Source organism: Panthera uncia, chromosome E1, assembly GCF_023721935.1.
Source record: "Panthera uncia isolate 11264 chromosome E1, Puncia_PCG_1.0, whole genome shotgun sequence".
Lineage (NCBI taxonomy): Eukaryota > Metazoa > Chordata > Mammalia > Carnivora > Felidae > Panthera > Panthera uncia.
Window position 1 is genome coordinate 42,894,376 of NC_064814.1, and position 72,089 is coordinate 42,966,464.

Sequence of the window (72,089 nt, forward strand, 5' to 3'; positions counted from 1 at the left end):
AGACACAGAATCCGAAGCAGGCTCCAGGTTCCGAGCCGTCAGCACAGAGCCAGATGCGGGGCTCGAACTCACAAACTGCGAGATCATGACCTGAGCCGAAGTCAGACGCTCAACTGACTGAGCCACCCAGGCACCCCTGTGGTTTTTTTTTAAATGTTTGTTTTTGAGAGAGAGAGAGACTGAGCACAAGTGGGGGAGGGACACAGAGAGAGAGAGAGAGAGAGAGAGAGAGAGAGAGAGAGGGAGACACAGAATCTGAAGCAGGCTCCAGGTTTTGAGCTGTCAACGCAGAGATGGATGCGGGGGCTCAAACTCACCAACTGTGAGATCATGACCTGAGGCCGAAGTCGGTCGCTGAACCGACTGAGCCACCCAGGCGCCCCCTGGTTTATGTTAAGGATACACTGAAGATATTTGTAACATATTTTATTAGGAAAAATAGTATTAAAAATATACACAGGGGCGCCTGGATGGCTAAGTTGGTTAAGCATCCAACTCTTGATTTCAGCTCAGGTCATGATTTCACGGTTCATGGGATTGAGCCCCACATCCCCTGCTGATGCTCTCTCTCTCTCTCTCTCTCTCTCTCAAAATAAATAAACAAAACAAACAAAACAAAAAATATATGTGTATATACAAAGAAGGGCACATGGTTGGCTCAGTCAGTGGGTCATGTGCCTCTTGATCTCAAGGTTGTAAGCCCCAAGTTGAGCATACAGATTACTTAAAAAAAATCTTTAAAAAATAAAAAATAATAAAATTAAATATATACAAAGAATTCCTAAACATAAATAGTAAAAAGACAGACAACTCAGTAGAACAATGGACAAAACAGGCTTTTTACAAAGGATAGTGGCATTTCACCAGGCACTTCACAAAAAAAGAAGCATGACTAGCAAACAGTCATGATGGAAATGCAAAAGAAAATTGGGATAAGATGCCATTTAATATCTACACAGGTAAAAATTTTACTTAAAATTTTTTTTTAATATTTACTTATTTTTGAGAGACAGAACATGAGTGAGAGGGGCAGAGAGAGGGAGACACAGAATCCGAAGCAGGCTCCAGGCTCTGAGCTGTCAGCACAGAGCCTGACACAGGGCTCAAAGCCAAGAACGGGAGGGAGATCATGACCTGAGCTGGAGTCGGACGCTCAACCGACTAAGCCACCCATGCGCCACAGACAGGTAAAAATTTTAAAGGCAGACATTAAAAAGTACTGTTGATAATTCTTTAAATACTGCTTGTAGAAGTATAAATTAATATTGCCACTTTGGAAAACATTTGTTAATATTTGTAAAATTGAAGTCCCACATACCCTGTAACCCAGCGACTGTTTTTTAATGGTTATTATTATTATTATTTTTTTTTTTTTTGAGAGGGAGAGAGAGCGCAAGTTGGGGGTGGGTCAGAGAAAAAGGGTGAGAGAAAATCCCAAGCAGGGTCTGAGCTGTCAGTCCAGAATCCAGCATGGGGCAAGATCATGACCTGAGTGTACATTAAGAATAGGACATTCAACCAACCGAGCCATCCAGGTGCCCCTATAATTCAGCAACTTTATTCTTGGGTGTATATTCCAATTTTTAAAAATTTTTATTTATTTTTTGAGAGAGAGAGAGAGAAACAGAGTGTGAGCGGGGGAGGAGCAGAGAGAGAGAGGGAGACACAGAATCCGAAGCAGGCTCCAGGCTCCGAGCTGTCAGCACAGAGCCTGATGCGGGGCTCAAACTCACAAGCTGTGATTATGACCTGAGCCGAAGTTAGACACTTAACTGACTGAACCACCCAGGCGTGCCTTTGGGTATATATTCTAAAGCTACTCTGTTCAGTATGGTAGCCACCAGCCATTTGTGGCTATTTAATTTTAAATTAATTAAAAAAAATTAAAAATCCACTTTCTCAATTGTAGTAGTTACATTCCAAGTGCTCAGTAGCTACACATGCAACCAGATTGGGTGGCATAGATATAGAACATTTTCATCATCATGGTAAGTAGTATTGGACAGCCAGCCCTGCCCTGGAGAAATTCTTGCATACGTGCACTGGAAGTCATAGTCAAAACTGTTTATCCGAACATTTTTTGTGATTGCATAGCACCTGGAAGAATTCCAATAGTGAATCAACAAGAACTTAAATGAATTGTGACATAGTCATACAATGGAATATTACACAGAAGTGAAAATCAACATGGATGAATTTCAGAAACAGATTGTTGAATGCAAAAAGCAAGTTGCAAAGCAAATGGCATTCAACTATTTTCTAAAATTTCAAAAACAAGAAAATTTGAATAATGTATTGTTTAGAGATGCCTACATGGTAAAATAAAATTTTTTTTTCAACGTTTTTTATTTATTTTTGGGACAGAGAGAGACAGAGCATGAACGGGGGAGGGGCAGAGAGAGGGAGACACAGAATCGGAAACAGGCTCCAGGCTCCGAGCCGTCAGCCCAGAGCCTGACGCGGGGCTCGAACTCACGGACCGCGAGATCGTGACCTGGCTGAAGTCGGACGCTTAACCGACTGCGCCACGCAGGCGCCCCTAAAATAAATTTTTTTTTAATTTTATTTATTTATGTAATCTCTAGAGCCAACATGAGGCTTGAACTCTCAAGATCCCAAGACTAAGAGTGACATGCTCTTCTGACTAAGCCACCAGGTGCCCCCCCCACCCTTTTTTAAGGGAGGCTCCATGCCCAATGTGGGGCTTGCACTCACTACCCTGAGATCAAAAGTTATAAGCTTTGCTGACTGAGCCAGCCAGATGCTCCAAGAATTAAAAAACAAAAACAAAAACAAAAAAACAAGGGAATGGGTGCCTGGCCAGCTCAGTCAATAGAGCATGTGACTCTTGATCTCACGGTTGTGAGTTGAAGCCCCACATTGGATGCAGAGATTACTTAAAATAAAATCTTAAAAAAAAAAAAAAGGAAAATTAAACACATTCAGGATGGTGTTTACCTTTGGGAAAGAGACACAATCAACTTCAAAGGTATGGGCAGTGTTTTATTTTTTAAACTGGTGGTTGTTCACTTTATGGTTATACCTAATTTTGTGTATTTTTGTATATATGAAATATTTCTTCTTAAAAAGATTATTCTGGCTGTAGTGTAAATTATGGACTGAAGAGAGACATGAACATAAGCAGGAGACCTGTTAGGAGACAAGAATTTGCTCAGGCAAAAGGTGAATGGTGACCTGGATCCAGAAAGCAGCACTGATAAGAAAAGAAATGGATACGTATGGGAAATATTTTAGAGGCAAATCACCCTAACCCTAATCCTGATCATCTACCATTATGCTCTGGTAGAGGTTTGTGCCATGTAATGTAGAGCATGGAAGAGGAATATCTAAGTCAGACTGGGAGCTTTAGGGAAAACTTCTTGGAAGAGATGACAGATCATCTGAGTTTGGGGCAATTAGGGGTTCCTTAAATGATGACTAAGGAAAGGCATTCCAGTTGCAAGTAATGGCCTATACAAAGATCTTAAGGCAACAAGTTGCTCTTTGGGAACTGAAGACACTGAGCATAGCTAGAACTGAGAAGGCAGGAGTCAAGCATGGAAGGCCAACTGTGTGCACTAAGGAGTTGAGGCCTTATTCTGGAAATGCAGGAAAACTGCCTCCATTTTCCTTTCCCTTTGCCAGGGAGAAACGAAGATCCCTATGAACAACAAAATAAGGCACTGAGATAATGCGAGAGAATCTAGCCCCAGGGAGGCCCTAATAGGGCTACTCTGAAAATGCTTCTCTTTACATTGATCAGTTTCATAAACGGATCACTTAAGATCACCAAAACCTAAATTTTGTGGAATTACATAAAGGTTGAGATGAGGACAAAAGAAAAAAATAAGCAAACCAAAGAGAAAATAATAGAGATGAGAAAGAAGAAATTGGACCTGGGAGAACATAATAACTAGATACCACTGGAGACCATAGATCCTGGTTTCCTTTTAGGAATGCTGTTAGACCAGTTTTCCTTAACCTGCAATGAACAAAACCAGAGCTTTCTGTAATTCTTTTGTTCGTGAATTGCATTCATCACTATCTAAAGCAAATATTGAAGTATATTAATTATGACATTTTTGGCCTTTTTTAAAAAAGAGGTTTCTTGAGATGCATAAAAGGCATCAAATGAAAAGCATAAACATGTCACAAATAAAGTTTAATACATAGGAGTTGGTGACTCGAAAGCACCTTCTCCAATTTGTATCCTTTCTACTATTTTCTCATTAGACTTTCATTTTACATCTCATCTTATTTTTCTTTCATTTAATTTTCTTTCTTGCTTATTCCAAGAAAAATAATTTGTCAGATAAAAGTAAAACTGAACACATTCACAGGACAAATGGAAAACTAAAAAAAAGACAACATACATCGTACCCTGAAAGTAGATGAAGTGTATATATATATATATATATATATATATATATATATATATATGAATGTATTTTCTTAAAAGCCGTCAAATAGAAATCCCAATTTTTTATGTTAAATAAGAAAGGCAGCATGGAGTTAAGAGGGCAAGGTTTGAAGTCCATTAAATCTGGTCCCAACTACTACTATTTATAGGCATAAACAATCTTTTCATTTTTTTTTAACGTTTATTCATTTTTGTTTCGAGAGACAGAGAGAGACAGAGTGGGGGAGGGACAGAGAGAGAGAGGGAGACACAGAATCTGAAGCAGGCTCCAGGCGCTGAGCTGTCAGTGCAGGGCTTGAACTCAAGAACTGTGAGATCCTGACCGGAGCCGAAGTCAGATTCTCAACCGACTCAGCCACCCACGGACCTCTGCAATCATTTAAACTAAGTGTCAGCCTCCTCTTCCAAAAAGTAGGGTACCAGCTGTAATAACTAAAATTTAGTGAGTGCTTGCTGTACTACAGGTCTTATCATGTACAAGTCTTTATTTTTTTAGTGTTTATTTCTTTCAGAGAGCATGAGTCAGGGAGGGGCAGAGAGAGATGGGGGACAGATCTCAAGTAGGCTCTGCTCTGACAGCAGGGAGTCTGATACAGGACTCAATTCATGAACCGAAATCAAGAGTCAGATGCTCAACCCACAGAGCCACCCAGACCCCCCCTGCCCCCCGCCAAGCCATGTTCAAGTCTTTGTTCCTGCATCCCCTCATTTATAAAATGGGGATAGTAATAGAAGCTACTTCCTAACACAGGGTCATGATAAGGATTAAATGAGCTGAGAGGTTAGGTCACATGCATATCCTCACTCAGCTAGTGAAAGAGTAGAGTTAGGATATACACCCAGGTAGTTTGATTCCAGGGACTAAGAGTATAAGCACAAAAGACAGAATGTAAGTGAAAGCATTTTGAAACTCAAGTACTTTAGACATGTCAGCCTAAACAATAAGCCTACAGATTTATAAATTGCTGTTACATACGTTATATGTCATTTTTCAATTTGCAACATGGCAACCATTGTGGATATTCCATTTGTGGGTGGTTTAGGTTTATGGGTTCCTTTATTCTAGGCTTTGACAAATGGGATAAAATCAGGAAGTTTGTCTTGGGTGCTTACATATGCAGCTGTTATGTTTTCACGCTGGCCCATTTTAATTTGTCTGATACAGGTAGAAAATCACGAAGACCAGGGCACCTGGGTGGCTCTGTAGGTTGAGCGTCCTATTTCGGCTCAAGTCATGATCTCACAGGGTCGTGGGTTCAGGCCCTGCATAGAGCTCTGCACTTATAACTCAGAGCCTAGAGCCTGCTTTGGATTCTGTGTGTGTGTGTGTGTGTGTGTGTGTGTGTGTGTGTGTGTCTGCCCCTCCCATGCTTGTGCGCTCTCTCTCTCTGTCTCTCAAAAATAAGCAAATAAACACTAAAAAAAAAATCATGAAGACCAAACAAGACAAAAAAGGATCAATGACAGAAGCCTTAGTTAGATGACTAATAGTGTTATGGAATCATAAAGCGCATTATGCCTGCATTTAGAGTGATCAAAAGAGAGTGTACAGAAATCTTTAGCAGAAATATGAACTTGTTAATAAATCATTAAATATTTTCTTAAAAACAAATATGATCCACATCTCAAATTGGGGCAAAGTCCTTTACACTGGTGATTTCCAAGTGAGCCAAGTTTGTTATTAAACACTTTTATGAGTACCATAACTATAAAATACAGGAATTCAAGGCTATGATTCTTTAGCAGCAGCAAAGTTTATATCCTCTTTGGTGGAATGTTTTAAATTATGTCCTTGAACTGCCTATAAAGCCTACAAATGACATGACAGCAGGAGTGAAAAATGACCTGTTTTGGGCTAAGAATCTGTTGCAAAAGAAGCATACAATTTGCAAAATGCCATACAAAGAAGTAGTGAGGGCTTCTAAGAGGTACTTCATTATCATCGATATTTTTTTAAATGTCAATCATTTAATATGAGGACTCACAGGATCTTAGAGATTATCTTTTGTCTAGAACCTCAATTTGGAATCTCTGGAAGATTATGGGACATCCTTGAGCTGAGCAGCTCATTAGTGGCCGAGCCAAGAAGGGAGGCCTGTTTTTCGAAGCAACTGTTCATACATCTGGTAGCTTCATGTACATCTGGTAACTAAAACTTTTCTGTGAGCAATGTTGAATATACACAGCAAAGTTGCATTACACACTACAGGAATGCAATCACTCCCTTTGGCACCAATCAGGTTCACTGATACCAAGTGGGTTGTGGCTTACTCAAGGATTAAGTTCCAAAGTCGGGCAAAAATTGGTTATAATCAATATCCTTGGAAATCCTTTGAGAAAGTGTCACTTCAGAGACCCAAACAGCCCCTCTTCTTGTGCACAGCAGAACAGGTTTTCATTCCAGTATGGGAAGAGATTGCTGTTTCTTAGGTGGAGAATCAAATTGAGTAGTTGGCCTGCATTTAGGGGCCATGTTATAAGAAAAATGCACATCATCACTAGACTCGTCCTCAGCACATGAGATGCTCACACTTTCAGAACTATGAGGGAACTAGAACTGGCCAGGAGAGCTGATTCTCCTCCTCATCTGATGCTCACATCAGGGCACGTGTTCTCTGAGTTGAAAGGCAGGCTTCTCAGAAGCTACCTGTCTCTCCTTCCTCACCCCAGCCCTTTTTTACCCATTCTCCCCTCCCTCCCTGTCTCTCTGTATCCACTTTCTGCTTGAATTCACATGTTAAATGTGTCACTCACAGGGATTAAATCAGTCTATATGTGTTTGTTCCTGCCATATAGAGAGTACTGTATAAGTCAGTTCTTAATGTAAAGGTAATTTTTCCTAGTGGTTAAAAACTCAGCAACCATACTGCCTGGGTCTAACTCTGGTCCAGCCACTAATAAAAGCTGCATGACCAAGGACACACATGACTTAACGTCTCTGTGCCTCAGTTTCCTCTCCTATAAAATGGGTATGATAAAAACAGGACCCTTGTTGTGTGAATGTTAGGAGGATTAAGGGAGTTATAATATATTTAAAGTGATTAGGGCGGAGCACAGTAAGTGTAGGAGTGTAACTGTTGTTATGTGATGTCACTTTAGGTTACTCAGAGAACTCGGTTTTGACAGTGTCTATTAATTGCGTGTGTTAGTGTAATTTCTCATCTTCTGTCTCCCTTCTTGGCATACAGTGGTCACGTATAAGGCAAAAGCGTCTTATGTAAAACTGAAAGCAATTGTAGCACTTACGTAGAGCCCATAGGCAGGGTCATGGGACGGATGACTCCTCTTACTAGCTATGTGACCTTGGACAGATCACTTAAACCCCCTGAACTTTAGTCTCTCCAGTTGCAAATCATAAAGAGAGACAGCGCTACCTATGTCAAAGAGTGGCTGTGTCTGTGAGGATCAAAATAAGATACACGTAAAAATGTTTCGTAAACTACAAGGTAGCTTGAAAGTGTAAGAGAATGTTGTTAACACCCATAATCTAAAAGAAGGCCAAAGCTATTATTATTGCTGTCAAGAGTGTCTGAAGAAATAAAGACATATTTCATGTGCTGCCACAGCAAAGCTTTACTGTAGGAATCTGTTGGCAGGGATTCCAGATCTCCAATTTTCCCTTACCATGTACACAATTCTCTGAGAATTCATGTTTTTGGGAATGCACAGTGATGTCTTCCACGTTTTCCAGTATTCTGTAAGTGAAAACTACCCATGTTCGAAGTTGTTTGGTAAATGATAACCTTGGTGTTGCAGAAATAGACTCTTGAGAAAAGTCCTGCATGTTAAACAATTTGTTATTCATGTAAAAGTTTTGTTTTCTATAGTTGCTGGCATGAGATTAAATGTTATTTGGATTTTGAATTTTTTTCATTTTAATGTTCTTGAAAGAGAGTGTGTGTGCGAGCAGGGGAGGGACAGAGGAAGAGGGAGAGAAAGAATCTTAAGTGGGCTCTATGCCCAGCACAGCGCCCCATCTCACAAACCATGAAATCACAACCTGAGCCAAAATCAAGAGTTGGAAGTTTAACCAACTGAGCCACCCAGGTGTCCCTGGGTTTTTTAATGAGACAGGTTAATTTTTTTCTGGCTTGCTCTACTGCTGCCCTATTTCCTTAAAGATGTGTTCTCAATAGATGAGAATTAATTCACTGGGGAAAATGGGATTTTATTGCAGGTTTTTCAGCATTTTAAATGACTCAGGGTCCCTGGTGGGAGGGGTTGGGGATTATTATGAACTTATGCCTGAAATTAAGCATCATTTCATTAAAGTAGATTAAATGTCCTCCTGATTTCTTACTGTAATGAAATACAATTAGGATAAGCTAAGTTATGCCGCAGTAGCAAATTCATCCTAAAATCTAGTGGTTTGACACAAGGGTCTATTTCTCGCTTATATGTGAGTAGGTAGCTCTGGTCCACATAGTGACTCAGAATCCCAGGCTGACAGATGCTCTACTGTGTCTCCACAGTTGCCATGTCAGGGGAACCAAGAACCTAAAGAACATGTGCCCATTCTGTTTTGCTTTGCCCAGAAGTGACACGGTTAATTCTATCCACAGTGCTTTGACTACGACTAGTCTCATGGACTAGCTAATGGCAAAGGGGGCAGGGAAGTGTGACGTGCATGAGGATATTCAGTTAATGACAGATCTCTGCCACAACTCCCAAGCTCCCAGTCAGTAAGATGCTCTCAATCATATTCCAGTACCTTTATCCCTGGTCCCTCACCCCAGGACGGTGCAGTGTAGAGAAGGAGCATGAACTGTGAGGCCCTTGTGCCCTGGGTTTGAATCCCAGCTCCACCCCATGCTAATTGTGCAAGTCTGAGCAAGTTATTTTGTTTCTCTGATCCTCAATTTCCTCATCTGTAAAATGAGGATTCCAACACCTACCTTAGGCAAACCCTTTGGCAAAGAGTAATACTTGGTGATTATTATCATCAGAAGGACAAGCAAATATTTAGGGCAGCAGTTCTCAGCTCCAACACTACAACACTGTAGGACATCTCAAATTATCTCAAGGAGTGTTGTAACATCTGCAAAATACTCGCCAACCAAGATAGTTTTAAATTCCCTTCACTTACTAAAATACGTGATCTGTATATAGGTCACTAGGAGTAGGATTGGACATGAACTTTGTCTTTATTATTCAACCTTTGCTCCTTCTGTGATATCCTCTCCCCCATTCCAGGCCCCAGGCTTTGGATCAGTCCAATATGAATTGTAGCTTAGTCACTCTCTATAAGTCAGTTAAGCATTCTGAGCCCAGGTGTCCTCATCATCGAAGTTGAAACAGCCATGAGTACTTCCTAAAGGTTTTTTTTTACAGAATCGAATAATGTAGGTAAAGTCCTCAGTATGGTATCAGTAACTGTCCTCTGACTTAGTTCTTAATGATCGTGCCTGAGCTTTGGAGGAGAAAAGGATAGCTGTGAAAATTATAAGAGCTGTTTCACAAAAATCTCCACAGGACAATGAAAGCCCAAAGCAACACTGGTTTGTAACTTAACTAACAGAGATTAGCATATATTGGGGTGAGAGGATTCTTCTACTCCTAGACATCCAGGATTAAAAAAAAAACAACAACCTTTTTTTTTTTAATTAGAAGAATTATACATACAAATTCAGAATTCTGACTTCTCTCAAAGAATCAGAAGATCTATGCCGAATGGTAGCTATTAGCCCTTGTTCAGACAAAGATGTGCTCTCCGTTTGCCACAGTTTCCACCACTCCCTATTGTTTTACACATCTGTCCTGTAAAACAGATCTGCTTGACCCGGTCAGAATTTATGACTCCTGGCCAGTAGGTTCAAGAAGGTGGTGATCGTAGCGATAACAGGGGTAAGGTTGGTGAGCAAAGGAGTTTGTAAACTATTTTCAATGACTCAAAAACCTAATGGCAGTGATTATATTGTTAACCCATGAAAGATTGCCCAGGTTAAATAAAGTACCAGATTTCTTTGCTTTGAAATGAAATTACATCAACTGGGTAATTGTGTTGTCATAAAAGATGTTCAGACGGTGAGTAGATACCACTGATGTTTTAAAAATTGGGCAAGCAGATTGCTATTATTTAATAAATACAAGCTGCTTGGTAGACCAGTTTTTTTCAAAAAATGGGGCCCAAGAAGGAGAGAAATGATAATCATGAAAGGTGTCCCTATTGCTAGCTTTGTCTGTCACTTCTCCACTGGTATTTGTAGTCCAAAGTATCAAAAACAGACTAATAATGAATGTTGGCATTTCAAGTATTTCATAGTAGATATAGAACACATTTAGGGAAAGGCTTTGGAGGCTTCTTTTAAGTTCTGGAATTTCATGTCCTTCTAAGTCAGGTTCTAGGCTGAACTTATTTAAAAAAATTTTTTTTAATGTTTATTCATTTTTTGAGACAGAGAGCATGAGCAGGGGAGGGGGGAGGGGGCGCGGAGAGGGGGTGGGCAGACAGAGGGAGACACAGAATCCAAAGCAGGCTCCAGGCTCTGAGCTATCAGCACAGAGCCCAATGTGGAGCTTGAACTCATGAACCACAAGATCATGACCTAAACCAAAGTGGGACTCTTCACTGACTGAGCCGTCTAGGTGCCCTAGGCTGAACTTCTAATTTTAAATAATAGACACAGTTTTGGGGGGCACCCTCAGTGTCTCAGTTGGTGAAGCATCCGACTCTGGATTTCAGCTCAGGTCATGATCTCTCGGTCTGTGAGACTAAGCCCCCGCATTGGGCTCTGTGCTGTTAGCACAGAGCCTGCTTGGGATTCTTTCTCTCTGCCCTTACTCTGCTCGCACTCTGTCTCTCTCTCAAAATAAATAAATAAATAATAGACACAGTTTTTAATAAAGACTCTGTTTTTTTTTCAAAACTGCAAGGCAAAATGAAATGCAGTGACCATTTATAATATTGCTACGCTCTGTTAAAACTAGTTAATGTTCCTCACCTATGCTAATGTACAAGGTCACTGTAGTTTATAAGGGTGACGAAATTCTCTACTGATGACTTGTAATACTCAAGAATTGCTATATGTCCTACAACAAAGCTGATTCATACTTCTACCAGGTAGGGCAAAGGTATTACATTTTCAGCTTTTCTTGCCAACTTCTTCCAGCATTTAACTAAACTATTTGGGAATCTTTCTAGAATCACATGAATTAACATGAAATTTAACATGAAAATAAATCCCAATCCTTCTTCTAATTTTCCAAAAGCCCAAGAGAGAGAAAAGGACTATGCCCAAAGTAAAACAGTCAAGACGGCAATTCAGGTCTCTTGTATCCGAAGTCCAGTTAGATAGAGTCCAGTAAGTTTTTCCTGTTTCCTCTTCCACTTTAAACTATCCCAACCCACCATTGCCTGAGATCTGTTTTTTCCATTTGGTCTCCAGGCTTCTCCTTAATTGTCTAAACTTTTGGATTTTCACACTCCTCCTACTTTGTTCTTATGCCATTTTTAGCAGGGCTTCCAAATTCTACTTTGAGAAATCCTGAATGAGGAACATAATTTGAAATCCCACAAAAGCCTGCTGGGGCCTCCAACAAGATAGAGAAATCTGTAAATCATAGTCTTTAACAGTCTCTCTCTCCATTCCATGCAGAAGTTTTCCAAGGAAGCAGCGAGAAGCCTAACAGGAGGATTGGGGGGAAGGGGGTCTCTCTTCCAAACAAGACAATTGAGATTTCATACATTCTGTCCATTTCTTCTCTTTGCTTCCATGTCAATAAGAAGCTTTTAACCACCAGCTTTTAACCACCTGTCCGATAGCAGATCTCTCTCTCTTGCTGTAGCACATTTAGCCACTGCCATATTAGAAAAAAAAATTGTTTTTTTTCTAAATGAGAGGGTGAGCACAGCAGGGACATCAAAGTTGGTTCTGGGGGCGCCCGGGTGACTCCGCTCGTTGCGCATCTGACTCTTGATTTCGGCTTAGGTCATGATCTTGTGGTTTGTGGGTTTGAACCCCACATTGGGCTCCGTGCTGACAGTGCAGAGCTGACAGTGCAGAGCCTGTTGGGGATTCTCTCTCTCTTCTCTCTCTGCCTCTCCCCTTCCCGCATGCACACTCTCTCTCTCAAAACAAATAAATAAACTTTAAAAAAAAAAAAAAGGTGGTTCTGGCCAGGATGGTCTCTCTCCCTAACACATCCCACCTGTGTGGGAAAGCGAACCAGAGACTCTTAAGGGAAAAGAATGAAGAAAGAATGGAAATGGGCAAAGTCGAAGACAAATTAGAAGACCTGCAATTTAAAACAGGTGTATGAGAAGGAGTACAGGCTGATTCATAATTAATGTCCCTGGATGTAGGCAAGTAACTGCTCCACAAGGGCAGAGGCTGCTTGTGAACAGACCGCTGGCTAGCCCCCGCGCCCTGCAGGTTTTGTCTCCGTCACCATGTAAAGCTCACCAGGTCTGCAACTGTGTCACCAAACCACGATGCACTGAGAAAAATAAGGACATATGCTGACTTTTTCATAACGCTAAATTTATTCCATTTAAAGGAGTGCCTTATATTCTGAGATTGCATCCTTCCTTTTTTGAGTCCTAAAACGTTTCTTTTATGAAACAGCAGCTAAAGTAGATGATAATTGATATTATTTATGTGCTTTCTTGGCGAACTTAAAATACCGATCACTCTATATTCAGCTCTCCTTTTGATTTTGGTTTTGCACCTTATTTGTGAAACCCAAATGTCCATTAATCTCCTACCTAGAAAATATATGCTAAATGTTTACCAATCTCTCTGGAACAAATCTCAATTAACATACCTTTCAAGAAGAAGCCTTAACAGAACCTTACTTTTCATTCTTAATAGCGTTCTTCATAAAAATGTTCTGCAAGTATATCAAGTTAGTCATAACAACTACTGTTCAGTGCTTAATGAAACACTTCTTCATAACCTCTGACAATTTGACAGGAGTGAATTTAATAATAGCAATAAATACAGATGGGACTACATAAATCAAGGAAGTCCTGATGCAAAACTCTTGCTGTGTTAGATGGCATCTCAGCTTTCTCATCTGAAATGAACCAAGAAATCAATTATAACAATGATCATAGCAATATGAAAAAAATTCAAAACAAGAGTCATGCCCTTGGAAGGAATGCCTTTGTTCTTTTAACCCACTGCTTACTTCTCCAATGCTGGAGCCAACAGACTAGGCGTTATTTAGAATGAGGACTATGGCTTCTGACCTTGTTGTGAGGGAGAATGTAGCATGGCTTCCCCCAGGATAGGCCCTCTCAGTCATTTACATCACGTGGCAGTACAATGAAGGTGCGGCTTAAGCATTAGCCCAAAACTTCCTAAATGGAGAGCAGGCTTAAGACCAATGGTACTCTCCTGTTCTAGAAAACCTTCCAACCTAGCCTTGCCTGTCTTCCTGTGAAGTGGAGGCAGATTCTCCTCCACCCTCCATTCTTGTCAGAACCTTCTTCTCTTCACCTTCCAGCACCTCCCATCTCAGGAGGAGTTTGCCTAGGATGGCCTTTATGTTGCACACCACTGTTACCCATCTGCTTATGGGAAATCATTGGCCCCAGCCCAGAGTACTTACAAAGCTGTTTCTCTTTGAGGATCTTCATCCTTTATGCAGAGCTAAAAGCAAACACAAGGGCAATGAGTTTGCATGCTTTACTAAGGCAGATAAACATTTTGAATGCATCAAGGTGGTTCAGGGGATAGGAAACCCAAATGTCTGTTAATCTCCTACCTAGAAAAATACGCATCAATACAGAGATGCCTGGAAATACAGACACCGCTGCACTAGTCCAGATCTTGTGTTTTGGCCATGTTAATCATTTTTGTATTGAACCTACAGAGATATAATCCTTGAATCAGAATGCTTCCAGGATTCTTAGGTAGTTGATTCTCTCTTTCTTTCTTTCTTTCTTTCTTTCTTTCTTTCTTCCTTCTTTCCTCTTATAGGAAAAATTTGCTTTGGATTAGAACTGGGGGTTGGGTGAATTTCTTCTTGACAGACATTGTTGCCCTGAATTACACGCAGTTACCATATATTTCAAAGAGATAGTGCTGTGTAATTGAGCCTAGACCACACTGGCTTTTCCTTCGAGGCTCTCTGCCACTTTTGCCTCCCTTTGGCATTGAATTAACTGGTGGAGCCAAATGCAAGGCATTCACCAATACACACACATACTCTGCATCAAGCTAACCAAGAAGATTCACCATTCAACAATTCAGACTCCAGTCGCCACCCCCCCCCCACCCCCCCGCCCCAGCCCCCGGTCCCAACCCCGCTGCTGCAGCTGCCCTTGTGGCTGTCCTCAGGAGGTGAGCAAAAAGTGCCACCTTTTTCGTGCAGGTCTCTGAATCCACAGCAGATGTTTCCCTGTATATTTATTTATTGTACCAGAGGTACCATAGCAACAATAAAGGGAAATTTAAAAGGAAGAAAAAATCAGCCCCAAATCCCCTACTCCTAACACCACAGCTATCTTCATTCAGGTTTTGTCCAGATGCACTTCCACTCTTTTGTTAAAGCCATCCTTATAACATACATACAATTTTTATGCCTTTGAGCAACTTCCACTTTAGGTCTTTAGAGAGACCATATTGTCCAAGTATGGTTCCCAATTCTAGAGTCACTTATATAGCCAGTTGTCTGCCTGTATTTAGATGATTTTTTACCTAAATATCTTAGAATACTTTAATACCTTCATTATACTTTTTCTTCTAGCGATGAGTCCAAAGCACAATGTCAGAAAGACCACAACACATGCAGCAATAATGGGTTCTATGGGTATAGCCACACCTTTATCTGTTGGAAATGCAAACACAGGAGATAAGAACTAACATGTATATGCTTTTTAAAAATTTTTTAAAAATATTTATTTATTTTTTAAGAGACAGAGAGGGAGACAGAAAATCCGAAGCAGGCCCCTGGCTGTGAGCTGTCAGCACAGAGCCCGACGTGGGGCTCCAACTCATGAACCATGAGATTGTGACCTGAGCCAAATTCGGATGCTTAACCGACTGAGCCACCCAGGCACTGCTATATGTTTCTCATTTATATGCTTCTACTAAGTCCCAGCCATGGCGCCTTGCACTCAACATGTGTCATCCTCCAAACAACCCAGAAAGGTAGGTGTTAGTAACCTCATTTTGCAGGTGAGGAACCTCTTGTCCAGAGTCACAGAGCTAGGAATTAGCAGAGATGGGTTTTGAATCCATCCCTTTGCGAAAGGATAATTTATTATAATATGAATCACTCCCCCCAAACGGGTAGTCAGACCATTTTGTGCTTTCTTCATCCAAAATTTTTCCACTCAGAAGGTAGAAATAGGCTGAAATCAATGGTTTTTCCTGCCCTTTGAAAGCCCAAAAGAGGGACGCCTGGGTGGCTCAGTCGGTTAAGCGTCCGACTTCGGCTCAGGTCACGATCTCGCGGTATGTGGGTTCGAGCACCGCGTCGGGCTCTGTGCTGACAGCTCAGAGCCTGGAGCCTGTTTCAGATTCTGTGTCTCCCTCTCTCTCTGACTCTCCCCCATTCACGCTCTGTCTCTCTCTGTCTCAAAAATAAATAAACGTTAAAAAAAAAATTAAAAAAAAAAAAAGAAAGAAAGCCCAAAAGATACTGGGAGGGATCTCTGAGAAAAGGAGGGAGGAAGGCTTTAAGAGCAAGAAAAGTTGAGGAGCCTGCTGGACTAAGGGGAGAGAGGCCTGTGGGCCCCAGGAGAGGTGGGGACCCTTGTAGCTGTACTGTGATAGTGCCTTAAGCAGGGAGAGGACATTATATAAGGTGACTGCACGGTGCCCCTAGGGAAATGGGACTCTGAGCACCAGCCTTCCTAACCTTGGCAAAGATTTTCATACCTTTCTAAACGACGTGGAAGAACAGAGAGTCTACTTCTTTTTTTTTTTCTTTAATGTTTATTTATTTATTTTGAAAGGGGGGGGCTGTGAGTGGGGGAGGGGCAGAGAGAGAGAAAGAGAGAAAGAATCCCAAGCAGGCTCTGTGCCGTCACACACTCTATGGGGCTCGATCCCGTGACTGAATGGAAATCAAGAGTCGGTCGCTCAACTGACTGAGCCACCCAGGGGTCCCAGAGAGTGTGCTTCTAACCTGGGTTAGAAAGAGATCAGCAGCAATCATAACAGCCTGGAAATGAAAACCCAGCCCATCATTTTCTGAATACCAGGTAAACTCAGAGCTATTTTGTTCATCAGGCACTGCAGGCACAGTGCCTGCACTTGCAAGCTTCCCAAAAGCCTATGAAAATATTTGAGACCTGGAAAATACATATTGGTTCCAAAGTATGAACATAAAGTGGCAGATTGGTCAAAATTAATAAATGTTTAAATATCTATAAAACGTAGCTTTATGTCAACTGTAACCCAACAGCCAAATTTAAACCTTAAGAACCACATTAATAACTTATATATAATAAAACTCAAAATGTATGCAAGTTACAAACATCCTTTCAAAATTTTTACAGCAAAAAAGTATACTCTGTGTGATTCATTTTAATAAGTTTGATATGACATGGGATGAAACTTTTAAAAGTAAGATCAACAAAGATGTTTAAATGACCTCACCCAAGCCCCTGGATTCTGATGCCACCCCGGGACCAGGGGCAGGGAGCGGGCCTCCAATCTTTGCTAAGATAATATTTTAGGAACTTATAGGAAATAAAAAGTGTGCTATTTATTGTGCCCTTGAGTTTGTAGATTGAGTGTGGTCAAAAAGTTTTTACTAAATGACTACTGTGAGGTAGGTATGGTGCTCAGCCCTGCAAAAAATAGGTCAGACATGGAAGGCCTCATGGGGCTCACATTCTAGTAGTGAAGACAGACATTAAACAAACAAAAACCACAGACTGAGATCAGTGTTATAAAGGACAAAGGGTCGTGAAATAGTATATGAGGGGCAAAAGGTGGAAAGGAGGGGAAGAGAAGACTTTAGATAAATCTCATTTCAAAGCCCAAGCCCTATTTCCCTCAAGATTATAAAATAGCATTTATCCCTCCGTAAATGTATGACACACTTAAACCACTTACCTTTTACTTGTTTTCTTCTTTCCTGTATGTCTAGTTACTGTGCAGGATAATTTTGGGGAGTAAGTAGATTAAGCATCCTTTACTCTGGCTCTCTTTTAGCTGTTACTAAAAATTTTTCTCATGAGAGTGTGAGCTGCACCAATATTCTGGAGAAATTCTGCTCCGTGGGCCTTCTTATAAGCACCGGCCCTGTGAGAGCCAGCCCTGGGGGACACCGAAGAGCCTTAACCTTAGTAGGAGCCCTTTCTACTTTCAGTGCCAAGGAAAGATGTCAAAATGAAGGGGAGGCAAAGGAGGGACAATTAGGAAAAGAAATCAGAATTTGGTCAAAGATCTGGATATTTTTACCAAGCTGAGTTAAATGAAGCCCCACGTGACAGCTTTCACTCCTTAAACAAGCTGATATAAACTGCCTGATCCACTAAGGCTCCCTTTGGATTTCAAGTTTCTAATGAAAGTGACTTTGGTCAGTATAACTGCATCTCTCCTGTTGTCCTGTTTTACTCTCTCTCTCTCTCTCTTTTTTTTTTTTTTAATTTTGTAATGTTTATTTTCGAGAGAGACAGTGTGTGAGCAGGGGAGGGACAGAGAGAGAGAAGACACAGAATCCAAAGCAGGCTCCAGGCTCTGTGCTGACAGCTTAGCACAGAGCCCGATGCAGGGCTCGAACTCATGGAGCTGTGAGATCACGACCTGAGCCAAAGTCGATTGCCCAACCGACTGAGCCTCCCAGGCGCCCCCTGTTTTATTCTCTTATTTGTAACCAGATTTGGTAATTTTTCCCCCTCCATATTTATTATGCAAGAAAATCCCAACACACAGGGTAAACTCTCGTGCTCAAGATCTGTAATTACACTTCTAGCTTTGCATGGCCCCATTTAGAAACTACCCTACGGAGCCCTGAAGCCAGGAGAGGCTCGTGGCAAACACATTCAGCCTGAGCACAGGCAGCAGAGCACTTATTGCTGTGAAAGCAGCTGACAGCCTGGGAAATAATAGAGCAGGAAGAAATAAGAAAAACAAGTTGGCTTGGAAGGGTTCCATCCAAAACAGGATCCTGCCCACCTGAAAGCCAATTTGTCAAGCTGACATCCTGCTTGCCACACAAGTTGTATGTTTTTTATCTCGCGGAGCACTTAAGATTCCTTCTTAACCAAGAGGGATGATATAATTCCCTGATCTCTGCGGGTAGCTTTTTACACCCAGTTAGAATGGCATGGCTGGAGGCCCCACCTACCGAGCTTTTGCAGGGAGGTGAATAGCCACAAGCTTCAGTAAACTGCCTCTTCCACTGCTTCTACCCCATGAGTACTTGGGTTATTTGTGGGTTTGGTTTTTTAAAGCGGACAGACCCTGGGGGTACTCTCACTGCCCTGCAGGACAAATTACTGAGCATGCCAGTAATCACGGTAATGGGCATTCAACTGGCAGCACCTAACTTTCTCCTCACCAGCCTCTCTGTTGGTGTCCCAGACCCCCCTGAGGGGCAGGAAATAAGCCCTCTGGTCACATCGTCCAACCCTTCTGGCAGGGATTCAGTTGGCTTCCTAGGAACTAGCAAGAAAGGCAATGAGTGGGCACAGGGAAGCAAACGGCAGAGTGAATAATGTTCTAACAAGAAATAGGAGCCTCAGCTTGTTTGGCTGTTCTTGGCGTACTGGCCTCAGACCAGAAAATGTGTGAGCATTTTCTGCATCTGCTACACCAGGTATCTTGCCTTTCTCTTTTTTGTTTTTTGGGCTTTTTTTGGTATTGTTTGTTTGTTTTTCAGAAAAATAAAATTTTATTTCAACTGATCAACATTATCCAATTAGAGTAAGAAGGGAGTTCATAAATGTCCCCAAACTAAGGCTTTCTAACTGGAAAATTAACTTAGCTTGCCCAAGTCTGCAGATGACATAATTGGGTATGCCTCTCAGCTTCATAATTGCAGTTTTAACATGAAAACAAACTTAAAGATTTTTTCGGTATGTTTTTGCCTATATATTCAGCAATCAAAATTAACATTTTTTCTGACAGCATGAGGGAGAGAGAGAGAGAGAGAGAGAGCGCGCTCATGAGTGGGGGAGGGGCAGAAGTAGAAGGAGAAAGAGAGAATCCTAAGCAAGCTCCGTGCCCAGTGCAGAGCCCGACGTGAGATCATGACCTGAGCTGAAATCAAGTCAGACTCTTAACTGACTGAGCCAACGAGGCACCCTGCAAAATTAACACGTAAAGGTCTTACTAAATGTTTGTTTCAAATTAAAAGAGATGTTATCTAAGAAAACTTAAATATTTTAACCAAACTTTCAGGATCTGTATCAAAAAGGAAGTTATCTTTGAACTTTTATTCAGTGAACAGCAGCAAAGAATGATTGACAGGCTTGATTGTTGCCAATTCTGTCTCACACCGTCCTGCTTTTTCCCCTGGCTGGGGCATTGTCTAAAGAAGTCCCCAAGACCCAACATCCTCTACAGGTCTTTTCTGCTGTGCTAAGACTGCAGCTTTCTTTACCCTGGTATCAAGATGGCTATTCCTACTCAGGCATCACAGCTGCGTTCTTGAAAGTTTCTTTTTGTGCAGCTCACCTCAAGGTCAAATTTTGCCACAATTGCCAGTGGTAAGTGGAAATGTGGGAACACCGTTCTATATTCCATTTGCTCTCTGACCTCATTTCTTTCTACTGTCTTCCTTGCTTTCTCTGCTCAGGTCCCCTTTCTCTTTTTGTATGAATGAGAAATATGAGGAGGGAAGAACATTTGAAATTTCATTTGTTCTCTGTTATTGAAGAGGTAAAAAGTCTGCGTGGATGAAGCATGAAGCCCAAGAGAAAGACATTTTTCCACCATCTTCCCCCTCCCTCACTACTGATTAGCCTATAGATTACAATTTCAGGGTCAAGAGTGATTGTGTTACTTTTTTAATTTTTTTATTAAAATGTTTTAAATGTTTATTTATTCTTGAGAGAGAGAGAGACGGAGAGAGAAAGACAGAGCATGAATAGGGGAGGAGCAGAGAGAGAAAGGGAGACACAGAATTTGAAGCAGGCTCCAGGCTCTGAACTGTCAGCACAAAGCCTGACACAGGGCTTGAAGTCATGAGCTGTGAGATCACGACCTGAGCCAAAGTCAGATGCTTAACCAACTGAACCACCGAGGCGCCCCAAGTCAGGAGTGATTTCAGAGATTCATTTTCTTATCTGTCTTCCCTTCTTTATGTGTTTCTGACTTCTCTTTTTGTTTATCATTAGGCTGTAAACTCAAAAGTCCAGTTCCTACAAACCTAGTGGCCCAGGAGAATTTACAGAAGTACTCCTCCCTAAAAGCCAACCAGAATTATCTCCTACCACTTGGTTCTAGAAAGGACCTTTGCTCAAAAAGCAGTGTTTCATATGGAATGGGCATGATCCCCTAAATGGAAGAATTAGAATTCTTTTTTTTTTTTTAGGTTTATTTATTCATTTTGAGAGACAGAGTGTGCAAGTGGGGGAGGGGCACAGAGAGAGGAAGAGAGAGAAAATCCCAAGCAGGCTTTTCATGATCAGGTCAGTGCAGTGCCTGATGTGGGGCTCAAACTCATGAACCATGAGATCATGACCTGAGCTGAAGGTGGATGCTTAACCAACTGAATCACCCAGGTGCCCCATGAATTAGAATTCTTAGTGGAAATTTCTTGGATAGGGGTGATTCTCCAAAGAAAATCATTGGCTATTAACCATAATTAGCATCATCATTTGTTGCCACACAAAATGTTTACTGAGAACCTATTCTGACTTTTGCACTGTTCTGGATATTACTTAAAAAGAGAGTTACCTTTGACAATGAGGTGAAAGTCCTTGGTCTCCATTTGCAGAGATGAATTTGCAATGCAGCTATAGGTTCCATTGTCAGATTTCTTGACTTTGGTGATTGACAGTTGAAGAGACTCACTTGTCTGTTGGACTTGGTGATTTTGCTCTAAATTCAGGATGTTACTGTTTTTGTACCACATCATTCGAGCCTGGGGGTTGGATTTCACATTGCAAACCAACTTCACATCACTGCCTTCCTCAACGGTTTGCAAGTCGTCTCCACTCAGAAGAGGAGGAACTACAAGACTCAAGCATTTAGGCTTAATTAGTGGATAAGCAGTAGTTTACCAACAGTGTTCAAGATCTTCCTTCAGTCTGTCTCACGCAGTCATTCATTCATTGGACAAAAATTTATCAAGTACCTACTTTACGCCAAGCACTGGACTAGGAACCAGGGATACAATGGTAAATAACATACATCCAATTCCAAACCTTACAGATCTTCCATGTGGTAGAGAAGATAAACCATGAAACAAATGTATATAATGATGAATCTGTACCAAGTAGACCATTTATAGCACTACCTAAGAGGATAAGCCTTGAGTCTTTGCTCTCTGAAACCAATCTGTACTAATATGTTGGAGAAAACAGTATAATATAAAGAAAGCAGGGATTGCACTTGTCCCTAATTCCATTTTACACCACTTTCTGTGACCTTGAGAAAGTTACTTAATTGCTAAGCAACTGCTCACTTTCTTCATCTAAAAAGTGGGACAATACCTATCTCACAAGGTACTGTACAGATGAAATGAGATAACACCTGTAAAGAATTTACCACAGTGCTAGTTACTATTTTTATGGTGGTGGCGGCGGCGGCGGCGGAAGCGGCGGCTGCCACGGTGGTTTTGAGGTCTCCTCACATCCTCAATTTTTGCATTTTATCTAACCGCATTTGCCCTGGCCACATTTCCCAATGCATATTTGCATTTCCTCAATGATTCTCTAGAAATAATGTCCCCCTCCCAGAAGGTGCTCCAATTGTGGCAACTCTGACATCTATGGAAGGTGAATGTGACATTCTGGGTCCCTCTCCTCCCTCTGGGTGAGCCAGTCCGTACTCCCTCCATGATAAGGGCAGTCCTAGAGACATAGATACTTGAACACATTTATCTTCACCAAATAATTCCAACCCTCACCTGCACCAGGGCTTTCCAACCAGGGCTTTCCAACACCCACCAAAGGGGAGAAAAGGCTGAGCTGACTCTTTCTCTTCTCCATGCCCCTTGCATTTTCTGGTTAAGGTGTAGAAGAATAATGAAATGCTTGAAAAGCGGGCAGTAGGAAGGAGTTAGAGTCAGGGAAGGAGGAAAGAAAGAGCTTGTGTAATCTGCACACTGAATAATTAGACCCTGAGTAGGCTGTGCTATTAATAACTCTTTCAGAAGAATGACATTTTGCTGCTCTTTGGAATGAGCTTGAATTCTGTATCCGTATCCAACAAGGATGTTATATGGTATTCGGATATGTTGGAAGCTGCTACAATAGAGAATGTAATTATCAAATATACCATAGGACCTATGGACATGTCCTATTAGTTGTTCCGTTTGATTTAACCATTGAAGGTCAATTTTAAATCATATCAGCTATATGTGAGTATTCCCTTTTGTAAAAATAGTACATTTCAGGTAAAGTTAACGTCCTCCTTGATTCCATATTGTTTGCTTCCTCCCCAAAGATACCCACTGCTATGAGTTTGACATAAATCCTTGCAGATCTTTTTTGAAAAAACAGGTTTTTAAGAAATGTTTATTTATTTTTGAGAGAGAGAGAGAGAGAGAGAGAGAGAGAGAGCATGAGCAGGGGGAGGGCAGAGAGAGAGGGAGGCAGAGAATCCCAGGCAGGCTCTGCACTGTCAGTGCAGGGCCCGACGAACGGCTTGCATCCACAAACCACAAGGTCATGACCTGAGCACAAATCAAGGGTCCAATGTTCAACAGACTGAGCCACCCGGGGACCCTGAACAAAGTTTTTTATACATATAATTTATCAATAGGAAATACACTGTATTGTTTTTAGGAAGCTTATATAAAGACTTTACTCTCTCAAAAGCTTGCATGTTTTTGAGATATATCCACTTTGAACCACAGAGATCTAGCTCATTGCTTTTAGAGTGCTACAATATAATATAAGACTCTTGAATCATTTTGATTGGTGGGCATTATTTTCATTTTTAAAATGTTAATGCTTTAATAAATATCTTTGTATATGTTTCTTTAAGTACATTTTGCATGCGTTTCTCCAAGCTTATCCCATCTAGAAGGAGAAACACCAGATCACAGGGTAGGCATCCTTTAAATTTTGATAAAAATTGTACAAGAGGTGGTCTGAATTTATACTTTCAGCAGCAACTGTGAAAGAAGGGTCAGGTTCTGTGAGAAAAACTTGTTTCTGCACACCCTCCCCCAAATTGTGTATTATCAAGCTTCCATGTAGTTCTCAATCTGCTATTTATAACAATAATAATACTTCCCCAGAATTGTACATTATATTCTTATCACTTTTATGAGCTTATTTTGATTTATTGATTATGAGTTTGTGCCAATTGTTGTCATTACGAATCACTGACCAACTGGCTTTTTTATATGTGCTTAGCAACAGCCACATTTAGGAGATTGTTGTAAAGATGGTCTGAAACATGCATTCAGGTTGGAAAACTGAAAATCATTTCTTTAAGCCACCGCACGCTATCTGCCATGTCTCCCTTAGGAAGACAATGGAAGGGCACTGAGGAGCCTGGGGAATGGTGTTCTGTTCTCAGCTCCAGCTGTGATAATTTGGGCCCTCAGTCTGGGCCTCCATTTCCTCATCTATAATTTTATAAGGATTATAAGACCTCCAAGATCCCCTGATAGCCTTGAGTACTATCAAAGTAGCCAAGAGGTAGCTTGCTAAAAACCACGTTTTACTGATTCATAGAAAAAAAAAAAAAAAACTCCTTTGCCCAGGAACATGCAAATGTTTCACCCTAGAAACCCAAACTGTAAGATGCCAGTATTTTCCAGAGTTGGATTCTTCAGCCTTTTTTCCACCTTTTTATTTCAAGAGCAATGACATCCATTTTTCACAGAAAAGTTTGCTGAGCTCATGGAGTCAAATGCCTTTGACTTTATTATTAGGTTCTGAGTCCAGAGCTACTTCTTCCACCAAATCATACCACATCGTCACCTTATCCTACATCACCCCTCTCTGTATTATCCATACCTCCCTCACATAGCACCACTTTCCACCCAAAACACCTATGTGATCACCTATATGGAATTACTTGTAGGACTCCCTTGCCCCCATGTAGTCTACCAATGGGCTACCAATACCTGAATCCAACCATCAAAGAGTTTCCTCATTTTGGGTGTTAAGGTGATGTTAAGAGATTCCCAGGGTGCCTGGGTGGCTCAGTCAGTTAAGTGTCTGACTCCTGATTTCAGCTTGGGTCATGATCCCAGGGTCATGGGACTGAGCCCCACGTGAGGCCCTATGCTGAGCATGGATCTTAAGATTCTCTCTCACTGGGGGCACCTGGGTGGCTCAATCGGTTGAGCGTCCAACTTCAGTTCAGGTCATGATCTCACAGTTCATGGGTCTGAGCCCCATGTCGGGCTCTGTGCTGACAGCTCAGAGCCTGGAACCTGCTTTGAATTCTGTGTCTCCCTTTCTCTCTCTGCCCCTCCCCCACTCGTGCTTTCTCTCTCTCTCTCTCTCAAAGTAATTTTTAATAAAACTTTTAATAAAACTTTTAATACGTTTTTATTTAAAAAAAAAAACTTAGGGGTGTTTGGGTGGCTCAGTCAGTTAAATGGCCGACTTCAGCTAAGATCATGATCTCACGGTTTGTGGGTTCGAGCCCCGTGTTGGGCTCGGTGCTAACAGCTCAGAGCCTGGAGCGAGCCTGCTTCAGATTCTCTCTCTCTCTCTCTCTCTCTCTCTCTCTCACTCTCTCTCTCTCTCTCTCTACCCCTCCCCAGCTCATGCTCTGTCTCTCAAAAATAAATACATGTTAAAAAACTAAAAAAAAAATTTTAAAGATTCTCTTTCACTCTCTTCCTATGCCCCCCCCAAGGTAAAAATAAATAAATAAAGTTTAAAAAAAAGATTTCCAATGAATGTCTAAGTAGAACACAAAGCTAGAAACAACAAAGGAAAAGATCAAGGGTTTTAAATACATAAACATTTAAAATTTCAATATGGCCAAAAAAAGAACTATAAGAAGATCAAAAATAAATACAAGAAATACAATAATCTCAAATGACAAAAGGTTAATTTCCTTAATATATAGCCCTTATCCAAACCAATTTTAAAAAGACAAATAACTCAATAGAAGAATGGGTAAAGAACATGAACAGGCATTTCACAGAAAAGAAACATGAACAGCCAACACATTTATAAAAAGGTGGACACCCTTATTTGTAATTTAGAAAGTGAAAATAAAATTTCAAACCAGGCTGGCGAATTCTTTGAGTTGAGGATACTCGATGCTCACAAGGGTGTGGGGGAGTAGGCCCCCACCTGCACCGCTGTGGGAGCATAAATTGGGCAATTTGGCAATACCAAGCAAATGTTAAAATGCATGTAACTCTTTAGACCCAGATTTCAAGTACCACTTAATATAGTGCAGACAACACAGATTGACTTGCAATTTCTTCCCCCTCACTCACAAAAGACATTCAGCACCACTGAGATGGACACCGACTGATCCCTCCGTAGCTTGCAAGTAAAGGTGATTCCGTGGTCATTTTCACTGATGGAAGAGACACAGACAGAACTGGAGTTGATTTTGTTTCCAGATTTCAAATCCACTGTCCCCTCTCCTCGGTACCAGAGTAGTTCTTCCTCCCTGGTGTGGTTTTTAACAGCACATTTCAGAGATTCTTGGGAGCCAAGCCAAGTGTCCAGAATATAGTTCTCAGTTTTATCATTCACAGTTAAGACAGAACCTGAAAGGGCAGGAAGAAACTTTTAACATAGACTGAACATTCTAAATAGCAGAAATAGGGGATTGGTTAAATAAATCATGTTACATCAGTACAATGAAATACTCTGCAATAATTAAAAATAGTCATATTGATCTATATGATTTTACAAGGAAAAAGATTAATACAGATAAAAATAATGTATTATTAACTAAAAAAATGAAAATGTTAAAATGATGGTTACAAAATCTTGCTGCACGTCAGAATCACCTAGGGATCTTTAAAAACATATTGATGCTTGGCTTCCTCACCCAGACATTCTGGTTAATTGATATGAGTGCAGTCTGGGCATTGCGTTTGTAAAAAACCTTCAGACAATTCTAATGTACAGTGAAGTTTGAGAACTACTGGGTTAGAAAAGGGTATGTACAGAATTACCCTCATTTACACACACATACACACACACATTTATGAGGAAAATTTGGGGGAAAAATCTCCCTGTGTATACTGAATAGAATTAATAAAAGTAGAGAAATGCTTTCCAGACTTAAATTGTTTAATTCAAGGGGTTGGAAGTAGCAAAACAAGGGGGTGGGAGTGGGAAAGGACAAATGAAAACAAAATTGAAAAATACATAAGACACAACTTTAGGTGAATAGGCAGAATGTAAGTTACATCTGTAATAATTCCTATAAATACATAAAAATTGAATATGCAATTGAATATGGGCAAAAGTTGATTTGGAAAGATTTCTGATTTGTTGATGGGATTGTGGAAAAAGGGGTCTTGCATTTCTGATGTTTTAATATTGTTTTGGCAGTGTGGTAAAATAATTGTTGGTTAAACAACTGGTTTGTAGGGTAGACAGGTTATAGAGTGGATGATCAGGATATATAACAGTTGTTTTTAATCTCTGATTTTCAGAAATACATTCACTGTAACATACCTGAATTTCAATTTTTACTTTCCTAGTTCAGAAGCAAGTTAACAAAAACTAAGAATGACTTTAGCTGTCACAGACTTGCCCCCTACATAACATTTGTTAATATAGTCTGTAAACACATGAACTTTTCCTTTAGAATGCATAAACTACTGATGAAAATAATGTCACTTTGCAGCCTAGGATTTTTTAAAAATCTAGAGGAATATATACCAAAATATTGTTGAGTGCATCTCTGGATGATGGGATTTGGGGGACTTTTAATTTTCTTTATTCTTTCATATATTTCCTGAATTTTTTTTTACTGACTAGGTATTACTTAAAAAAATTTTTTTAATGTTTATTTATTTTTAAGAGAGAGTGCTAGCAGGGGAGGGGCAGAGAGAGAGGAAGACCCAGAATCTGACGCAGGCGCCAGGCTCCAGGCTCTGAGCTGTCAGCCCAGAGTCCAATACAGGGCTTGAACTCAGAAACTGTGAGGTCATGACCTGAGCTGAAGTCAGATGCTCAACCGACTAAACCATCCAGGTGCCCCAATATGTATTCCTTTTAAAACGGATGTGCGTGGGGTGGTGGGGGCGAAGGGTTCGGTGAGATCCACTTCCAGACTGGGGTAGAGAACAAGTACAGGAAGGATTTTCCTGTAAGTGGTATGTTCAAATAACTAGCATAGCCTGTTTGGGATGTGATTAGTAATGGAATGCATTAAAATGTAGGAAAATTCTGGCTGTGGCTCTGGAGAGAATAGAACATTTACTCTGTCTCATAATTACCAGAACCATAAAAATATTTTTCCATTGACTGTTATGTCATGTTGTCTGACTCCTGTACTCTGAGCCATATCAACTGTGTATTTGGTGATTTGGATTTTGGATTTTCCCAATGCCCACTGATAATTTTTTAATCTGAAATTTTTCTTTATTTAAAAAGAGACCAAAAGAATATGAACTTACTTGTCACCTCACAGGGCAGAAACAAAATCACTAAGAGAAGAAATCTGCACATTCTCATTAGGCAACTGATCTTCCAGGCCATCTTTAACAAATTTACGTCTGGTCTGCTGGGGGGAAAAAGGGAGTAGTTGGTTCTGTACTTTGGTCTATGCTGAGTTTATGAAACTTCCTCTTGCCTATTATGCATTTAAAATAAAATCCCAGATGAGTCATCCCAGCTGTAACAGTACTATTTCTAGTTTTTAATTAAACAATCTTGTTCTGATTACTGAGTCCAAAGTACTTTTAGTATTCAGGATATTTTTTTAAGGCAAGAAAAAGAAAACCACAAGGAAATAGGCTTTAAGATATAGGGCAGCTATAGGGCAGCCCCGGGGAAGGTAGAACCAGTCTTCCCTGGAGAAATTGATTGAATGTCATTTTAACAGAAAGAGAAAGAAACTTCCTTCATTCACAGACAGTCTCTACTGAACTGTAGTAATTCTGATCTTGAAAGCCTGTCGGGTCATTTTTGTAAAAGTTGCTTTCTGCTAAAGAGAGTTGTTGAGATTGTTCCAAATCCCATAGACTCAAAAAGTTAATACCTTAGAGAAGACTCAATTGCAGCATAGACTCTAGTCCTTTTTCTTTCTTTCTTTTTTTAAGTTTAATTTATTTGGGGAGGCAGAGGGGCAGAGAGAGAAGTGAGAGAGAATCCAAGGCAGACTCCTTGCTGTCAATAAAAAATAGCCTGACGTGGGTCTCCATCTCAGGAACCGTGAGATCATGACCTGAGCCGAAATCAAGAGTCAGACGCTTAACCGACTGAGCCATCCAGGCGCCCCCCCCCTACTTTTTTTGTTTATTTATTTATTTTGAGAGAGACAGGGTGAGTGAGTGGGGGAGGGGCAGCGAGAGAGGAAGAGAGACAATCCCAAGCAGGCTCTGCACATGCAGAACCCAACGACTCAGGGCTCAAAGTCATGAACCATGAGATCATGACCTGAGCGGAAATCAAGAGTTGGACGCTCAACCAACTGGGCCACCACCCAGGTGCCCTTAGTCTCTAGTCTTAAACCATGTTAATCTCTTTGCTTCCTTCCACCCCTCCCCCATACTCTCCCTCAGAATACCTATTCTCTTCAACCCAGGATAGACTAAGAATAAAAGATAACAAAGTCCTTCTTTTTTCATTCTATGCTTTTGCTGCTGCCATCCATCTCCCTAGACATTCTCTACTTCATCTAGGAAAAATATATATTTAATTACTTCCTTTCAAGAGTACCACTATGAATATGGTAGAAACACATACTGAATGCTTTCTATGCAACAGGCACTGTACTAAACACTTCACATACATTATTCCAATCTCAGTGAAGTCCCTAACAACCCTCTTGACATCATTTCTAAAGGTTTAGAGAGATTATATCATTTGCCCAAGATCCCAAAGACAGTAAATGTCAGGGCCAGGATTCGAACCCAGGACTCCCAGGGCCAGACTCTTAATCACTGTACTGCCTAGACTGATATTTTCCTCCTTTAAGAAGCTGCTGTTAGTCCCTTCTGAGCCCTGGCCGTTCCATAGACCTCAGTGACTTGGAGTTTCATCCCTGTATTACAAGTATTAACCTTCAAGAGCTGTAACATTCCTACGACTGTGTGGATGGGCTTTGCTTCTCCCCACCCCAGGCCTGTCCTGACAAGAGCAAGCTTCATTCCCACCAGACTCACCCTTTCTGGCTGGCAAGCCTGCATCAATATTTCAATAAGATGCAATTAGTACTAACATTGATTCTTCTGTAATTTTAAAACTATGCCAAAAAAAGATTTCTATCCTACCACCGTAATAGTGATGATTTCAGAATCTGGTCATTAATAGAGTTTTCTCAAGCACTGTCCACTGTAGGTGCCTAATAAGTGCTGAGTGTGAGCTTCTTAGCAGACCATACCCTACCCTATTAATTAAAGAGGAGGATGGATGTCACCCCTTCCCTTCTACCACATTAGACAGCATCTTTTCAAAATGAATTTCCCTTACTTGACTTGTTTTTAATTTTTACGACTCTCTATATAGAAGACAAAGTTTTACCACTTACCTGCTAAGCTCTGAAAAGGTGACTTCGTTGGCCACTTGTTTCTTCATCTGGGAACCCTGAATCCTTTCCCTGTTACCATCTTTATAATACTTGAATTTGAACACTTTATGACAGTAGGGTCAAGTACACAAAATAAATTGGGTTCAAAGTCTCTTTCTTTTTATGGATTCTTAGAGAAGACACTAACTGGGAAAGACATCTTCTTCAGACCTAAGTTTTCATGTGTCTCTAAATAACTAGGTGGGGCCAGATATTACTAACAGTGATGTAATTATTCCAAGAAAACCTGACCTTGTGCAAAAATTTGTAGCACATTTCACCAAACATTTCCATGTTCAAGTTAGATAATGCACCGGGCTTGGGTTATCAGTGGGAAGTGATATTTTTCCAGCATTATTTAAGTTGTGGAATCTTCTAATATTCTGGCTGCTGTGAAAACCAACCCTCTTCTCAAACTTGCCCCATTACCATTCTCAGGCTGTCAAATTACCAAAGTTATCTAACTCGAACATGGCAGCCAAAATATCGGAAGATTCCACAACTTAAGCAATGCTGGTAACCCCAGCCCAGTGCATAAGATGTACTAAGCCAAGCACAACTGGGAGAAGTTTTATCCCTTTGAGACTCTCACATGATTGGGGAATCATTGCATTATACTTTCAAGAATTAGCAATTGAAGATAACATTTTTTTTGGTTGGTTAAAAAAATGTATGTTTGTGGTGTTATTACACTGTGTTGTACAGTGTTATCTGGGTACTACTATTGTTCCCATTTATGCAAGAATAGGATAAAGAATATTTATGGTTATCAGCACATTTTAACACAATGGGTAAGCATACCAGAAGAGATCTGCTTCTTACTAGTTATGTGACTTCAAAAAAGCTGTGTAGCTTCTATGAGCCTCAAGTTCTTTGTCAATACAACAGAAACAGTAATAGTGCCCTCCCTACAAAGGCACTGTGAGGATTAGGTGAAATAAAGTATGTGAAGCAGCCACACAGTAAGCTGCTAATTTACAGTAGCTATTATTATTATTATTATTATTATCATTAATACAGGCTGGGCAGGGCATAATAAATAAACACAGCCTTTGTATATACCATTGTTCCAGTAAGAATCATAACTAAGAGCAGTTTCTGTTGCTGAGTTGCAAGCGCCATCTAAGGAAGTTTTGAGTTTGCTTCTTGGTGGATCTAAGAAGAGTGTGTTTTACTATCATCATTTGTAAGTGAATTTAGCAATGAATTGATGTCTTGGTTCTGGGTCCCTCCAGAGCAGACTCTAAGACAAAAGCTTTGGCTGCAAGTAGTTTATTTAAAGGTGATCTCAAGGAGCACAGTAAGGAAGTGAGACAGGGAAGGAAGGACAACTAAGAAAGGGTATGTGTTAATGGATAGGTTATAACTATGGACACTGTCACCGTGGACCCTTTGACAAGCTCTGGGGAACATACCTCAGAATCGACTCATGAGGGGAAGGAGGCTTGGGTATTTATCCACTAACTTCTCTCCATCATTGATTAAGGAATACTCTTGGGGTATTGACTCCCCAGCATCTCCAGCCCATCCTATGAGGGTAGAGTGCACTCTTTTGGTCTAGCCATGAATGTTCAGGGAGAGACATTCAGGAAGTCACCTTTTTGCTATATGGGAACTGTTTGCAAGCAGACCAAGGGGATGTGGGCGGGGCACCGACACCAGCTTCTACAGTTGGATATTAAATGATATTAGGAAGTAATGGTTAATTATTCTTAGGAGTAATAGTAGAATTGCAGTTGTTTAGGAGAATGTCCTAATTCTTAGGAGATACCTGCTGAAATATTTATGGGTTAAGTGTCACGATGATTGCAATTAAATTTCAAATGATTCAGCAAAAATACACACACACACACACACACACACACACACAGTAAGTATAGCAAAAATTCACACGTGCTGAATCTAGAATCTATATAGGGTTAAATAGATATCCAGTTTCATTTTTTCTGTATATTTGACATGTTCATGTTGGGGGAAAGTATTTAGCAGTTATTTATTGAGTATCCTCCATGTACTGAGTATTCTAAACATTGGAAGTGCCAGTGCCATCCAAGCCCATATGGTGTCTTTATCATGAATAAATAAAAGACTTGGCTTCTCAAGTCACTCAACTGCCATCTGTGGAAAACTGTGATGTCTACAAGATAAATGGTGCTCCCTGAATTTCACTACATTAAGTGGATACCCTGAGAGATACAAAGATGAGCAAAACAAAGTTCCTCAACTTGAAAGGTCTTATCTTCTAGAAGGGAAAGTTAATGATGGTTAGGAGCCAGGTAGAGTGCACTCAGTGCTGGGGCGGGGTTCCAGATTTTAAAAATGATATCGTGGTGCCCCTGCTGGAGAGTCAGAGAAGTGACAAGATTTGTCCACTGTCATTCCTGGAACATTCCTCTTTCCTAAAACTGACAGAATGGGGAAACTATTTTTGCCATAAATAATTAAGCCTAGTAGTTAACCATTAAGCCTAAGTAGTTTGGCTGGTTGCAGTATTAATAGAGTCTAGTACTTCACATCTTCTATAAGTAGCTCAGGCCCAGAGGGAGAGGAGAGAGGCAGCCTCGCATCTGGAAATTCCTGGGAGTAGAAACCAATTGGCTCCACATTAGGCCTGTGCACTTCTGGACAGAGAAGGGGGTCCAAGAACTAGCAGCCACAGCCTTTTTTTTTTTTTAATGTTTATTTATTTATTTTTGAGAGGGAGAGAGAGGGAGAGAGGGGGGGGGGGGACTGCACAAATGGGGGAGGGGCAGAGAGAGAGAGAGAAAGAGAGAGAAAATCCAGAGCAGACTCCGGGCTCTAAGACGTCAGCCCAGACACGGGGCTTGAACCCAAGAACCATGAAATCATGGGGCCTCAGTCAAAGTTGGAGGCTTAACTGACTGAGCCACCCAGGTGACCCACACAGCCTTCTGATTTAGGTGAGCCTAAGAAACAGCATTTCTAAGAAACAGTCTCCAGGCACCTTTCCTTCAGCAGTTCTTTTTTTTTTTTTTAAGTGTATTTGTTTTGAGAGATACAGAGACAGTGAGAGGGGGGAGGGGCAGAAAGAGAGGGAGACAGAAAATTCCAAGCAGGCTTCACAGTCAGCACGGGGAGAGGGGGGGAGGGGGGGCAGGGGAACAGCGGGGAAGTGGGGGAGTCTCGAACTCACCAAACAGGTGAGATCATGACCTGAGCCGAAACCAAGAGTCAGCTGTTTAACTGACTGAGCCACTCAGGTGCCCCTCCTTCAGCAGTTCTGATGAGACTCAGGACTGTCATCTTTAACAGCCTCCCAGGTGACCAACACCATGTTCAGGATTCTCATTTTGAGAACCACAGACTACGGACCAAGTGTCGATGAGAGTGATGGCTGTGGAAGAGCTTCAGCCAAGGGGGAGGGGCCCAGCACAGACCCTACTGCATGGCAGGTACTCAAGAAACATTAACAGGAGGGAAGGGAAGAAGGAAAGGAGGGAGTTGGGGAGGGCTGGAGGGAGACTGACTCTGCAGGTGCACAGAACTCAGAGTACCTCTTGTTGTATGGGAATGAACAACAGGAGAGGGAAACAAGCAACCAGAATGTGGGAAGAGTCTGAGGGGCACAGTTTCTAAGCCACTTTAACCAGTGCCATTCCCAAAGGTCTTTAAGCCACAGTCTTCACAGCCGCTGTCCCCAAGCTTTATGGGACAGAGGCAGCAGCTCAGCAAATGGCTGGAGGGTTGCAGTCCAGACAGATCATCTAGCTGGGTCACTGGGAATTTACTGAGGGTTTTAAAGTGACAGAAAAGCTAGAAATCTGGCCGTCACAGCTAAGCAACAATAGAGTGTTCTTTGAGCAATTCAGGGAGCCAGCGTGGTGACTATTCCATCCAGAATCCAACAGTGTCCATTAAACTGCTTTAACTCAGGGGGCCTGGCTGGCTCAGTCAGAAGAACATGCGACTCTTGATCTCAGGGTTGTGAGTTCAAGCCCCACATTGGGTGTAGAGATTACTAAATGAACAAACAAAAACAACCAAAAAAAAAAAAACTTTAAAAATAAGCTGCTTAAACTCAGCCACAGGACTTCAGCATTTCTAGCTTAAACAGTGATTAATGATACTCCAACTTCCCAATCTCCATTAGGATTCCTTCATCACCAAAAATTTTAGACCTTAAATCAAGACCCAACAGGCCACCTGTCTAGGCTTACCCAGTTTAGCAAATAAAAATACAGGACACCCCGTGAAATTTGAATTCCAGGTAAACAATGAATACTTCTTAGTATGTCCTGTGAAACCGCTATCTGTTCATTCAGGACAAAGTCAATATTTGGGATATAGTTGTACTTTAAAAAAAAAAAAAATCTGTGTTTATTTGAAATTCAGATTTAACCAAGTATTGTCTTTTATCTAGAAATCCTACATTTGTCTACCCTTCCTTTTAAAAAATTTTCTTAATGTTTATTTATTTTTTTATTTATTTAAAAAAAATTTTTTTAATGTTTATTTATTTATTTATTTATTTTTTTAACGTTTTATTTATTTTTGAGACAGAGAGAGACAGAGCATGAACGGGGGAGGGGCAGAGAGAGAGGGAGACACAGAATCGGAAACAGGCTCCAGGCTCCGAGCCATCAGCCCAGAGCCTGACGCGGGGCTCGAACTCACAGACCGCGAGATCGTGACCTGGCTGAAGTCGGACGCTTAACCGACTGCGCCACCCAGGCGCCCCTGTTTATTTTTGAGACAGAGAGAGACAGAGCATGAATGGGGGAGGGGCAGAGAGAGAGAGGGAGACACAGAATCGGAAGCAGGCTCCAGGCTCTGAGCCATCAGCCCAGAGCCTGACGCGGGGCTCGAACTCACGAACCGTGAGATCGTGACCTGAGCTGAAGTCGGACGCTCAACCGACTGAGCCACCCAGGCGCCCCAATGTTTATTTATTTTTGAAAGAGAGAGAGAGACAGAACACAAGCGGGGGACGGGCAGGGAGAGAGGGAAGCACAGAAGCTGAAGCAGTCTCCAGGCTCTGAGCTGTCAGCACAGAGCCCGACTTGGGGCTCAAACTCACGAGCCACAAGATCATGACCTGAGCTGAAGTCAGATGATCAACTGACTCAGGCACCCAGGTGCCCCATACCCTTCCTTTTTCTAATAGATGAGGAAATGAAGTTCAGAGAGGTCAAGGGACTTGTCCAAAGTGAAGGGGTTAGAGTCCATTCAAGATTCCTGGCTTCCACAATGCATTCTTATCCAAATGCCTTATTTCAGAGTTTAACTTGGCTTCTGGAACCACTGTGGATGTGCCTTAGAGTATCAATGAAATTTCTGAATTTCAGGCAAAAATGGGTGTGTGGATGTGTGCCTGAGTGTGCAAGTGCACATCGTTATTTTTCTGAGGAGATGGCTTCTGATTTTTAATTAGCTTCCCAAAGGAGTCATGATTTTATTATTTTTGCTTATTTATTTTTTGAGGGGGGGGGCAAGCCAGGGAGGGACAGAGAGAGAAGGAGAGAGACGTCTCAAGCAGGCTCCATGCCATTAGTACAGAGCCCAATGCAGGGCTCGAACTCATGAGATCATGAGATCATGCCCTGAGCCGAAACGAAGAGCTGGAGGCTTAACCAACTGAGGCTCCAAGGCACCCCAAAGAAGTCATGATTTTAAAAAGGGATTAAAATCCACTCTTTCACAATATTATGCTCTGCCTTCAAAATGAAGAACATCTATTACTTTGGGTTGGAGTCACATTTCTGCTTCCCTATAACCCTTCACTCCCTGGCATGATGCTGGGCCCCGTCTCACTAGGAGCTGGGTAGATTTTGTCAGCAAGCATATAAAAACACATCTACCACATCCTCTACACACAATTTAGCAGAGGTCATCCTACCCCTCATTAACCTACCTATATCAAAACCCAAAAATTCCTCTGACCTATTCTGTATTTTCCTTCTTCTACCTCTTGGGATGGACAACCCAGAGTTGACAGACCGGAACACCTTTGAGAGACTAGGGAGAAGGTTGTGATGATGTGACCTTTGAGACTGACCACTAGAGGTCCCTTCTCATCTGCAGTGATTCTGAATTTAGCCAGCTAAGGGATTAGAGAAGATACTTCCTTGGACCAATGGGGAAGGTCTCTGCCTGTTACAGGCATTCTGTTGTATTCTGTGCCAAGCGCTGGGGGAGTAGCCATGTGATACAGTAGGAGTGATACAGAATAAAATGGCTTCCTCAGAAGTTGGATAATGTCTTCCAGTATCAGGCTCGAAGGCAGAGTTTTGAAGCAGAACAGCATTTGGGGCTTCCTCCTCCTCTAAAAGGAAAAAAAACACAGGACATTCCACCACTCCCCATCACTAGGCAAACATCCAGTTTTCTCTGGAGCATAGTCTGGCTACAGAGGCATATCTACTGGAAGCTAATGAAGCTTCCTCTGGAGACCCTCATTGGCCCAGACCCATTCTAAAGGCCCTGACCCTAGTAGCTTTATATTTATAATGGTGTATTCTTTTCTTTAAAGAAGACTCCCCCCACCCCAAGTATATAAATGTCAGGCCTAGACATAGCTTCTCTGGCTCCAGGATACAGGATTTCAGAGAGGAAAGGAGTGGGGGGAGTTTCAAAGGGAAACCGCCCTGAAGACTAATGAGGGAGAGTTTCCTGTGGGATGAGGAAGAGAGTCATACATGTGCCAAACAACCAGGCAAGCACTTAATTTCCAAAGAGCTGTAATGCTGGGGGCACAAGAAGTGAGGGAGCTCCCTCTTGCCTGCTTGGAGCTTTCCTTGGGCAGCAGGAGTTTGCCAAATCTTGAAAGGCAGGGTGGTTCACTGTCCGGCCTGTAGCATCCTGTTGGCTGCTTTCTGAATAAACAAATGGTCTTGCCAACCATTGTGTAGATTTAGTTGGGGTGTGTGTGTATGTGTGTGTGTGTGGGTGGGTGTGGAATACTCCAGTCCCAGAATTCCTATGAACTGTGATGAGACATGAACTTTACAAAAGAGTGAATAATCAATCAGGGTTGAACGAACAGTGCTGTTTGGGAGGTATAGATGGATTCTGGAATAAAAACTAAATCCATATCCACAACTTTAGAAGCAAATGAGTGTAAGGAGCTGGGAATTTTTTTCTGTTTTGAAAGAGAATAGTGCTGGAAACCTGTAGCCAGCAGTGTGTTGGAACTAACTGGTACTGGCTGCAAGAGCTGATTCTGCACATTTCTTTCAATTCTGCATTCAGTTACTGCAAGTTAGTAGTGTGAAATCAGCCACATTGGGAGTATTTACACCACTGAAATTGGCAACTGCCAGGACTGGCTCTTAGACCTTTACCAGCACATCACTGCCTGTGCTTCACCCCTAAAGCCTCCCCTCCCTGCAACCACCCCCCACAACACACCACACTGACAAATCACAGAACCTGCAAGCATGCCCCCCGTGTATCTGTGTATGGGTAAACACACAAAGGATCACATTTATCCACTTTCTCGTTCATAACCAGTTTGGATGTCCACAATACTCCTTGCTCTGTCATGATATTTTTCAGTGTTTTTCTACTAATTGAATCTTGATCCCAGGCAGTGATATCTCTCCCTCCCTTTCTCTCTCTCTCTCTCTCTCTCTCTCTCTCTCTGTCTCTCTCTCTCTTGAATTCACAATTGTTCTGTCTCTTACATCATGAGATCTTCAGCACCTCAGGGACCAAGTAGCCAATTGTGAGAGATTCTGAGGCACTAAAACAGGACAGCAAATTACTTTAACTGCCCATAAGTAAGCAGTAAAGACCATATCAACAATATTGTCCAATATTGCACAATATTGTCCAAATGGAAATTGTGTTAATATTTGGCCAGTGTTTTTTCCAGACGCACGGTTTTCACCAGCGTGCATCCTGTTCCTCCAGCACTTGAAGAAATTTTAGCTGAGCATCTTTGTGTCAGATGAACAGAATCAGTCAGAGAAAAGTCATGTGGCTTGCTCAGGCCAGACCCAGGAACATATGTCACTTTTCAGCCTGTAAGTCTGGAGCTGCAAAATATTACATGGGAGACATGGGGAGGGGACTGACATTTTCATGCCTACTTTATGCAGATACTCCTGTAACAAACAGTTGGAGGAAGCCGTTATTATCCCTAATTTCCAGACAAAAGAATGGAGGCCCAGGGAATTTAAGCAATCCTTTCAAGGATATGTAGCTAATAGATAATAGAATATTTGTTGGTAACTTAACAGATTTAATATATGCATAGTATAACAGAGCTTGTAGGAAAAACAACCCCTGTCCTATTTCTCTCCACCCACCCCCTCCACCCGCCCCCAAGGCAACTCTTTTTAGACTTTTACTATTTCTTCTGGTAGGCACCCAATGGGCTTATTAGTAGAATAATGAGTGTAGTGACTTTGTTTAGTTTGTTTTATGTCTGTATCCTCATTGCCTTAGCACAGTGTAAATATTTGTTGAAAAAAATACCACCATTTCTTGATTTATCAGTTGGCTTTCTGCTATGTAAGATAAGGATCTAGTGTACTAACATTTCCCTTTCACCTCCCCAACTGCTTCCCATTAAGGCTTTATTGATATTTTTAGTTCCTCAGCTGGCCACCTTTGTAACTCTTAAGTAATGCACATACTCCTTTATTTCTCTTCCACAACTACAGATAGTATCTTTGAACTCCATTGTGAGAGTCTTGGTTTCACTGCAGGTCTGCCTGACTTCAGAATCCATACCGTTTCCACTAAGGCTCTCACACAGACCACTTCTGGGTCAGGGAGTGTCCCTCTGCCTAATTTTGGGAACTATATTTAAAAATAGTAGGCACTGGGTAATGGATTTTGAACTAGAGGCATTCTTGGACCAGCCTATACCAACAGAGAACAGTCTCAAGATATTGGAGTGAGTTTATCAAACTAAAGTTAAGTGTAGTGCAGAAGCATTAAAAAATGTGCACAGTCCAGAATTCTGATAGCAGGTTATAATTACTGAAATTCTCCTAATGCCTAAGGTGATTTCCTGCCCTCTCTACAAGGCAGGACTTGCATTCTACATTAGGAGTGCTATGGGCTTAAGAAACTGGTAGGTAGGGGCGGCTGGGTGGCTCAGTCGGTTAAATGTCTGATTTCAGCTCAAGTCATGATCTCACGGTTCTTGGGTTTGAGCCTTGCATCCAGCTCTGGCTAACAGCTCAGAGCCTGGAGCCTGCTTTGGTTTCTGTGTCTCCCTCTCTCTCTGCCCCTCCCCCACTTGTGCTCTGTCTCTCTCTCTCTCTCTCTCAAAAATAAATAAAAACATAAAAAAAAAAAAGAAGAAGAAGAAACTGGTAGGTACTCTGGGTTCTCTATCAGCACAAAATACCTCAGAAATGCCTCCTAGGTATGCTTAGAGCCAAGTTATTTCCTTGGCATGCAGTAAAAAGGAGAGTGGGAGCTGAGCATAGCCCTGGCATAAGCCTGGTGTGGGTTTCATTAGAGAAAGTAATTGACACCGTGGAGCAGAGGCCATGAAAGGAAAACAGACATGGTCTTTGTTTCCCAAGGCCCTCTGGCTGGCATTGCATACACAACACAAACACTGTCCACGTTGGTGCTTGATACGGGCTTTTTGTTTTTGTCCAGTCCCCACCGTCTTCCAGAAGACAGCTTCACTTGTCTTTTATCTGTACTTCCTCATCCCTGGCAACTCCCACTCCTTATTCTTAAAGGTACTTGCTGGCTCTGCATATCTGAGTTAGACAAGGACTTGACCTACACATCTTGAACCTGTCAGGCCTTTGGACTTAGGCAACACCCAGGACAGATGGCAGGAGGGCTCAGTTTGGAGCCCCACAGGCACCTGTTGGTCCTTCTATCTAACGAGAACCCCAAGGACTAGCCCCTGACCTGACCTAGCCCCATCCCTACAGTTCAGCAGGAGCATCCAGCTTTCTGCAGATTGCAGAATTGCCAGTGGAAACCTAACAATGTTTGCTTTAATTCTTTGCCTTATATTTAGAGACAATGCCTGCCTACTAGAAGAATATTGTAGGAAATAGTGGGGGAGCTAAGGTCATGGCAAGATTGTCTGTTCTTGAATAAAGCCACATCATTAGTTAGGATTAGAATCAGTTAGAAGTAACAGAAAAATCTGGAAATAACTTAAATATACAAATCTATTTCTCTCTCATATTTAAGAAGTCCAGAGATAGTCATCTCAGGATTGGTAAGATATGCCATAGTGTCCTTCTTGCATATTGCTTTATCCTGCATGGTTATGGTTCCCAAGGTTATCTCAACATGGCTGCTAGACTTCCAGTCATCGTATCCCTACTATAGCCAACACAAAGGAAGAAGGGCAAAGCAGGGCATACTACTTTCTTATAAGGCTGTTTCCTAGAAACTGCTCATATTGCTCATACCAACTACTGCTTATATCTCATTGGCCAGAACATGGTTACGCATGAAGACTGCATCTAACTGCAAGAAGACTGATCCTTGTTGTTTTTATTCCAGGCAGCCATGTGCCCAGGTAATAATCAGGGATTTTATTACTAAGTCCAAGGAAAATGGAAATTGAAGGACAACCAGCTGTCTCTACTCCCTGATGAAGCAGATCAATAAGAGACTCATTGCCTCAATTCAGGCCACTCTTATTTGAGAGCCAACTTCCAAGCCATAAAGATAGAGCATCCTCTCAGGTTGAACCCACTGACCTCTCAGGTCAGGTCAGACCAACTCCATTTGAAAGATAGGGATAATTAGTTTCTCAATGTATCCTGGCTAAGAGGGCCTACTATCTAAAGATAACCTTTGTCCCTGCCATGGCGAAGAAGAATAGACTTAGACCTGTTCTACCAAATAGCCATGCCAATGAAGGAGGCAGCGGGAAACCCACCAGCTCTATAATAGATGTGTACCCAAGGGCATTGGACCTTGCATCTACCTTCAGTGACTAACATGGTTGGTCAAGGTATGCCTCTGGATCACAGAGCACTGAGAATTCAGGCCATGACAGATGGAGGAGTAGAGAGCTTTACTGAACAAAACCTTGTGAATCATGGGGCACTGTTGGTCCAGGTAAAGTCACACATATAGAAGTATATGGATAGTGTGACAGGAAGTCTTAGAGAAGGCCTCAATGATCCCTCCCTCTTGGTATCCATACCTGTGTGTAATCGCTTCTCCTTGCGTGTGGGCAGGACTCACTGCCTCATTTCCAACAAATAGAATATTCAAAAGCTATAGGATGTCACTGCTGAGATTAGGTTACAAAAAGACAGTGGCTTCTGTCTTGCTCTCCCTCTGTTGCCATCTTGCCCACTTACTCAGGAAATCCAGCTGCCATGGGGAGACCCATATGGCAATAAACTGCTGTCTCCAGCCAACAGCCAGAGATGGTGGAGGTCTGCCAACAGCCACCTGAGTGAACTTGGAAATGGATCCTTCTCCAGTCAAGCCTTGAGATGACTGCAGCCCCCACCAATAGCTTGACCACAATTTTGTGAAGAATCCTGAACCAGAGTTACCCAGCTAAGCTGCTCCCAGATTCTTGCCCCACAGAAACTGTGAGATCATAAATGTTTATTGCTATCAACTGCTAAGTCTTGGGGTGATTTTCTACACAGCAATAAATAACCAATATAGGTTGTTTACATCTTCTTAAGAAATTCTGTCTTAAGAAATTCTGCTAGTTTAATCCCATGCTCAACTTTTAAAACTTGTTGCTATATCAGTCTTGAAGGGCCAAGTTCAGGCCATGCAAGAATGTGAACACAGAGCTGACATTAGAGAAGTATCTCTACAGGCAGGATGAGTGTCACAAAGAAATACTATAAATCACTTTCTTTATCTTAAAAAAATGTGTGGGAACGCCTTTCCTCAACAGATGACATGCCTCCACTTATAAAAGCAGAATCTTGTTCCTTCTCAAACATGCTGAAAAGACATTTCCTCATTGGTTGTATTGCATATTTGCAATCTCCTCTCCTTCTTTCGTCCCTGATTCAAGGTCGGGCATCTGTTGTTTGCTTTGTTCTCTGTGAGTGAAGCAGTGCGTGCATTGGCATTCAGGTGCAACCTTTTATTCCTAGAATAACGCTCTTCTTTGCTAAGCATATGGCCAGGTTTCCATCAGTACTGACCCCAACATGTATTTTCTCATGTAATAATTATTACAGATGAAAACTCTCTTCTCCCACAGCATGAATCTGCAGTGATGAATAGAATAAAGTGTCATGGAGCATCTTCCCATTACTATATGTAGCACATGTATGCCAAAGGCTGTTTTGTACATAGAACATCAGCTGTTTCCTTCCTATGTCTAGGGAAGTATCTTCCAGGATGCACACATAATAGTAATTGCCCTTTTACATGGTACGCTGTTGAATTTTTGCAACGGCCTAGAGCATCACTAGATAAAGGACTTCTGTTTGCTTTCTCTTCAAGCATAAAATGTGTCATTAGCTCCGTAATTGGATTTATACCTTTTTGGCAATAGAATGATTTATAGCCTTGTTTTGCTGCAGAAATGTAGATTTCAATCATGTTGCTATAGTTATGATATTTTCTGTCTGCCTTTAGAAACAAAATTCATCAATTTGGAAAGCATTATTTTGCTCTTATTCTAGAAAAAATATTATTTCTTTACTGAGGGGTCACCGTGTTTTGTTCAAAAAAGCCAGTAAAAAGTCATGGGTGGCTTTATGCTTATATATGAACAAGTTCATAATAATACATTGAGGAATAGAGATGAAGAAATTGCTAGCCCAGTAACATCCAATTTTCAGGTACTCACTATCCCTCTTAGAATTGGGCTGCTATTTTTTTGCACACTTGTGCAAAATAATCACATTTTCAGGTGTTTATCCTATAACATACAGAATCATACTTTATATTTTCACTAGAGTCCTGTTCACTATTTATAATGCTATTTTTACTTGTGGTAGTCACATTACTATATTTGTGGTTTTTAAAAAAACTTTAATAACAGGGGCACCTGGGTGGCTCAGTGGTTAAGCGTCCGACTTTGGCTCAGGTCGTGATCTCATGGTTTGTGGGTTTGAGCCCCGTGTCGGGCTCTGTGCTGACAGCTCAGAGCCTGGAGCCTGCTTTGGGTTCTGTGTCTCCCTCTCTCTCTGCCCCTCCCCCATTCACACTCTGTCTCTCTCTCCTTCAAAAATAAATAAACATTAAAAAAAATTAAAAAAAAAACAATTAAAAAAACCAAACTTTAATAACAGGTTAAGATATAATTCACATAAAATTTGCCCTTTGAAAGTGTGTAACTCAGTGGTTTTCAGAATATTCATGGAGTTGTGCGACCATCACTATTATCAAATTTTAGGACATTTTTGTCACCCCAAAAGGAAACCCTCTACCCATTATTAATCACTCCCCATTTCCCCTTTCCCTCCAGCCCCTGAAAACCATTGATCTACTTTCTGTCTCTATGGATTTGCTTATTCTGGACATTTGCAATAAACGTAATCACACAATATGTGGTCTTTTGTGTGACTTCTTTCACTTGGCATGATGTTTTCAAGATGCATCCATGCTGTAACATGTATCATTTTTCTCCATCCCCTTCTATGGCCAAATATTATTCCATTATATGGATATGACACATTTTGCTTATCCCTTCATCAGTTTGTGGACAATTAGATTGTTTCTACTTTTTTTAGCTATCACGAATAATACTGCTATGGACATTCATGTAAAAGTTTTTGTGTGGACATGTGTTTTTATTTCTCTTCGGTATATACCTATGAGACAAATTGCTGGGTCTTATAGTAATTTTATGTTTAACGATCTGAGAAGCTTCTAAAGTCGCTGTGCCATTTTACGATCAGCAGTGTACAAGGATTGTAATTTTTCTGTGTATTCATCATCATTTGTTATTGTCTGTCATTTCTATTTTAGCCATCCTAGTGGGCGTAAAGTGGCATCTCATTGTGGATATTTGGTTAACAGCTTTATTGAGATATAATCTACCTCCATACAATTCACCCATTTATTATTTTTTTAATGTTTATTTATTTTTTTTTTAATTTTTTTTTCAACGTTTTTTATTTATTTTTGGGACAGAGAGAGACAGAGCATGAACGGGGAAGGGGCAGAGAGAGGGAGACACAGAATCGGAAACAGGCTCCAGGCTCCGAGCCATCAGTCCAGAGCCTGACGCGGGGCTCGAACTCACGGACCGCGAGATCGTGACCTGGCTGAAGTCGGACGCTTAACCGACTGCGCCACCCAGGCGCCCCAATGTTTATTTATTTTGAGAGAGAGAGAGAGAGGCAGAGGGTGGGGCAGGGAAAGAGGGAGAGAGAGAATCCCAAGCAGGCTCCGCACTGTCAGCACAGAGCCTGATACGGGACTGGACCTCATGAACCGTGAGATCATGACTTGAGCTGAAATCAAGAGTTGGATGCTTACCTGACTGAGCCATCCAGGTGCCCCCAAAATCAAATCTATTTTAAAAAGTTTACAATAAAGTGATTTTGATACATTCACAGTTGTGCAAACATCACCCAATCAGTTTTAGAACACTTTCATCATCCTCAAAAGAAACTCCATTCCCTTTAGCAATCTCATCGTGGTCTTTATTTGCATTTCCCTACTGAACAATGTTGGACATCTTTTCATGTGCTTTTGGTACATTGTCTTTGGAAAAACATCTGCTTAAATCTTGCCCATTTTCAACTGAGTTGTTTTTCTTTTTATTGTTGAGTTCTAAGATTCTTTATATGTTCTAAATACAAATTCCTTATCAGATACATGATTTGCACATAGTTTCTCCCATTCTGTGGGCTGTCCTTCTATTTCCCTGGTAGTGTCCTTTGAAGCACAAAAGTTTTAAATTTTTTAAAAAAGATTTTATTTTTAAGTAATCTCTACACCCAATGTAGGGCTCGAACTTAAGAGATCAAGAGTCACATGCTCCAACAACTGAGGCTGCTAGGCCCCCCCAAAAGTTTTAATTTTGAAGAAGTGTAATTTACCTACTTTTTTCTCTGTCATGTCAAGTATAAGCTTCTGGTGTCATATGTAAGACCACATTGCCCAATCCAAAATTACAAAGATGTACTGCTATGTTTTCTTCCAAGAATTTTACAGTTTTAGCTCCTATATTTAGGTTTATGATCCATTTTGAGTTAATTTTTTACATACAGTGTGAGATAGGAATTTAAATTCATTCATTTGTATATGGACATCTTGTTGTGTGGGCAGCATTTGTTGAAAAAACTATTTTTTCTTCCCCGAATGGTGTTGGCAACCTTGCCAGAAACCAACTGACCAAAAACGGGAAGATTTATTTCTGGCCATTCAATTCCATTCCATTGATTTATATATGTCCATTCTTATGCAATTACCACACTGTTTTGATGATGATAGCTTTTTACTAGGTTTTGAAATTAGGAAGTATGAGTCCTCCAACTTTGTTCTTCTTTTTCAAGATTATTTTTTTGGCTATTCCAAGTCCCTTGAATTTCCATGAAACATTAAGATCAACTTATCAATTTCTGCAGGAGAGAACACTGGTATTTTGATAGGAATTTCACTGAATCTGTGTAGCAATTTGGAGTATTGTCATCTTAACAATTTTAACTCATGAGCATGCGAAAAATTCCAGTTTTTTAGATATTCTTTCATTTCTTTCAAAGATGTCTTGTAGTTTTTGGAGTACAAGACTTACACTTCTTTTGTTAAATTGATTCCTAAGAGTTTTAATTTTTTTGATGCCATTGTAAATGGAGTTGTTTTCCTAATTTCACTTTCAGATTGTTCATTGCTACTTTATAGAAATACAGTTAATTGTTTTTTATTTTATTTATTTTGAGTGTGCACGCAGGCAGGAGAGAGGGGCAGAGGGGGAGAGAATCTTGAGTAGTCTCTATGTTCAACCCAGGGATCATGACCTGAGCTGGAATCAAGAGTTGGACACTTAATGGACTGAGCCATCCAGGGGTGCCAAAAGACAGGTGATTTCTGCATGCTGATCATGTGTCCTCCAACCTTGTTGAACTTGTTTATTAGTTCTAATAGTTATTAGTGGAGTCCTTGGGATTTTCTGTATAAAAGATCAGATTCCATCACCTGAAAATATAGTTTTACTTTTTCCTTTCCTATCTGAATGCCTTTCATTTATTTTTTCCTGTCTGATTGTCCCAAATGGAACATCTGTACAATGTTGAACAGAAGTAGTAAAAGCAGACCTCCTTGGTTTATTCCTGTTTTTAAGGAAAGTTTTCAGTCTCTTACCATTATGTGTGGACTGTATTAATATTTTAATGAACTACTTTTGAGCCACTAGTTCTTTTTTTAAAACTTTTGGAAATAAGGTGCAATGTGATAGTGGCAATGAAAATGAAAATTTAATCATTGTTCAGTCAGTGTTCTTGGTTGCAAGCAACAGAAATTAACTCTAAGTGATTAAGCACAAAAGAAAATTTACTAAGGCGATATTGCTGGGAATGATGGAGAAGCAGGCTCTGAAAATAGTCAAAACAAGGGGTGTCCCAGCAGTAACCAGAACCACAGCCTAAATATTACCATAAATCAGTCCAGGAAGATATTATGACTATGACTGCTCAGCCATCGAATGACAGAGATTGGACAATGTTCCCCAGAGGCCCTGGACATTGCCCCACTGCTAAAAGTGTAGCCCCTGCAAATGGATGTTTCTGCCACCACTACCGTCAGGCACCAGGCACCACAACCGGTTCCCGATTCTTTGTGTCACTTGCTCTCAATCCAAAGTTGGAGAAAGGGGGGTACAAGTTCACTTCTCCTCTTGTCTCTCTTACCTGTAGACGTTTCCCAGTGGTGAATGGGTATAGAGCTCCCCTGTTCACAGCTCACCTTTGGAATAGACTGGGGAAGTTCAAGGTGCAGCAATCTGGTTGGAAGGAGGTCTTGTGTTGAAACTGCATTTACAGTGTTAACAATTGGTTTTCCTTAGATGTATATTTACTTGGGGTGGCTTTGGGCATATAACGGAGATTATGGAGAGGCTGGTGGTGGCGAACTCCTCCACAATAAGTCACTCTTTGGCATATATAATTCAGACATAGCCAGGTTTAAATCCTGGCTGAGCCACTTAATTTAGTTATGCAGCTTAGGAAAATTACTTGAGTTTTTCGAGTCCATTTTCTTTGTCTAGGAAATGAAGGCATAATAGTATCTCTTTTACAGGGTCATTGTGGGAGTTAGATGGACAAGGAACACAAAGTGGTTAAGACAGTGTCTTAATAACTGGTTGCTATTGTTCATATTCCTGTGTCAGTCCATTTCTTGGCTACCAGGCTCTTTTCCTTGGAGTCAGCAACAGCCCGTTTTTCACTCTAGCTTTTGAACCATCTCTGGCTTCTAGTCTTTTGTATTTCAGCTCCCAGCCAGTGCCAATGTTGTTGAACTAGAGTATCTGATCTACTCAGAAGCAGCATGGCCTCCTATTGAATTTGGTATTGGACTTCTAGTCTTGGCCATGCTATGGGTTGAAAGCTGTCTGGCTTAGAAATGTCTCTCTGCCCCTTCCACAGTTAGCCATGGCACATGGCACAAGGCCATGGCATGAAAGAGGGCAGAAGAATCAGGTGTCACATGCATAGCCTCTGGAGTTCAACTGCCTAGACTCAAACCCACTCACCTCCATCACTAGGTAAGTATTAACTCTGGAGAAGTTATGTAATCCCTAAGTTTCATATTCTGTAAAACAGGGATAGTAATGTTATTTCATAGAGTTGTGATGACTAAATAAATATGTTTATCAGAACAATACTAGGCCAGGAATAAACTCTGTAGCCCTTGCTTTTATTTTATTTTATTAAATTTTTTAAGTCTGGGATTCAAACCTAAGCACAAAGGAATGAGGACACAAGGCAGGAAAATTGTACCTGGTAACTAAGATGCTGAAGTCAGACTGTGCCCAGCAGAAAAACTGGCTCAGGACAAACAGTGAGTTGGTGATGTTGGTTTCTTGGCAGGAAAGTGAAGGATCAGAGGGTGGTATGTGTGCTCATCCTTGGGGATGCCCTGGAGTACAGAAAAAAATATATAACTTCTATTTATATTTCTTTAAAAAAATGAAGCCTTTCTGATATCTAATATGTGGATTGATAGTGGCAGGCACACTTGTCTGTATGTGAGTTAAGTGTCTTAAATGGTTTAAGTGAAGTCTCCTGAGACGAATTTGTGTGCTGTAGGGTATCATTGTTAGGGCCATTTTTATAAAAACAAAACCCAAACACCCCCAAGACTTTTAAGTAGAATCTTGTGTGTGTGTGTGGGGGGTGTTTTTGTTTTGTTTTGTTTGATTTTTGTTTATTTGTTTTTGTTTTTAGTAAGTTCTATGCCCAAGGCAGGGCTCAAACTCGTGACTCTGAGATCAAGAGTTGCATGCTCTACATACTGTGGCCCTAAGTAGTAGAATCTTTATAATATTGTGTAATGAAATAGGGAGAGACCATAAAAATCAATTGTATCAGACAGGTTCATAGGTCATTCTGGGAGTAGAGACCTTAAAAGAATTGCCAACTTAGAGATGAATTACACATTTTTCTCTCTTACAAAAAGACTAGGATTCCAAAATTTCTGACCTTTTCTCTTATGCCAAGTGACCTTCAATACTGTGCTACACAGTAGATATTAAAATTATAAATACATTTAAACAGTATCTTTAAAAAAAAAAAAGGTGTTTAATAGTGAAGGTGAAAATAAATGCTTTTGCAAAGAAACTCTTTTTACTGAGACCATTTTGAAAATGGATGCTTGGAAATCCGTTGTTATTTTATTCCTGAAATTGACAAAGCTGTAACATTACCTAAGAAACATTTGTATCTTCGTGCTTAAAAAAAATTGGAAACACAGCCCTCGAGTCTATTAATATTCCAGACATAGGTTTACAATACCTTTCAATTGGCTTGCAAGAATAACTCTTTGACATCAGTAAATGTATTGGCTGAATTTCAATAAAACTTCACATAATTGGTGGATGGAAATGAATATTAGGATTTAGTAATGTAGTTTTAGTGCATTTTAATACTATATTACTTTGTATCATTTTCAGCTATGACAATTAATAAAACCTATTTCCAAAATAAACTGAACTTAGAAATATATTTGTGAATCTCTGAGTCACAAATTATTAAACCAACATTAAAACAAAAACAGTGAAATCTGGGGCACCTGGGTGGCTCAGTCGGTTAATCATCTGACTCTTGGTTTCGGCTCAGGTCATGGTCTCACTGTTTGTGAGTTTGAGCCCAACATTAGGCTCTATACCAATAGTGTGGAGCCTGCTTGGGATTCTCTCTCTCTCTGCCCCTCCTGCACTCTCTCTCAAAAATAAATAAATAAAGTTTTAAAAAACAGTGACATTTATTCAGGTATATAGAGAACAAAAATGTTTTTGAACTCTGAAAAATCAAATACAAATTTAGGTAAAAATATTCATTTCCTCTCTATTCCCTTTTAATTTACATTCTTTTTTTTTAAGCTTATTTATTTTGAGAGAGAGATAGAGAGTGTGTGTGTGTGTGTGTGTGTGTACGAGTTGGGGGGGAAGGGCAGAGAGAAAGGGAGAGAGAATCCCAAGCAGGCTCTGCACTGACAATATAGACTTGGGATGCAGACTTGGGGCTCGATCCATGAGATCATGACCTGAGCTGAGATCAAGTCGAACACTTAACTGACTGAGCCACCTAAGCGGCCCTTTAATTTATATTCTTATGCCCATTTTGCAGTGTTCATATATGTTTAGTCATATGTATACATTGCTTAGAAATAAAGAAATATACTAGAAATTCATGCTCAAGCATTTTTATTGGGACAGTGTGCTTTCAAAAGAATTTGAAAACCACTGCTTAGAAAGAGAAGTCTGAACCTACGTAAGAGATAAAGGAAGAGAGAGGCAAAAAGATGGTAGGCCAGGAGACCTGTCAGGCACCTCTGGTGTGCAACATTCCATGTCAGCGGTAATAAAAAAGGTTGAATAAGAGTGGTGACATTTTGAATGGAAAGGGACAGATTCAAGAAAATGAAGTGATGAGAAGACAGAGCAATAAGCTTTGGTGACTGATGGCATGTAGAAAGCAAAGAGAGGAAGGTGTCAATGATTGAACTGAGGAAGAAAAAGTTATTGGAGCATAAAACAATGAATTTAATTTTAAACATGTTGAACTTGAGTGCCTTTTGGGACCTTAAGAGAGAGGATCAAAGGAGCAGTTGAAAAAAAGTGAGTGGGTGACAGCAACTAAAAATGTCTTTCCAGTCCATATGTTTTACAGTTCCAACATATTTCTGTAAAGATAATATGTATTCATGGGAACCAACAGATTTGACTTCTTAAAATATGAGTACCCTTTAGAGGCACATGCATCTCTCTTCCTCCTTCAGGACTTTCTACGGTAGCAGAAAGGGAGTGAATCCAGAATCCAGATTAATGTGGAGACACCACTCTGGGAAACTCAGCTTCCAAACCCACTCTACCACTTACTAGTAAGGCAACTCTGAAGACTTATTTAACCCTTCTAAGATAGTCCCCCCATTATTAAATGGGGGATTATTAAATGATGGCTTAATAATAATTTTACATAGTTACTGTGCAAATGAAAATCAAATAAAATGCATAAAGTACTTATGTCCTTGCCTTGTACAATTTTTAAGCATCATTTAAACATTAAATAAAAATTGGTTCTAATTATTGTCTGGTCTCTGTAGTTCTTGGAAAACAAATTAGCTGCTGTGATATCTTTTACCTCAGCCTACTATATCAGAGACTACACATTCACATACTTATAAAACTTGGACCTTGTGTTATATCTGTCCCAAAATAAGTGTTGTTTTCTCCCCTTCAATATTACTATAAACAGTAGCAGGCATGTAGCACACATTTGGTTCTTTTTAATGTTTCATATGAAAACAATGTACTCACATTCCCATGTATGCACACAAGCACATACATACACACTGAAGACTATCCACAAAGTTTTTAGTATCTAAGACCTGAACTGAAAAATAACATTAACATTCCCATATTTGGATCATACCTATAGTAATAATTACGCTTATGTTATAAACTGGATGTCTGTGTCTCCCCAAAATTCATATGTTGAAATCCTAACCTCCAAGGTGATGGCATTAGGAGATGGGGCCTTTGGAAGGTAATAAGGTCATGAGGATGGAGCCCTCATGAATGGGATTAGTGTCTTTATAAAAGAAACCCTACAGAGTTCTCTTGCCCCTTCTGTCATGTGAGGACACAGTGAGAATACAGCCATCTATGAACCAGGAAGTGGACTTTCACCAAGCACTGAATCTACTGGCACCTTGATCTTGGACTTCCTAGCTTTCAGAACTAAGAGAAATAATTTTCTGTTTGTAAGCCACCCAGACTATGTTGTATTTTTGCTACAACAGCTCAAACTAAGACATTTTATGTCTATATAGAATTTTGCAGTCATAGAAATGATACACATTGAAAAAAGACAACAGAAATCTACCATATACATATATACTTGGTGTACCTGAAGTATAGAGCCGAGCAAATGCAGAATAAAAAATATTCAAAGAGAGAAATAATTTCCTGAAATGAAGAACAGAATCTACAAATTTAAATTACACATTGTGTCATAAGAAAAATTAATGCCAGAGGCATAAAAACATGATAGTCACATGAAATGACTAAACTTGATAAACAAGTGAATAACCCTACACATATCTAGGCAAAAAACACAAGTCAATTGTAATAGGAAGAGGTAAAGCTGGATTCAAACTCATTTATAGTAATGGTCCATGTCAGAAAATGATAGAGCAATGTTTACAGAGTTTTAAAAAAAAATGAGTGTGACCCAAGAATTTTATACCCAGCCAAATTTCTACCTGTGTATGAAGGCAATCCACAAATAGTCTCACATGTGCTTAAGCTCAACAAAGGTACGGCATATGGGACCACTTTTTGTTTTTATTGTTTTTTGGGTTTTTTTTTTTAATATGTGAAATTTATTGTCAAATTGGTTTCCATACAACACCCAGTGCTCATCCCAAAAGATGCCCTCTTCAATGCCCATCACCTACCCTCCCCTCCTTCCCACCCCCCATCAACCCTCAGTTTGTTCTCAGTTTTTAAGAGTCTCTTATGCTTTGGCTCTCTCCCACTCAAACTTCTTTTGAGACCACTTTTTGAAAAAGCTACCTGATGATGAAATCCAGCCAATTAAGACATTTCAGAATAAAAAACTAGGGAATGGGGAAAATATTATACAGGACTAATCATGAAGTCAAATCTATGTAAATCTATAAATAAAGCAAAACAATACAGATAATTACAAAATAGGTCCTTCATGTTTGACCAAAGAAGAGCTGGCATGGAAAGTGAGGAGGACATCCATGTGGTGGTGTGTCCCGTCACAGGGTGTCAGAGCCTGAGTGGAGCAAGGAGGGCATCCATGCAGGGGAGCAGGCCCACACAGGGTGGGTTTCAGAATCTGTGCAGGGTACTGGAGTTGGAGGGCTGCTTGAGTTCAAGGAGTTGGAGCCTGTGCAGGGTGAGAAGGGTGTCCATGTGGTGTGGTGGTGGTGGTGGCTAAGGGTAGGGTCTCAGAGTCTGAGCCAGATGGGGAAGGTGTCCACGCATGGAGGTGATCTGATGAGGGTGTCAGAGCCCAAGTAGGATGAGGAGGGCTTCTCCATAGGAGCAGAGACTGGCATAGAGTATGAGAGCTTGAGCATGGTGAGAGGGAATCCCCAATGGAGCGCATAAAAATGAGTCCTTATTTGTGATTCTTCTGACAGTACGTGATTTTAAAAAAAGTTTTCTTTTTAATGTTCATTTATTTTTGAGAGAGAAAGAGAGCGTGAGTGGAAGAGGGGCAGAGAGAGGAAGAGACACAGAATCTGAAGCAGGCTACAGGCTCTGAGCTGTCAATACAGACCCTGACATGGGGCTCAAACTTGTGAACCACAAGATCATGACTTGAGTCGAAGTCAGAGGCTTAATCGACTAGGCCACCCAGGCGCCCCAAGTGATTTTTTTTTAAAGTAGGCTTCATGCCCAGCGTGAAGCCCAACACTGGGCTTTATTTCATGACCCCGAGATCAAGACCTGAGCTTAGATCAAGAGTCAGATGCTTAACTGACTGAACTACCCAAGAGCCCCATGTGACTATTTTTCTATATGTGTTTTAGCATAGACCTTTTTCTGCTGCAAGCTACTTACCTAGAAGGAAAAAACATAGAAAATATATTTTAAGTCTTATTTATTTGAGAGATGCCTAGATGGCTCAGTTGGTTAAGCGTCCAGCTTCGGCTCAGGTCATGATCTCATGGTTTGTGAATTAGAACCCCGTGTTGGGCTCTGCACTGTCAGTGCAGAGCCTACTTGGGATTCTCTCTCTCTTCCTCTCTCTCTGCCCTTCCCCCACTTTCACTCTCAAAATAAATAAATCAACATTAAAAAATAAAGTCTTATTTTATATATATGTATACAAATGCTGGGAGTATATTAATCACATGACACAGATTCCTTTCAACTGTGTCTTTTTTAATATGTAAATACTTTTGGCTATACCATTAAGGAATTTTGTGATGCTATTTTATTAAATCAGCATAAATGTCATTAATTATGCTAATTTAATAAAATATGAAGGGGGTAGACTGCAGACATTGAGAATTCCTGGACCACCTCACTTTGCCATGTCCATTCACCTCTTTCCTAGGCAGGTACATGAAGCTTAGTCAGCGTTCAGGCTCTCAGGATTTTCTGGGACTCTGCTGCAAAGGCTGAACCTTGGAACCAACTATGAATTTCCTTGTGGTTTCACACTTGCTATATTTTCTTCTCACCTTGCCACCACCAACGCAGACTCAGCCTCTCTGGCTACGTCAACTTTGGGTTGCTTCACTTCCTGGCTTCTGGGAAGCCGCAGCTGCAGAAGCTTTTGCTGGCTAAGCAGGTGACCCATTAAAAGCACGCAAATTAGAGCATAGGTGCAGGAGAACCACGAATGTGCTATCTAATGGTATCAGGGTTAGGAAAATACTGTTTGCCCAGCCTTCACTGTCATCCTCTCGTGAAGAGGCCTCTCTGGTCTCAGTCTTTCAGTAGCTGTCTCTGGGCCGTTTTTTAATTAAATTCTTCCATGTGAGGGGCACCTGGGTAGCTCAGTCAGTTGAGCGTCCAGACTTTGGCTCAGGTCATGATCTGAAGCCCCATATCAGGCTCGCTGCTGTCAGCACAGCAGATTCTCTGTCCCTCTCTCTCTGCCCCTCCCCTGCCTGCGTGCTCTCAAAAATAAACTCAAACATTAAAAAAAAGATTCTTCCATATGAAAGAAAGCATGCTCTCAGGACACTAGAAATGTCATATTGGATGAGAATAATGGTTTGGTGAGCTCAGGATTTCTATCACTGGTGGTGCCATCAATTCCTACTTTGTAGTATCTACTAGTTCCAAACTCGGGTCTCCAAATCGGTGCTGATCTGGGAAGATTTTTAAAAAATTAATCAGCAATGAAATAAAAAGAGTAAGAATAATGTGGCAGAACATATCCAAATGTCATTTTGGGGAAATAACTGTTTTTTATCCTGAGGCTATGCCCTTCTTACATTTCTTCATTTCAAAAAGATCCCTCCTGGGGTGCCTGGGTGGCTCAGTTGGTTAAGCATCGGACTTTGGCTCATCATCTCACAGTTCATGAGTTCAAGCCCCGCATCAGGCTCTGTGCTGACAGCTCAGAGCCTGGAGCCTGCTTCAGATTCTGTGACTCCCTCTCTCTCTCTGTCCCTCCCTCGCTCGTGCTCTTTCTGTCTCTCAAAAGTAAACATTAAAAAAAAAAAAAAAACAACCCTGATTATTCTAGCTTGGAGTACACACTGTCCCTGAACCAATCACCATATTTATGGTGGAGACTGACCTGGGTTGTGTGCCAGCCTTGTAGCAGGAGAATGGGGAAACTATGATTGGACTACCCCACCATAACTATGTCTGGAATAGGGAAGGGGCAGTTTCCAAAGAAGCAGAATACTCTTTGAGGCAGGTAAAACAATACACGTCTGTATATTCATCTTGATTTTTAAGAATGTTTGTATTCTCATGATATCCAAAAGTCTTTCAGAGTCCTTGTTCTTCACTTCACTGACAACCACAAATCAGAGATATAGCCCAGACATTTCTAATCTCACTTAACTTGTACATCTCTCAGCTATGAGTTTATCTAAGCATACATGGGCACGTTCCTGTATGATCTCTCAGGCTAACTTAAAAACTGGGAGGTGGGGGTTCCTCTTAGACAACATTCTGTTGGGCCAAGTAGCCAAAATCCCATCCAGGCCTCCTAACAGCCTACCCTCCCTTGCTAGCATGTTCACATTCCCTCTTCCTATATTCTCCTTTGGCTACTTCATCTTGCCTTTATTTTTTTAATGGCCTTGACCCATTCCTATACTGCTTTTCTCTGGACCTGCTATCCACCAAGTTCTGTCTGGTTTAACATTATCCCCAAGCTTTAGTCTCTGGGCTCCACTGGTACCTGAGTTCAGCTTCGAGAAGTGACCATAATTCTAGTGCTCAAGGCTATGGTAAAGAACGCACATTTGTTGAAGCCATATCTTTATGCCTGGGGTCATATAACCCCCCAATTTCTGTATTTCTAGCTAGTGGTAAAAGTACAACATGACTTAGTGCACTCTAAGATGGAAACTATACTTAGTGTGCTCCAAACCTTCTCCACACCTTGAAGCACAACTACCAAAAGCTCTTTCAGTACCTTCATACAAGAGACCCATGCTTTTTGTGGGATTTTGTCAGCAAGCAGGCTGGTCCTTTTTCCAGAATGCTAATTCTTCCCTTGCTGCCACCCCATCTTCCTTTCACTCATTAACAACCATGATGACTACCAGAAATTGGGAAAGAGAAGAGCCGTCGTGGTAGCCAGAAAAGCAACGGTCATCCTCCCATGGGCTTTTGAAGGGCAGGGAAAAAAATATCCATAACTGGGCCACCCCTTAAGACACCAGCAAAGCAAGAACACCAAAGTGGAAGCAAGAGAAATGTTCACCTTTAACTAATGGAACCAGAATTTTGTAATCCTCGAATCTAGAAAGAAGCTATTTTAATTTTAGCATATATGTAAGGTTTGTGGCATTTTGAAAAAAAAATTTTTTTTTAATTTTCTTTCAGGAAGGGGACACCATAATCTCTTCAGTGCTTAAGGCCCGAGGGTCTTCTTAATCTGATCTTAACTGTGTTTTCTTCACTTCTTTGTGTCCAGAGCCTGTACTCGGTCTGGCATAGAGGCCGTGTTTAGTCAAGGTCTGTTGGATGAACTAACAAATGGATGGAATGTCTGCAGAACAGAATAAAGTGCTGGGAAGGAGACAAAGATTAGAGCGAGGAGTGGGGTGGTTCTGGGAAGCAGCATTCAAGAACCTGGTGGGAACATCTGCTCTGGTGCCCCTAGAGATTTGCTATAATTTCCACTCATTCCGTCGTATCTTTAATTGCATCGGTTCACCCTATTTTATCTGGCTTCATTGTCTGTTCTTTCCTTTCTTTGGGTGTTGCAAAAAGTGTTTCCTTTCTCTAGTGAGCATATGAGCTAGCAATTGCTTCTCACAAGGGTCCTTTTGCAAACCCACTGCCTTGTTCTGTGTCCTTGGCGCTCAGGGTCTCCTGGGAGCTTTGGCTCCTGGGTGGGCTTGCACCATTTCAGTAGCTGCTTTCTTCTTATAGCTTGTATATTCTCTTGCACCATTTCCACCCAGACCTATAACAGAAAGATGACTGCAGATTGTTCCATAAATAGCATCAATCTCTTCACCTTCTGGAGCTTTATCGTGTACTCTTGAGATGGAGTCCAGCTGGCTGGGTGTGAATGCACGTTGTTTGTGCCAATTCAGTCTCGGCAAGTATTTTCATCAAAATTAGAGGCTGAAGTTGCTGGCTGCCAGAGCATCCCTGGTAACTGAATACTTTTCTGGTAAGGGGGTGTGAGTTGTGCTCTGAGGCTTTATGCAAGAGTGCACAGTCTCAGTTACTTGCTCTTTTTTGGGAGGGTATCTTTGGATTCAGGCATACCTTACCACATCTGGGCAAGGGAGCACTTAGTCCCATTTGAATGTGTGGCTAGAATCAAGGGCCAGCCTTGGGCAAACTTGTAAAATAGGTATAGGGTATAACCCAAATAAAACTAGGCTGTATTTAGCCCTGTCTCAGCACAGAATCACATCCAAAAGAAATCCAAATCCAACTCCCATAAAAGCCTTGAAAAGTAAAGTATGGTTAACTTACCTTACTATTACAAAGCACATTCTCTCTCTTCAAGTCCACTTCTTCATTTTTTTTAAGTTAATTTATTTATTTTGAGAGAGAGAGAGACAGAGCATGTGCACCCATGAGCATGTGAGTGGGGCAGAGAGAGAGGAAGAGAGAGAATCTCAAGGAGGCTCCATGATGTCAGCACATGAGATGAACCATGAGATCATGACCTGAGCCAAGATCAAGAGTCAGATGCTTAACCAACTGCACCACCCAGTTGCCCCTAAAAGTCTCACTTCTTAAGAGCTTCCTCCAATCTTCCTTTTCTCTCTGAGACTCCTCCACCCTCATACCCACCCTTTATTACCCTCCCCCCTCTCAGGGGATGCAGGGTGGTAGTATTTTAAAAGATTTCTTTTTTTTTTAAATGTTTATTTTTGACAGGGAAAGAGACAGAGCATGAGCGGGAAAAGGGCAGAGAGACAGGGAGACACAGACTCCAAAGCAGGCTCCAGGCTCTGAGCTGTCAGCACAGAGCCTGACGCGGGGCTCCAACTCATGAGCTGTGAGATCATGACCTGAGCTGAAGTCGGACGCTCAACCCACTGAGTCGCCCAGGCACCCCTCCCTGGGTGATTTTAAAAGGTGTCCAGGGTTGAGAGCCATCAGTAGCAAATAATCCTGTCTTCCCTGGGGCTTCCCCTGCTGACATCGCCACTCTTTTTTTTTTTTTTTTTTTTAATGTTTATTTATTTTTGAGACAGAGAGAGACAGAGCACGAACGGGAGAGGCGCAGAGAGAGAGGGAGACAGAATCCAAAGCAGGTTCCAGGCTCTGAGCTGTCAGCACAGAGCCCAACGCAGGGCTTGAACTCACAGACCGTGAGATCATGACCTGAGCCGAAGTTGGACGCTTAACTGACTGAGCCACCCAGGCGCCCCAAGACACCTCCAGGCTTTACCCAGGCAGACTAAGCAGACAAGCCAAAGATCCTCCATAGAAATGCAGGGGCAGGGATGCCTGGGTGGCTCAGTCAGTTAAGCATCCAACTTTGGCTCGGGTCATGATCTTATGGTTTGTGAGATCAAGCTCCACATGGGACTCTCTGCTGTCAGCACAGAGTTTGGATCCTCTGTCACGCCCTCTGTGACTCTCTCTCTCTCTCAGAAATAAATAAATATATATATATATATATATATATATATATATATATATATATAAAGAAATGTGGGGGCAAATTCTGTTTTTGGCTCCAGTCACATGGCAACCTTATTCTTCTTTTAGTATTTCTCTCCTTCTCCTGTGCCACCCACCCATATCCATTCTCATGGGCCCCACTCTCAAGCAGCTGTTAGACAATCCTCTCTAAGGTAAGAATCCCCACCTTTCCTGCCCCATCCCTGGTCTCAGCTAAGATCACAAGATCCCTGCCATGCATGCCTGTGAAAAGCCTTTCAGATTTCGAGGAACCCATCTCTAATGGTACATTTTAGGCCCTAGACATACGGGGAGAGGGTAGGACTGTTTGGGAACTGAAGGGGCCTTTCCCAGTTTCTCCATTACCTACGAATGAGGCATGTACCGAAAAAACAAGCTGGAAGATAGTGTGATCCTCAGCACTGGTTACTTACTTTTTCAGAGCCTGTATATTCTCACCTGAAAAATGAGGATGATAAAACTGACCCCAGGGGTGCCTGGGTGGCTCAGTCGGTTGAGCGTCCGAATTCGGCTCAGGTCATGATCTCACAGTTTGTGAGTTCAAGCCCCGCACCGGGCTCTGTGCTGACAGCTCGGAGCCTGGAGCCTGCTTCGGATTCTGTGTCTCCCTCTCTCTCTGCCCCTAACCCACTCGCATTCTGTCTCTGTCTCTCTCAAAAATAAAAAAGCATTAAAAAATTTTTTTTAAATAAAAAAAAAAAAAAACCTGACCCCAAAAGGTTGTATTTCAACAAGCTGCAGCCACAAAACTGATTCTGGTTGAAGGTGAATTTATTTAAAGGATATTGGTTGGTCCATGGAATTGCTAGGAGGGTTGGAAAACCAGAGATTAGACCCAGCAGGGAACAATACCCCAAAGCAAACCGTCAAATTTAGGGGATTGCTGCTACCATCACCACATACCATTGTCACCGTGGCCACTACTGCTGGCGCTCAGAGTGGCGGGGTGGGGGAGGGACCTATTTGCTCTGTTGCATGGAAACTACAGGTTGCTGCCACCCTTGCTCCAGTACAACCAAAACGAGTTTCCCATAGTCTCCGCCTCCTTGTGTCACAATTCAAAGCTGGTCATGGGTTCACCTGTTTGGCCAAACCTAGGGTGTGTGCCCACATCCTGGCATTTTCACCCTGTGTAGTGAGAGAAGGTCCTGCCTCCCACTAAGACTCATAAGGTGGAGGATTCCCTAAAATAAGGGAGGAGGTTCAGATACAGGGCAGCCAGAAATAAGGACAAATGTCCCTCTTCAAATTGTGAGGATTAGCAAACAAACTGTATGATAAGCATACTGGAAGCTCTAAGGCCCAGGTAGGTATTAGTTATCATCACCGTGTGCATACATAGTTACTTATTCACCTATTTCTTACTTATTTCACCATGTTGCTTATTTCACTTCATTGCAGCACTTTCTCTTCCTTCTTCCTTTCCTCTCATGCACAGTAACACGGCTCCACACCCCACCCCTCGTGCCAGAACAGGGCACACAGATACATGTCATAAATGTAGAGTGAATAAAATATTCTGCTGCTAGTCTGGTGAAGCAGGTGGGTATAGATTGGTTGTCTTCCCAGCTCCCATTCTCCACTTACCTTTTGCCATAGGCCCTGATTTCCCGGTGAAGATCCATGCAATTCTTGGGGATCAGATTCCATCCCTGGCGTTCGTATCCTAAACTAAGCCAATCATTATACGCCATCTTCCCTGTAGTGATTGGTTCACGGGTAGGCATGTGACCTAAGCTGAGCCAATCCAAGTGAAACTCAGCAATATTAATAGGACAAGGGCATCCTCTGTTTCTTGCTGAGTATGAATGAGAAAGCGTGTGCTTTGGGGAGCTTCAGGGAGCTCTCTTGGGACCACAAGTGGAGTCAAACTTAGACTAAAGTGAACACTGTAGAAGGCAGGTGCGTGGCGACTGTTTAGTCACAGGGTTAAAAGCAATGACTGACTCCAAACTTCTCCTTTGGACTTCTCAGTTATCCGAGCCAATAAATTCCATTTATTATTCAAGTTAGAATGAGTCAGGTTTTCTGATATGTATAACTGAAAGTGTTTGATACTTGCTTCCCTCCCTCTCTGCCTTTGGTGCTGGCTGATAGTGAATTTTTTGGCAATACAGATCAAAATCACTGTCATAGCCTCGTGATTGGACAACAGCTTATCTCTGCCCTAGAAACAGGCCTAACTAAAATTTTAAGAAGAGGCTTACCTAACCAAGGGCAAATTTTAGAAGAGATTTCAATAAACATCTTTCATTTCTCTTTGGCCTGGAAAGATACAGACCCCAAGGAAGCAACAGCAAACTTTATGAAAACAAAAACAAACAGCAAACAACAACAAAAACATAAAGCAAAATGTGTTCTATCTAATCCATAGAGAGACATACTGTGGAGTTACATCCGATCCGACTGGCTTAAGGCAGGTTTTCTAGAAGCACAGTCTGAGACAGGGGTTCTTGGATGAATGATTTATTGAGGAAGTGCCCTCAGGAGAAACCTACAAGGGATTAAAGGAAGCATGATAGGGGAAGAAGCTAAGTAGAGATGAAAGAACTCTTACCTCAGCCTGATTCCACAGAGAGCTCTGGAGCATAAATTGCTCCAAAGTTTCTCCCATCCAGAGACAAGGCACCCTGCATCTGTGAAACAGTAGGACAAGTCTAGTGGGAGAGCGGAGCGAGGAGGGGGCGTGCATACAGGCAGTGTGTGTAACTTGGCAGGGATTTCTGGGCAAAGCATCTCCTGTCAGCTAAGGGAGATCTTCCAGAAAAGGGTGCAGGTGTAACAGCAGCTAGGGAAGGGGTATGCTGGCTTGGTACAGAGAATCTGGGCAGGGAACCAACAGCACCTGCAAGAACTGATGTGGTCAAATCCCTTGAAAATTCCTTTGATTCACCCATCTTGAGACTTCATTCCATTTTTAAAAATTGCTCTTCAGAAATTAAGCCATTCTTGTGTTTTGCTACTTAGAACATGTCAGCAAATTTGTGAAAATTCTAATTGGATATTGCTTCATGTCTTTATCATCCCTGTCACCTATAGACAACTTTTTGTCGGTTTCTCTAATTCTTCTCTAAATGAATGTTGTCTCTGTGGGCCTCAGTTAATTCTTCAGTTTCTTCTCCCATAGGCACTAACCATGTGTCTGGTCACCTGAATAAAGCATTCATTTCTTTGTTATTGATCACTAACACCTTAAGATTATTTCCACATTCTTTAAAGAGTTTTCACCAACGTACATTTCTACTTCTGTTTTAGGCTTGGTTGCTTATTTCTTTCAGTCTTTCTCATTATAAGTTAGATGTGCACACAGCATACACATACAGCTCAGAGTGAGTTAAGTGCAATGAGTCCCGGGGTGTGACGGCAGGAGCTCTGGAAAGATTTTGCAGGTAGGGCTGGAGTTCCCAGCTCTGCCCTGTGTCTAGCTGTGTGACTTGTCTGAGCTGGTTAGTGACAGCTTAAAGCTAGAATCTTTGTAGGCAACCTTGGTACCCCTCAAGAGTTGTGAGCAAGATAACATATGTACGTGAGAAATCACATGTAAGGAGGTATTATCATGCAAACTGTGACTGACACCGTATCTTTCAAATCCCCAATTTGCTTTCAGATGGTTGCTTTTGGTCAGAATGAGATGACTTGATCTCTTACTAGTGGTTCTTGGACTGCAAGTTTCTTGGATTTGACTTTCTTTTGCAGAGATGACGAAGAGCAAGTGGTCACTTGTTTGGGTAAGTTAACACTAGGGGGGACCTGGGCATGGAGCAAAATTCAAATGAAATGGAGAATTTAACTGTGATCCAGTCTTGCCCTCATCTCTGTTTATCTTCTCAGGAATCTCACATCCCCTCAAGCTGGCTTTTCAGAACCCAATTCTTTGGGCTCTAATTATACCTTTCAGGCTCCCAGACAATCTCCTTATCAAAAAACCAACCAACCAACCAACCAAACAAACAAACAAACGAACAAACCCTTCTGTTCCATGTCCCATTAGCTTTCAGGTCAAGAGGATGTGTTTAAAAACAGTCAGTTCCTATTAAGTGTCAATGACTGAAAACTATTATTACTCTCCATTTCTCTCTCCCACTCTTTGAGAGGATTATTTCATACCTTTCTCTCTTTTCTCAAACTTCTGACACCTACTATAACATCCTTACTCTTGGCTAATGGTCTTATTTCCCATTTCATTAGAAAATAGAAGCAATCAGAGAACATCCACCAGCTCCCAACACCTCGCCTACCCACTTAATTGTACCTATGCCCATATATTCTGCCTTTCCATTCGTGTCTACGGATGAAGTGTCTGTGCTCCTACTTAAGGCCAGCCCTTCCACTGGTGGATTAGATCCCATGGCTCCAGCAATTCTCCACCTTCTCTAACGCATCATCAAATCTTCCCTCTTTACGAGATCATTCCCATCAGTACACAAACTATGATTTCTCCCATCTTAAAAACAAAAAAACAAACCCAAACCCAAAAAACTCTGTTGGCCTTGTGCCCCCTTCCAGCTTAGTCCCAATTTTCTACTTTCTTTTATAACAGGACTCCTCAAAAGAATTACTTCACCAGCTCTACCTCATCATCTTCTAGTCTTTCTTGATGCCACTCCATTCTGGTTTTTCCTGAACCATTGCGCCATGACTGCTCTTATGAACATCACGAGGAACCTGTGCATTGCTAAACAATGGTCAATCCAATTTAGTCCTCATCTCAAGGAGATTTTCTTCTGCCTTTCTTGTCTTAGATAATAGCAAGGCCATCTACCTGGTCACTCTCACTAGCTTGTGAAATTGTTGTCATCGTAGTCCTCCTCCCACCATTCACCACCTGCCTCTATCCCTCTACCCTTGCTGGTCATTTTGCCTGGAGTGACCTTTTCTCCACTTTTTTTTTCCTATTTGAGAATTCTTCTTATTATTTAAAAAAAAAATTTTTTTTAACGTTTATTTATTTTTGAGACAGAGAGAGACAGAGCATGAATGGGGGGAGGGGCAGAGAGAGAGGGAGACACAGAATCGGAAGCAGGCTCCAGGCTCTGAGCCATCAGCCCAGAGCCCGACGCGGGGCTCGAACTCGCGGACTGCGAGATGGTGACCTGAGCTGAAGTCGGACGCTTAACCGACTGAGACACCCAGGCGCCCCAAGAATTCTTCTTATTATTAAAAAAATAAACAAAAATAATGATTTCTGAAAGCTTGTAATATGCAAATATGACATAAATATTATACATGTATTATCTCATTTAATTATTAGAAAAATGAAATAAATTTCCTTAAGTTAAAACAGCTAGAAAATGGTTGACTTAGGATTTGAACTCGGTTCTGATGCCAAAGCTCATGATCTGGTGGTATCGGTAAAAATTTCTCTGATTCATCACAATTAGTTGTCTTTTCCTGTGTTCCAATAGCAGGGGTTTTTTTTGTTTGTTTGTTTGTTTTGTTTTGTTTTGTTTTGTTTTTTTAGTTCACTACATAAAAGCAGTTTTATTATAGAGATTAAACAGAGAGACTCTGAGGCCAGACTCCCTGGGTTCGAGTCCTGGATCTGTGGCTTGCCAGCTGTAAGACCTCGTGCCTCAGTCTTTTTATCTTTGAAATGGGAATGATGATAGCACCTACCTCAGGATGGCTGTGAGGATTAAATGTGTCAACAAATGAAAAGGGCTAAGCACAGTGCCTTTAGCTCTGGCCCTGTGGACATATCCTGTCCTGGCTATGCTCTATCTCCCTCACTTGACTCTGACCTCCAGGGGGAGGAGAATCTCTTATTCAGCTTCCAGTCCTCCTGCACCCAGCAAAGCAGACCTTTCACTAGAATGGGTGTTCCATAAATATTTATCAAGCTGAATTTGTATGTATATGGATGTTTGTGCCAAATAATGTGACATTTACAAATTCATGGTCTATGCTGTGCTTCAGTTACTTTTAAGTCTTTTCAAGAAAGTAGTTACCAAAGTCAACAAGGCTATCCAATGGCTCTGCCTTGTTTTTAAAAATCCAGGTCATTACTGCTCTGCTTCTGTGAACAGGAAGCCTTTTCACCTTCAAGCTTTTCCTCAGTTTCCTCATTTGTGAGGCCAAGACTCTCCTTGTCGGGAGGAGGAAAGGGACACCTGTCACAAGGTTCAAGACTTCTCTGGGACAGCTGGAGGTATCTAGCTGGAGGTTTCCTCTCCAGTGAGCAGTGACCAGGGTTAGGAGCTTTGAGTTTCACTTCTAACTTCTGGCATAGGGTACCTGATTAGAATGGAGCCCCCAGACCTGAAAGAGGCCTGGGGATTCCTGGAAGGGCGCTGACTCAAGTTACATCACATTGTCTTGCACTCAGGCTTGTTTATTTACATTTCAAGTCTGCCACACTAGGTGAGGCTACCAGAGTGAGGTGGCAGGAAGAGGTTTCAAAGGAGAGTGAAAATAGTAGAAAAGGAAATATTTGATTAGAGGTTAACATGTCCCCTGGGGCTTCTTTGATTTGGATTATTGTAAAAGTGCATAGTGTAATGATTAAGCACTCCCCAGGGGGAAGTGGTCTTTGTACACAGTTGGGGCTTATGTTCCTGATGAGTCGCAGCTGCTGTGCGTGATGTGGACTAAACCAAATAGGGCGTGGAGGAGAAAGAGGCATTCACAGGACCGGTCACAGCGACTGTGCTAAACTCATCATCTTCACCTAAGCCTGCACTTTCTCCTGTCCTGTATCTCGGCGAACACCTGCCAGGTTGCTTAGGCTGTAACTTGAAGTCAGCCTACAATCCTCTCTCTCTGTCCCCAGATCCTGTATACTTTCTCTCCTGAAGGTCTTTCGAATCCATTTCCTTCTCTCCACCTCCACTGGCACTGCCCTTGAAAGGTTAAGAGCTTCATCACGTCTTCTTGGATTATATCTTTCTTACAGGTTTCTCGGTCTCAGAGTCTTAGGCCTCCCACTCCATTCTCTGTGTTACTGTGAAGGCGATTTTTCCAAATTAAAATCCATCTAGTTTAAAATCCATCAGTGGCTCACCATGGTCTTCTGGATTAAATGCTCCCCAGAGCCTAGCTTGTGAGGCTATTCGGGTTCTGGTCCTGCTTCTCTGGCCTACATCCTGTCAGGTCACCTCCACACCTGTGAGTGCCTTCAGATCAGTAATCTTGATCTGCATGCAGTCCTCAGAACATGCAGTATTTGCTCTCAAGCCTTGCAGCTTTCTGGGCTTGCTCCTCCTGCTGTCCAGAATTCCTCCTCTCCCTTCCAGCTTCTCTTCTCCTTTTCTCCTCCTCAGGTTGAATGAGATTTCCCTCACCTGAATATCTCTATTGTAGCACTATCACAAACTGTATCCGATCTCTATCTTACCAGGACCTAGCTCTGCCATACAGTAGTTACTCAATAAATATTTGACAAAGGAATGAACTAATTCTTCACTGGTCATATTAGTGTTCAATCAGAGTTCAAGAAAGGGCCTTGAAATGCCTGGCTCTGAAAGAAGGAAATACAACACTTATTGCAATTATGTTGTTAGATGAGTAGAATTTCACACTTGATAAAAGAATTGTGAGGTTTTATGTTTCTTCAAGCTAAAGTGACTGAAGCTTATTTTAAAAAAATGTTTTTTTTTAATGTTTATTTATTTTTGAGACAGAGAGAGACAGAGCATGAACGGGGGAGGGGCAGAGAGAGAGGGAGATACAGAATCGGAAGCAGGCTCCAGGCTCTGAGCCATCAGCCCAGAGCCTGACGCGGGGCTCGAACTCACGAACGTGAGATCGTGACCTGAGCTGAAGTCGGACGCTCAACCGACTGAGCCACCCAGGCGCCCCTGAAGCTTATTTTAAAGACCAGTTTAAAAGGCCCTTTCTCTAAACGATAAAAACCGTATTATTTGCCAGCTTTGACAAAACCTTAAGGAGTTCAGGAATTATACTCACCAAGCGTTTCCAGAAATGTCATACCTGCTGCTTTGAAAATGTCATTCTAAGGCCACGGTTAAACAAATAACTTGTTCAGGAATAAGTGTGAGAGGTGAGAAAGTGAACTATGAAATGAAATCTGCGTACTGAGGGCTGACACCAGCACACACAAGAATTAGTGGCAGCGAAATAGCCTGGAGTGACACCAAAAGACAAAATATACATTATGCATTATTACACATTAACACAAAGAGAGCCTACTACCTAGCAGATTTCCATTAAACATAAAGGAGACACCTCCTGTCAACACAAAAACTAAAAACTGGAACGGACTGCTTTGTGAGGTGAGCTTCAAGTGTCCCACTGTCTTCAACAGCTTACAGGGCACCGGGCTCAAGCCAAGGCAGGGCGGCTCCGTTGGAAAGCGTGCAGGGTGGAAAGAGCTAAGGCGTCCTTCGGCTCTTAAAAGGTTGATTCTTTCGAACCTTTTGATTTTTTTTTTTTTTTTGAGTCCTTTGATTCTTTGGAACCTTTTGATTCTTTCGATTCTCGGTTCTAAGCGTTAAAGCGCAGCGGGAGATAGCTGCAACAAAGATGGGAAAGGAACTAATAAGAGTACTCAGAGAAAAGCGGGTGAGAATTTAAGGGGTAAGCCATAAAGGAGAGATCGGACGAATAGAGGAAAAGCGGAGTAAACGCAGAAGAGGAAACGCGGAGGAGGGAAAGCGAGCGAGAGGAATCTTAGGGAAGGAAGAGAGCGACCAAACTCGTCCGGGACGAGAGGAAGGCACGCCCAGAGGGGGATCTGGGGCTTTAAGGAAAACCCCGCCCGCTGCGTGACGCCGCAGAAGGCCCGTCCACGATTGGCTGCGGCCGGAGGGCGGGAGGGGGTTGCTAGGCGCGGAGGGGATCCGGCGGGCCCCTGCCTCCCGGAGCCCGGAGCTGCGGGAGCGGAGCCGGGGTTAGCGGCGCTGCTGGAAGATGGCGAGCGGCTGGGACGCGCGGCCGCCCTGGCGGCCGGGGCGCCTCCCGCTTCTGCTGTGCCTGCTCCTGCTGCTGCTGCGGAACCCGGCCCGGGCAGCGCACATCAAGAAGGCGGAGGCGACGACAACGACGACCAGCGCTGGCGCCGAGGCGGACGAGGGCCAGTTCGACCGCTACTACCACGAAGAGGAGCTGGGCTCGGCGCTGAGGGAGGCGGCGGCCGCGGGGTCCCCGGGCCTGGCGCGCCTCTTCAGCATCGGCAACTCGGTGGAGGGCCGGCCTCTGTGGGTGCTGCGCCTCACCGCCGGCCTGGGGCCGCCGCCTCCTGACGGCGAAGCGGGGCCCGACGCGGCGGGGCCGCTCCTGCCGGGCCGGCCGCAGGTGAAGCTGGTGGGCAATATGCACGGCGACGAGACCGTGTCGCGCCAGGTGCTGATCTACCTAGCCCGCGAGCTGGCGGCTGGCTACCGCCGCGGAGACCCGCGCATCGTCCGCCTGCTCAACACCACCGACGTGTACGTGCTGCCCAGCCTCAACCCCGACGGCTTTGAGCGCGCCCACGAGGGCGACTGCGGTCTCAGCGACAGTGGCCCCCCCGGGGCCAGCGGTCGCGACAACAGTCGCGGTCGTGACCTCAACCGCAGCTTTCCCGACCAGTTCAGCACCGGCGAGCCCCCTGCCCTGGATGAAGTGCCAGAGGTGCGCGCCCTCATGGACTGGATCCGCAGGAACAAGTGAGTGTCGTGAACCTTCTCCTCCCACCCCCATCCACGTGGGCCTCCACGGGCAGGGGCTGGGGCGGGCACTCAGTAGACACTCAAACAGTGCTTGCAGGCCTAAGGGACCGGGGTAGTGAAGGTGGAGAGCGACACGCCGTAACCTGGACAGGGCCCAGGCCGCTTAGCCTCTTATCTCGCTAATAGTCCAAGAAGCGCTGTCTAGAGGCTGTCATTTGTTCAACGCAAAGAGCTCTTTGGCTGGAAGAGAGACTCCTTTCTGACATTCTGGTCCGTGTTGTCACAAGACCATAGAATATGAGCAATAGAAGAGAACTTAAGGATAACTTAGGTCAGCTCACTCATTTTATAGATAAGCTGTCGCTATTGCTGTTACTGCTGTGGGCACCCTGCTAAGTAAGCTCTTTCCCTGGGCTGCATGATCTCACTTTATGTTGGCCACAACCTCATGCAATAGACATCATTAAAATCCCTGTTTTGCATATAGAGGAAATTGAGGGTCAGATTGGTTAAGTAATTTCTATGGTGGGAAGTGTAGCTGGGACTTAGATTCTTTGACTCTTTGTCAGTGCTTTTAACAGCTATAGAGGGAGACTGTAGCCCAATAATGATAAATGACACTCCCTGGGTCTTCTTGGTTATTTGACAGAAACTGGTCCTCTTCCAGTCTTTACCTCTGACTCAGCTAGGGAGCATATGGCTATGGCTGGAGAACTTGCACAGAGCTGGTATCTTCATCTGTGAGCTGCTTCATTTTAGACTCTCTGGAAGGTTTCTGATGCTCTTCGCACACTATTAGTGGGCCAGGGCTGAATGGCTAATTGTCACATTTAATACATACCATAAGTGTTATTAAGCACTATGTGGGATGTAAAAAATTAAAAGCATGAGGACCTCAAGAAAATAGTGTGTAACAAGAGAATATTATAAATACATATGAGGTGTGTTTATATACCCAGTTAAACTTTACAGGAATTGTTCCTACTGGCAAAATGTGTGTGGGCTGCAATAATAAGGATCCTCTGTGGAAGAGGTAGAACTTGAGCTGCGTCTTGAGAGATGAGTAGGATTTTCAGCAAAAAGGAGGAGGGGAGGAATAAAAGGAGAGAGAACTTACTCCAGATGGAATAATGTCTGGAGTGAGCATGTACTTCTTCCCTTTTCAAGCATCAGCTTTGCCAGCACATCCCCATTTTTGTGTCTTTCATAAGGCTTGTGAATAAACAGTTACTTGCCGTCTTGATTTGAAGATTTCTAAGTGACAGATACAATAAAGGTAATAATGAACAGAGAAGTTTCTCTGTGGGAATCCTCGCTTCTATAAGATTTCAATACGTATAGCAGACCTAGAAAATTCATAGGCATTATGACAATCCTACTTTTTTTTTTTTTTAATCTTCCACCTTTGACTTTACTCCTCCTTTTGAGCTCCCTTGTAGATATTTAACTTCACATATATTCTGGGAAGATTTTTTTTTTCTTTTAAAGATAACCATGTCATGATCTCTGAACATTTATCTAAGAAACATGACTTTAATATATATATCTTGTTGTCAGAAGCTGGGGTGGCTGAGGCTTTTCTGAGATGATATATCAAATGCGTTGTTTGCATTGCTTAAATGAAAACGCCCCGTCATGACCCTTGCAGATATGATATGAATTCCATGATGAGATTTTTCTCTTCAGTGTTAGTTCTGCGGTGGGTGACCAGAAATGAAAATGAGCTTTGCCTTGGTGCAAGTCACCTTGAGGCTATACCAAAAGCTTTAAACTTTAAAATGTGGAGCCAAAAATTTGCTCCCTGGTTAACTTTTTCATATTACAGTATTTAACAATTATAAGTTGTGGTTTGGGCCGGTTAGTTCAATGATTGGAGCTTGTGACGATTTTGAGTTCATCTGTGTTTGTTAGTATTATGCAGAAAGTCATTTTGTTCTGTGGCTATGGACTATCCTGATCGTACCCAACCAGGTTTCAAACACATAACTCTCATCAGAAAGGAAAGTAGGTGACTACCTACATAGGGTGTACATGAAAAGTACATCCATCCATCTTCAGCTGTCAAATATCAACTCAAAATGCATACTCTTTAATGGTAAATTAATAATAAAGGACACAGATATGTGAATAAAATGAAAAACACAAGCATACACACAATTTGAGATGATGCTTAGAGTTAGCTTTATGAATTGGAAAATTAAGAACTGAACACTTTAGTCTGTATGGGAAAATTACCTTTTTCAGTGTATTTTCTGAAATCATTTGAGTAATTTTTTTAAAGTTTATTTATTTTGAGAGAGAGAGAGAGAGTGCTAGCACAGGGGGAGGGGCAGAGAGAAAGGGAAAGAGAATCCCAAGCTGGTTCTGTGCTGTCAGCACAGAGCAGAGCCTGATGCAGGGCTCCATCCCAGGAACTGTGCGATCATGACCTGAGCTGAAATCAAGAGTCAGATGCTCACCCGACTGAGCCACACAGGCGCCCCGAGTAACTTCTTGATATGCTACTCACCTAGCTATATTAGAAATAGATTTTTGTTGCTATTTTGGATATGTAAGAATTTAACACTTATTTCCATCTGCTTAAGAAAGTGAATTTTCTTTGTTTCACTTTATACTTCATCCAATAGGTATTTTTGTATTATTGGTAATTGACACATATACTTAGGAAAATATACAAGGTTTTAACCCCATTATTAAAATAAAGATTTAATAGTTTTCTTCACCCCCATTTTTGAAAGCACACTAGGCTTCTTTAATTAAATATACCTGCTTAGACTTATATAGGAGATTAGCATATAAATGATTATTTGGTATGTTTGTGAAAAGCATTATCTTATTGCTGGGGGTGGGTACAATTTACTTTTGAGGAGCTTGTATTATATGTACAGTTTCCTGAATCTTGAGAATTTAGTTTATCATACTCAAGTCCTCTTAATTTTTAAAAGTTATAGGGTTATCCGGAAAGCATAACACAGTTAACTTAGAGATTAACTTTTAAATATCTATAGATTCTTGTTTATAATATTTATATTTAGCAGCTACTTTAAATCTTATGCAAGAAATAATATATGATACTAAAGTCAAGTATGAAAAACACTTAAATGATTTGAATGGAGCCATAAAATACCTTTCAAATAAATTGGATTGACATGCAAAGTTGGTTTGATAAAGACTAAAAGCGGTAAATTTCTAGCTACTGTAATAGGTATCACTTTGTCTTGAAATCCTTATAAGAGTAGCATTCACACTTTTAAGACTACATAAATAAAATAAGGAAGATCTAATAAGTGAATTTTATCGCTCAAGTAGATTGCAAATATTTTGTTCTACAAGTATTTGGTTAGGCCTTTTTTTTTTTTTTTTAACATTTATTTATTTTTGAGACAGAGAGAGACAGAGAGAGACAGAGCATGAACGGGGGAGGGTCAGAGAGAGAGGGAGACACAGAATCTGAAACAGGCTCCAGGCTCTGAGCTGTCAGCACAGAGCCCGACGCGGGGCTCGAACTCACGGACCATGAGACCATGACCTGAGCCAAAGTCGGCCGCTTAACCGACTGAGCCACCCAGGCGCCCCGTGGTTAGGCCATTTTAATATTTCTGAAAAGCATTGCAAAAAAAAATGCCAAACAGTGAAAACTGCATTTAATAGAGAATCTTGGACTTTAAATTTTTTTTAATGTTTATTTATTTTTGAGAGAGAGAGAGAGAGAGAGAGAGTCAGAGCACAAGCAGGGGAGGGACAGAGAGAGAGGGAGACACAGAATCTGAAGCAGGCTCCAGGCTCTGAGCTGTCAGCACAGAGCCCGACGCAGGGCTTGAACTCACAAACTGTGAGATCATGACCTGAGCCGAAGTTGGACACCGAACTGACTGAACCACCCAGGTGCCCCAAGA

At 41.8% G+C, this 72,089-nt stretch overlaps 2 protein-coding genes across 2 annotated transcripts in view; one reads left to right on the top strand and one right to left on the bottom strand.

The window, feature by feature from the left end:
- Positions 1–13,958: 13,958 nt before the first annotated feature.
- Positions 13,959–28,218, bottom strand: TMIGD1 (transmembrane and immunoglobulin domain containing 1). Its single transcript, XM_049637981.1, has 5 exons — positions 28,061–28,218; positions 25,913–26,191; positions 21,226–21,501; positions 15,090–15,193; positions 13,959–14,013 (listed from the first exon to the last, which is right to left on the bottom strand). The coding sequence occupies exons 1-5, from the start codon at positions 28,140–28,142 to the stop codon at positions 13,969–13,971; spliced, it is 786 nt and encodes a 261-aa protein (XP_049493938.1). The 5' UTR covers positions 28,143–28,218; the 3' UTR covers positions 13,959–13,968.
- Positions 28,219–67,387: 39,169 nt separating this feature from the next.
- The window catches only part of CPD (carboxypeptidase D), an 82,180-nt gene continuing 77,478 nt past the window's right edge, over positions 67,388–72,089 (top strand). The window contains exon 1 of the mRNA XM_049637949.1: positions 67,388–68,190. Within this exon, the coding sequence (XP_049493906.1) occupies positions 67,454–68,190 (737 nt within the window). The 5' untranslated portion in view covers positions 67,388–67,453. The remainder of the gene's footprint in view (positions 68,191–72,089) is intronic.

Excerpts from the sequence above, each read along its gene's own strand:
- TMIGD1 (XM_049637981.1), bottom strand. The coding sequence starts at position 28,142 with ATGGCCTGGAAGATCAGTTGCCTAATGAGAATGTGCAGATTTCTTCTC. Across the intron at positions 21,502-25,912 it reads AGTGGTGCTGAATGTCTTTT|TTCCTCCTCTTCTGAGTGGA; the intron begins GTGAGTGAGGGG and ends TGAGTCTTGTAG. Across the intron at positions 15,194-21,225 it reads CTTTCACCTCATTGTCAAAG|ATAAAGGTGTGGCTATACCC; the intron begins GTAACTCTCTTT and ends CATTTCCAACAG.